This window comes from Cynocephalus volans, chromosome 11 (genome assembly GCF_027409185.1).
Source record: "Cynocephalus volans isolate mCynVol1 chromosome 11, mCynVol1.pri, whole genome shotgun sequence".
Taxonomy (NCBI): Eukaryota; Metazoa; Chordata; class Mammalia; order Dermoptera; family Cynocephalidae; genus Cynocephalus; species Cynocephalus volans.
In genome coordinates, this window is record NC_084470.1 from 28,434,258 (window position 1) to 28,495,205 (window position 60,948).

The 60,948-nt window shown below is 37.5% G+C and overlaps 1 protein-coding gene across 3 annotated transcripts; it reads left to right on the forward strand.

Moving 5' to 3' along the window:
* The first annotated feature begins 15,706 nt into the window (after nt 1–15,706).
* On the forward strand, nt 15,707–59,340 carry CAPN7 (calpain 7). 3 transcript variants are annotated; one of them, XM_063113490.1, is made up of 21 exons: nt 15,707–16,066; nt 18,192–18,300; nt 21,666–21,823; nt 22,806–22,873; nt 24,815–25,018; nt 26,823–26,909; nt 28,956–29,082; nt 29,590–29,675; nt 30,705–30,798; nt 32,291–32,437; nt 33,265–33,371; nt 34,074–34,194; nt 38,209–38,353; nt 40,169–40,268; nt 40,555–40,690; nt 41,275–41,350; nt 53,981–54,126; nt 54,897–54,959; nt 55,453–55,583; nt 57,943–58,035; nt 58,128–59,340. In XM_063113490.1, the coding sequence occupies exons 1-21, from the start codon at nt 15,965–15,967 to the stop codon at nt 58,270–58,272; spliced, it is 2,445 nt and encodes an 814-aa protein (XP_062969560.1). In that variant the 5' UTR covers nt 15,707–15,964; the 3' UTR covers nt 58,273–59,340. The 3 variants fall into 3 exon arrangements, with proteins under 3 accessions (XP_062969560.1, XP_062969561.1, XP_062969562.1); XM_063113491.1 differs by lacking the exon at nt 54,897–54,959; XM_063113492.1 differs by lacking the exons at nt 40,555–40,690; nt 53,981–54,126.
* The last annotated feature ends 1,608 nt before the right edge of the window (nt 59,341–60,948 follow it).

Here is a 60,948-nt window from a genome sequence, read left to right on the forward strand (position 1 = left end):
CATAATTGCAAGACGAGTTCTGACCATCTCTGCTGGCAAGTGTATCTGAAAAGAATGCCAGAGTTTATGGAATCCTGGACAATAGGAATGAGGGTGGGGATGAAGCTTCTGTGCTGCCTAATCCAATCAGAGGGAGCAAGCAGGGATGGCAGAGGAGTTGGCATCCAGCTTGGTCAGACCCTGCCTCCCTGGCCCCCAGCATGCATAGAACTATGGGCTGTCCTCTGGCTCCACAGAGCCAGTGCTTGGCCAATGCACTGGCTTCGGCACCTGCCGTCTTGGGCCTTTTCCTGGCACCTCCTAGGAACCAGGAAACAAAGAATGGAGATGCCAGAGCAAACCCAGGAAGCCAATTATGTCCTCCAAAACCCGCCTCCACTGCTTCCCCTGCCAGTCCAGACAGAGGTCTCATTCCTCTTTGTAGACTTAGCATCTCATACATAGTGCCTGGGACATGATAGGTGCTCAAGAAATGCTGATGTGGTTCATCAAGTCATCAAACAAGGTAATTGTTGAAAGGTCTATCTGTTACGACACATGGCATGACATACTATGGCCATGGTAAATCGGGAAGCCATTTAGTCATAAGAAATCAGTGTGTATATAGGCATCAATTGCCTGATTGTGTTGGTTTTTTCCACATCTGTGTCAGTCAGAGTTTGGTCAGAGAATCAGAACCACTAGGAGAAATATAAATAATAAAGGCTTTGTTAAAGGGATTTGAATGTCCACAATCATGAGAGTTGCTTACACAGTTTCTGTAAGGCTGTTGTTTCCTCATCTGATGCTGGGACTAAGTCAGCAGGGCTGGCCATGGAGAAGGATTGCTGTGAGGTGGGAGAGAGCAGGACAAGCTGGAATACTGGAGGCTGAGCCGGGACCCACGAGGATGTGTTGAGCCATGTCAGTCTCTCCCAGTCTTCAGTGATGCAAGTGACCTGCAGGTGAAGCTGGTGCCCTTCCTCATGGAGGCAAACATGCGCCTGGCCCAGGAGTTAGAGAGGACAAAGGAAGAGGTTCGGCAGGAATGAAGGAGCTGCAGGCCTGCCTGCTGCCCACTCCCACCATGTGAGCCAGCAGATGGGTGACCAGTGCACCAGCTGCCACTGCAACCTGTGCCCGCATTGACCTTCCTAGAGACTCCAGTCATTGAGTCACATCTGCCTTCCAGTTCTCACACATAATGTCACGTGGGGCCCACACTAGATGGACACTAGGCACGGAAGGGAATTCTGGAAAATGTAATTCCGACTTAGACGAGTTAACACAATACAGATACACCACCACATGGGGGCAGCTAAAACTTCTCTGGCTGTGTGGCCAGAGACGGATTCTCCTGAAGGAGAGCTGCCTTGCTCTGCCTCAGAGGTCTAAGTCTAAGGATCAGGTGGACGAGCTGGTGCTCAACCCTGATTAACCCAGTTACTTTTGAGAAAAGATACTGAGGAAAAGAGGAGCGGAGTTCAAAAGGTAGCCTTGTAAACTTTGGCACCTATAACTCAATTAATTCAGAGGGTTTTAATGCCAATTAGACAGGTGACATGACTTAGGATAGAATCTTGATGAGCTAGCCCTTCAGAGCAAGATGAGGATTATAAGCTCAAAAATTATTTATTTTAAGCTCAAAATTTAGATTCAGAAATAAGACTATATAAAAATCCCCTGGTGGGAGGGTGGGGGAGGAATGCATATTCCCCAGTGACCCTTGCACAGCAGGTCTGGGAAGATTCCCAGGAAACTGCACCTCAGCAAACACCCAGAGAGGTTCTCATGCAGGTGACCCTTGGTCCACACTTGAAGAAAGACTTTTCTAGAGGCTTGCACATCAGAGAAACTCCCAAATCTACCCTGTGTGCAAAAGCTGGTCACTGTAGATTAGTTATTTTAATTGAGGGAACATCAGAGAACATGTTTCAGAAATGAAAATCTGCTATTTATTTTAGCATGTTATTCTAAAGGCTATTTTAGAATTCTAAGAATTATTCAGGGTTCATAAATGTTGCTTGCTCTATTAATAAAGAACTTGATGGCTGCCAAATTGCATCCTCCATTCTGTCTTAGCCCACACACCTCTGCGCCTCAAAGCAGCTGAAGATGTGCTCGTGCCACCTAGAGGCCCCCATGAGCACATGTGGGTACAAAGCAAGGCTTCCACAGGTATGTGGGTGACAGGAGCAAAGACCGCAGCAAATAAGAAACTGAACTTTGAGAACAGACAATGGCTTGAACTTGGTTTTTTAGTCCTAACTAACTATGAGAAATTGCTGTGGACCCTTCTCTGATTGCTTGAAAGAGTAGAAAGAACATGGACTCTGGAACTTGACAGACTTGGTTTAAATCCCTTCTCCATGACCTAAATGTCACGTGTACCAGACTCATTTTGCACCTGACATCACATCTTGTTGCCCTGCTAGCTTCATGCAGGAGTACAGTGACAGCAGCATGCCTCTGCTGCACTGTGCACCTCTCAGTGTCTGCCCCAGGACTTCTCTAAGGCAGGACATGCTTTGGACAACTGCAGGAATCTGTCAGCCATGCTCGTGTATGTATACACCCCTATAGTAACATTAGCGATGGGATTCAGAACCCAGAACAATTCACCTTTGAACTTCAGGCAGACAATTCTGAGGAACATTCCGCCCAGCTCCTCCGAAGATTCCAGGAGAAAGCAGTGGGAAGCCCTCATTGCCCACCATGATGGCCAGTTCAAAAAAACCCACCCTTGTGTTAGTTTTTCCTCTGTCCATTTGTGTTCCCTGAGATCACCTGCCAAAGTAAACCACTGAACATAAGCCTTTGTGTCATGCTCTGCTTTCTCAAGAAACTCAGGCTAAGACAAGGTATAACTTAGGCAATTAATTTATCCTCCGTGAGCCTTAGCTGTCTCAGTTGCAATGTTTCTCACGGGAATATTGTGAAAATTAAGTGAAATTCTATAAGGAAAGCACTTTTCACAGTGCCTGATTCATAACAGAGACCCCTTTTTTGGGAGTCTCCCTGCTACCTAGTGGGGGCGATTTCATTTTAAAAGTGGGCCACCATCATCAGCATCACATTTACCACCATCACCTCCAACCTGCAAGCCATATCACCACCAAAACCTCCACCAAGACCACCATCAACACCACCTCTGCACCACCTCTACCATAAGCATCACCATCACTACCACCCCCAAAACTTCATAACTATTATCATCACGATCACCACCGTCACTACCACTAATACCACCATCTCCACCACCTCCACATTCACCACTAATACCACCACCACTCTTCATACCACCATCATCACCATCACTACCACGACCCCCATCAACATCATCACGTGTACACCTCCCTCCAGTAACTGGCCATTGGACAGGACTTCTGTAGCCCAGGTCTCTTTAGCTAGAGAAACTATTAGACATGTCTCACTCACTCTATTATATCTGCCTCAGCAAAATCTAAACAGTAGCTAATGTTCAATTTTTCCAGATAATCTTAACATTGATCAGAATGTTTTGGATAACTGACATTTTGCAACAGATTTCTCTGTAACATATGTACTTTTCTAGGAGTCAGAGTACAGGCAGAGAAGGATGAAAGTCTCATGGTAAAAATCACTGAAGTAAAATGAACTGGATTTTATCCCTAATTATGTTAGAAATAAGTCATAAAAGTTATAAATAAACTATAAAAAGCTTACAAATAAGTTTTAGCTTTCATTCAATAGGTAACTTTAGTACTACTATGTGACAAGCATCTACTAGGCACTGGAAAAATAATGGCAAAAAACATCGCAGGCCTTTTCCTCTGAGAACTTTCTAAATAGGGAGAGAGACTGACAGGCAGTAGGGAATTACAATGCAGCGTGACCAGTTCCATCACAGGGGAAGGTGAGGAGACCCTGATCCAGGTGGCAGTGAAGAGTATTCAAGGAAGGTTTCCTGCAGGAGGTGACTAAAGGAAGAGAAGTTAGCCAAGTATAATCAGGAAGAGGCGGTGACAAGCAATCCAGGCAGCAGGAACAGCACAGGCAAAGTCCCAGAGGTGAGAGAATGCACGGCTTCGCAGAAACACAAGAAGCTGACTATGGCTGTGATATGGCATGCAAGGAGAGACAGAACGAGAGAAACAAGCAGGGGCCAGATCATAAAGGGAATGTATGCCGCAAAAGAAAAAGAGTTTAGAAAAAGAGTTTAAATTCTGTTTTTCTACATAAATAGGCTCCTTAAAAACATTTTTTTCCTGAGAAAGCAGCCTTGGAACAAAGTTAACCCAAACCAGATCAATGCTGCACAAAGGGAGGAAATGTTTTTTTAGCACCTTGTTTTCTGGAAGATTTTACCCACTAAGAATTTAAAGAGAGCATGGGATTTGAGGGGTATTAATATTCTCCTTTCAGCTACTCCCCACATATCTTGCAGTGATACATGTTGAAGTCACCTTCATATGTGGGCAGGCATGTGACTATATCTGTCTGTCTGTTATATCTAGTGTTTCTTAACAACCCTCCTCCTCCCCACATCCACAAGCAGAGGCAGCCAGACCCTTGACTGTTGCTGCCTCCAAGATAAATATCTAGGATCATAGGTTCTGACCTTGAAATCATCTTATAAGGAAAGCAGTGCTGCTAAGACTAACTCCAACCAGCATTTCCAGGCCACTAAGTGAAGGCTCCTTACATGCAAGGCTGATGTCTCTTCTTTGAGTCTGCCATGTTTAACTCAATGCACAGCTTATAGTGAATAAATTCAATAAACATACATTAAATAGAATGAATTCGACCCAATAAATGGGTGTCAAAGTCAGCATAAGTGTATTTGATAATTAAATGCTTTAGTATTTATAAGCTAAAAGAAAGCCTCTGTGATATTAGTCTTTTCCACCCACTCAGAAATTAGTTGTTCAAGAGAATAAATTTTTTAAATACTCTCCTAAATCTTCCCCTTCACCTTTTATCTTCTTTTGATAAACAGGCCAAGGTAGAGAGGAAGTAGAAATATTCTTCTTACTAAACAGAAAAAGAGAAATTGGAAAATACGAAGAAATTGGTAGGACTGAGCCTTCCTGAAATCTCCTGATGCCAATATGTATACACTTTTCTTTTTTTTTTTTTTTTGTCATTTTTTCGTGACCGGCACTCAGCCAGTGAGTGCACTGGTCATTCCTATATAGGATCCGAACCCGCGGCGGGAGCGTCGCCGCGCTCCCAGCGCAGCACTCTACCGAGTGCGCCACGGGCTCGGCCCATACACTTTTCTTTTTATAAAAAGACTCCCTAGTACCAAACTAACACAAAATCAACACTTTGTAAAAAGACACATGGGCCAATGGAACAGAATCAAGAAGCCAGAAATCAATCCACGTACTTACAGCTAACTGATCTTTGACAAAGGCACCAAGAATATACATTGGGGACAGGATAGCCTCTTCAATAAATGGTGCTAGGAATACTGGATATCCATCTGTAGAAGAATGAAACTAGACCCATACCTCTCACCATATACCAAAATCAACTCAAAATGGATTAAAGACTTAAATATAAGACCTGAAACTATAAAACTCCTAGAAGAAAATATAGGGGAAACACTTCAGGATCTAGGACTGGGCAAAGACTTTATGAATAAGACCTCAAAGTACAGGTTACAAAAGAAAAAATAAACAAATGGGATTATATCAAACTAAAAAGCTTCTGAACAGCAAAGGAAACAATCAACAGTGAAAAGACAACCTACAGAGTGGGAGAAAATATTTGCAAAGCGATACCTGCACTCTCATGTTTATCCCAGCTCTATTTACAATAGTCGAGATATGGAACTAACCTAAAGACCATCAACAGATGACTGGATAAGGAAAATGTGGTATACATACAAAATGGAATACTACTCAGCTATAAAAAAAGAAAGAAAGAAAGAAATTCTGCCTTTTACAGCAACATGGATGAGCTTGGAGAAAATTATGTTAAGTGAAATAAGCCGGTCACAGGAAGAGAAATTCCACATGTCCTCACTGATAAGTGGGAACTAAAAAATAAAGAAAAAACAACCACAATAATATACTGAAGTTTCAGGAGATCAGAATTGGGGTTACTAGAGGTGGGAAAAGGGGAAGGAGAGGGGATTAGCAAGAAATTGGCTAATGTACACAAAGAATGATTACGTTTTATAATGATGAATCTGCTAATTATCCTGATTTGATCATCACATACTGTACACAAGTATTGATAGTCAACTCTATACGTCATAAATATGTACAGTCAACTACGTTTCAAAAATAAATAATAAATAAAATGCTTAATTGGCTAAAAAAACCTGCCATTTTTATAGTCAAAAACAGTCAGATATTTGCAAATTTATATGATTCAATGTAATTGAAATACTCTAATTATATCAAATATATAATTTTATGGACATCTTAATTATTTAAAATATAGTAATTACATATCTCAGTTTCATATAATCCTAATTATATATTTTATAGATATTGATTACATTATATACCTTAATTATATATCTTCTTATTTTAAACATATTTTCACTATATGAATGCTATCATATATCCTAACCACATATATATCTTCAAATATATATTTTGATTAAGTAAGCTAATTTTATATATATATAAATCCTAATTACATATCTTCTAATTTTAAACCTATTTTAATTATATGTTTTTGTGAGTATAGATAGGTACACATTAGAATATATATATAATTACCATTAATTTATATTAGAAATGCACACATTCACAGCACACTGAATTCAAAGTCTGGCCTCTAATAAAACCAGGACTGTCACTGTTTGTCTTTTCCTGGTGGCAATGCAGATGTATTTGAATTTCTGAGAGCACACCACCACCTTGTGTCTTCTTGTGGAATTACATGTGGGCATCACAGCATCTTGCCTTAAAAGGGACTTGTGGTCACTTTCTCATTTAATGAACATGTATTTAACACTTACTATGGGCCAGCCCGTGGCTCACTTGGGAGAGTGCAGTGCTGATAACACCAGGGCCACGGGTTCGGATCCTATATAGGGATGGCTGGTTAGCTCACTGGCTGAGTGTGGTGCTGACAACACCAAGCCAAGGGTTAAGATCCCCTTACCAGTCATCTTTTTTTAAAAAATAAATAAATAAAATAACACTTACTATGAATCCTGCACTGGGATGGATGCAGAGCATAATGATTCTCAGCCTGAAGTCTCTCTGGAACTCTTCATAGCAAATAAGCTCCCTACAAAGAAAGTAAATGTGAGAAGTAGACTGGGTGCAGGAAGTGAGGGAGAGAGTGAATGTCCCACCTAAGTGGGATAACTGCTGCTCAGTTTTAGACAGTTGCTACAAGAAGGAAGTATGAGCCCAGTATTTTTTCTAAGATAAATCGGAAATTCAAATATTGGTGTGAAAATACCTGATTTTTAAATAAGAATTTATTCTAGTTTTTTCTAAATAACATGAGCCAACATATGCATCTGCAGACTGCAATCAGCCTGCATCCTGCCAGGTTTGAATCCCTGGTTTGTACTCTCTTTATCCCTTTCCATCACTTTAGTGGTGTTTCACAAATGAGAGGAGGTAAACACTGACACTCAGAAATGCAATGTTGAGCAAAAACAGACCCAGGCTTCTCATGAGGCCAGTTTGACCTACAAAAAATGGCTGTTTCCTAATACAGGCGCATCTTATTTTATTACACGTCACTTTATTGCGCTTTGAGGATATTGCATTTTTTACAAATGGAAGGTTTATGGCAACCTTGCATCACACAAGTCTATCAGCCCCATTTTTCCAACGGCATGGGCTCATTTTGTGTCTCTGTCACATTTTGATAATTCTCACAATATTTCAAACTTTTATACTATTATTATAGCTGTTATGCTGATCTGTGATCAGCGATATTTGATGTTACTATTGTAATTGCTTGGGGGCACCACGAGCCACACCCATATAAGACAGCAAATTTAATCAATAAATGCGTATTGAAATCAGGCCAGTTAATGACCCTACAAGGGTTTCTAAGTGTTCAAGTTAAAGAAAGAGTCACGTGTCTCTCAGTTTATATCAAAAGCTAGAGATGATTAAACTTAATGAGGAAGGCATGTTGAAAGCTGAGATAGGCTGAAAGCTAGACCTCTTGCACCAGTTAGCCAAGTTGTGAATGCAAAGGAAAAGTTCTCAAAGGAAATTAAGAGTGCTATTCCAGTGAGCACATGAATGCAAAGAAATCAAAACAGGCTTATTGCTGATATGAAGAAAGTTTTGCATAGAAGACCAAATCAGCCACAACATTCCCTCAAGTCAGAGCCAAAGCCTAATCCAGAGCAAGGCCCTAACTCTCTTCAATTCTGTGAAGGCTGAGATAGGTGAGGAAGCTGCAGAAGAAAGGTTTGAGGCTAGCTGAGTTTGGCTCATGAGGTTTAAGGACAGAAGCTGTCTCCAGAACATACAAGTACAAGGTAAAGCAGCAAGTGCTGCTGTAGAAGCTGCAGCAAGTGATCCAGAAGATCCAGCTAAGGTAATTAATGACTGTGGCTACACTATGAACAGACTTTCAATGTAGATGAAACAGCCTTCTATTGGAAGAAGATACCATCTAGGACTTTCATAGCTGGAGAGGAGAAGTTAATGCCTGGCTTCAAGGCTTCAAAGCTTCAAAGAACAGGCTGACTCTCGTTAGGGGTTAATGCAGCTGGTGACTTTAAGTTGAACCCAATGCTCATTCACCATTCTGAAAATCCTAGGACCCTTAAGAATTATACTAAATCTACTTTGTCTATGCTATATAAATGGAACAACAAAGCCTGGATGGTGGCAAATCTGTTTACAGCATGGTTTACTGAATATGTTAAGACCATTGTTGAGACCTACTGCTCAGAAAAAAAAGATTCCTTTCAAAATATTACTGCTCATTGACAATGCACTTGTTCACTCAAGAGCTCTGATGGAGATGTACAAGGAGATTCATGCTGTTTTCATGCCTGTTAACACATCCACTTTGCAGTCCAGGGATCAAGGAGTAATTTTGACTTTCAAGTTTTATTATTAAAGAAATATATTTCATAAGGCTATAGCTGCTATAGACAGTGATTCCTCTGATGGAGCTGAGCAAAGTAAATTGAAAACCTTCAGGAAAGGATTCACCATGCTAGATGCCATTAAGAACTTTTGTGATTCATGGGAGGTCAAAATATCAACATTAACAGGAGTTTGGAAAAAGTTGATTCCAACCCTCATAGATGACTTTAGGAGGTCAAGACTTCAGTGGAGGAAGTAGCTCAAGGTGTGGTGGAAATAGCAAGAGAACTAGAATTAGAAGTGGAGCCTGAAGACGTGACCGAATTGCCACAATCTCATGACAAAACTTGAACGAATGCAGAGTTGGTTCTTATGGATGAGCAAAGAGTGGCTTCTTGAGATGGAATCTCCTCCAGGTAAAGATGCTGTGAACATCGTTGAACTGACAACAAATGTAGCTCTATATTTCCATCTGCTATCATTTTCCTTCTTCCTGAAGTATTTCTTTTATCACTTCTAGTGGAGGTCTGCTGGTGATGAATTCTTTAAGTTTTCATGTGTCTGTGAAAATCTTTATTTCACCTTCACTTTTGAAGGATACCTGTTGCCTCAGTTGGTTTCCCCTTATTCCTAAAGTTCTATCAACAGCAGCCAACTCTTCCGTCCACTCATAACTAGATCAGGTGCCCTGAGAAGTTTTGTATGCTACCACTGCTATTTCTCTCTGGAATTCAGCTTATCAAGTCTTGATTGCATCCATCGTTTCTCAAAAGCCCCCTAGGCAAGTAAACTTTTCACTTTATCCAGATTTTTCTTGTTGTTACCTGAGAAAGTTTTTGTGTGTGTGTGTTCCACATCTTTGCCAGAAGTCCCCTCACCCCCACCTTTGTTATTTGACATGAAAATAATAAAGAAAAGTTAAAACAATAGTTTAATGAATATCCATCTATCATGCACCCAGGTTTAACAGTTGTTATCATTTCACCTTATCTATTTTATCCATAGTGACTTGTTACTATTGCTGAATAACAAACACTTTCAAACTTAATGGGTAAAGCAACCATTTTATTACACTCATGAATTCTGTCAGTCAGGAAATTAGACAAGGCACAGCACAGGTGATTTGTGTCTGCTGCACAATACCTGGGGCATCTAGGACCTCAGCTGGGATGTTTGAAACACAAGAGCTGGGATCATCCAGAATATCTTTATTCACAAATCTTGGAAAACTTTTAATTCTCTACTTTGTTCAATGAAAACTGAAAACCTAAGACTGATGGATTGTATCTATCAATTTCATGGTCACAATATTATATGACAGTTTTGCAAATGTTACCATTGGGAAAAACTGAGTAAAGGGTGTATGAGATCTCTCTGTATTATTTCTTACAACAGCATGTTAATTTACAATTATCTCAAAATAAAAAGTTTATTTAAAAAAAACTAAAAGTGCCCTACAAAGATGGTATCTCTAGATTTCTTTTATACCTTTCTGAAAGATGATGCAATACTTTGGCAAGGCAACATGAAAACTGAAGACTGATTTAATAGTGATTATTTATTTCATTATTGCTTCATTTAGGCATTCCATCTTTCATTTTCCTGTTATTTTAGTATTTTTTAAATATAGCTTGGAATTATTGAGTACTGATGAAATAATTTACAGAATGATAAAATAGCAAAATATTTTAATATATAGGGAAAGATCCCAAGAGGTAACTTAGATCCCAAAGGAAGCACATATTATAAAAGGATCCAATTGACCCATATGGGAAGCGCTAGACAGAAAGAGTTTTATTACACACATATATTTCAGCAAATTTTTTCTTGGTTCTGTGGAAGATCTCTAATAAAGAATAAATGTTATTGAATTATCAATTCTTACAAATATTTAGAGTTTCTCTATAAAGAAACTGAGAAACTGAAGTTGGGTCTAGTGGCCCCCAGTAGTGTCCTGAGTGTTAAGACAGAGCTCCAAATCCTTAACATAGCCTTTAAGGCCCTGAATGGTCTGGTGCCTGACCCCCCACTCCCCAGCCTCTCCATGCATTTTATCCTGCTCTCTCTCTGCTCAGTCACGCCGGCCTTCTCCCATTCCATGTTCAGTCTTACCACGGGCCACTGCACAGCCATTCCCTCTATCTCAAGAGAGGTGTTTTTTGGCCCCCTAGTAAAGGTTCTTACAGAACGGGGTTGATTACCTTTGGAGTACCCATCTATACTTACAACCATTCATTCACCAATGGACTTCATTTATTGATGTTTGTGTCGCCCCCTGTATTGGTCTGTTTTCTGTCACTGATAACAGAATACCTGAAACTGGATAATTTATAAGAAAATAAAATTTGTTTCTTTCAGTTTGGGAGGCTAGGAAGTCCACAGCCCAGGGGCATATCTGGTGAGGGCCTTCTTCCAGGTGGGAACTCTTTACAGAGCCCCATGGCAATGCAGGGTATCACACGCAGAGACTGTCAAGTGTTTTCATGTGCTCTCCTTATAAAGTCATCAGTCCACACTCATAATAACCCATTACTCCATGAAGGGATTAAACCATTCATGAGAGCATAGTCTTCATGATCCAATCACCTCTTAAAGGCCCCACTTTTCATACACCATAATCGGATTTCCCATCCTCTTAACACTGTTACAGTGGGGATTGTTTCCAACACATGAACTTCTGGAAGACAAATTCAACCCACAGCATCCCCACTAGGCCAAAAGCCCCCATGAGAGGAGGGTCTGCTCATGTTTTCACTCACCATTGTATCCACAGGTGTCAGCATTCAGACCTTGTCTTCCTGAGACCTCCTAAAATTATGAAAATGAATAAAGTACAAAGCAGAAGATAAAAATGACAAGATGTGGACCCACTATAAACTAGGATGTTGGCTCATAGTATTTAGAAAAACATTTGACTTCATTTTTATTTAAAAATCAGAAATTTTTAAACCAATATTTGAATTTCTGTCTTCTCTTGATATATATATATATATATATTAGGCCCACATTGCCTTGAAGTGTCTAGAGCTAACCAGTGACCACCCCAGTGAAGTGGGACATTTACTCTCCAACACTTCCTACCCTGAGCCTGGTTCTCAAATTTTCATTCCTTGCCTCAGGGATGAAGCTGTTAACCCCAAAGAGCCCCCATGAGGCTTGGGACTAGAAATCATTATGTTCTTCAAATATCACGTAAGGTGTTTTAAATAAATGTTGGTTGAAAGAGTAAATTAGTGACCATAAGCCCTTATGAGGTAACCTGCAGCTGTGCCACATGCCATATCCATATGCAGTACCACACAGGAACACGAGGCGGCAGTGTGTTCTCAGAAATTTGCATAAATCCAGCATGGCTGGTGATGCTCTGTAGTAAATAAGATGAATTGTCCCACCCACCTTTAACTACCAAGGACCAAAAGCAACACACCGTGTGTACTGAAGGGTCTCAGAGAATGAGATTAGGAAAGGAAGGAAGCTAGCTCCAAAGCCATGGACCCCACACAGAAGACATGGGACTGTAGGGAAGGACCTAATTCACCCGTCTTTGCTGTCATTAGCATGATCCACTCCCTCCTTGAGTGCTGGAATTTCAAGGCCCTGGAACCCTGGTCAAAAGTCTTGGCTGGGCATGGGCTTTGAGCTTTCCACACCTCCTTCATAAATCTAAAGTAGTGGTTCTAAAAGTGTGGTCTCTGCACCTGCAATAGCAGTGGCATCTGACAGAACCTGCCAGAAATGCAGATTCCCAGGCCTTACCCCAGACCTACTGAATCAGAAACTCTGGGGTGGAGCCCAGCAATCTGTGTATGAACAGACACCCTCCTCCCCACCCCAGGTGGTTAAGCTAAAATGTGAAAACCACTGCTCTAAAGTCATTTCCCTTCACCTCCCACAGCCATACCCCACCTCCCACAGCCATACCCAGTGAATCCTAATCCTCCCAATACACAGGGCTCAATACTCCTGCCTCTAGTCTAGCCAGAAACATCCCTGTCTTTCTCTCTGCTTTGCTCTTATTCTGCCTTCGGGACTCAACTCAAGCATCCCTTTTTCTGGGACACTGTGTGAGACTCCCAAGGCTGATTTAGATGCAGCTCTTGTGGCCCTCCCAGCCTTTGACTTCTCTCTCTCATCAAATGGTGCTTTTAATTGTTGGCTGATGTGTGTCTTCCTCACTACAGTGTGAGCTGTTTTGTTCATTTTGTTTAACCCCCAGTGGCTGGCCCACGGGATTTTAAATAGTTGTTGAATTACGTTGGCAACTTTAAAAAACAGTTATAATACTAATATCTCTTCTATCTACAGTAGAATTTTATATACATATTCTAACTATAAATATATTAAGTAAATATAATATTGATAGATTATATATGTAATTATATAGAGATCACAAGCCCCCTGTAGGCCTGAATTTCACAACTATGCTTTGCTGCTCCTGACTATAAAGGCATTTGTAGGAAGGGCCAAGGAATTTATCAACAGCAAGGGTTCCTGGGCAGGGGTGTGTTGCTGAAGCGTGTCTTCTCAAACTCATTCCGCTTTCCAGGTCTATCTGAGCTCTGGGTTGGGGAGGGCTGTCATGCTGCAGGATGAGAGCACTGGACAGATTGTACTATGGTAAATGTCACAGAGCTAGCCCAAGGTGGAGGTATTAGTGGACATTCCAGCAGACTTTTCACAGAGACAGCCTGTCATGAGGCTCCACCAACAACCTTTCAGAGTTTTTTGGATAATTCGTGATTGCAGAATACAAAGTCAATATACAAATGTCCATGTCCATTCGATTTCTATATACTAGTAGCAAACAATTGGAAATTAAAATTAAATAAGAAAAACCATTGACAATAGCATCAAAAATATGAAATACTTAGAGATAAATCTGTCAAAAGATGTACAAGACCTATGCACTTGAAAACTACAAAACATTGCTGACAGGAATTAAAGAAGTTCTGAAGATGGGGAAATTTACTGTGTTCATGGATTGGAAGACTCAGTTCTGTTGAGATCGTAGATATTCTGGAGCTTCAATTTGTTTTTACATCTGCCTTGTATCACTCTCTACTTATCTTTGTATTTTCAATGTCTAGCTCTGTGCCTAGCAGGCATTCAGTGTTCATTGAATAAATAAATAAGGAGAAAGAATTAAATTCCTTACAGGGAAGAGGGAATATATGAATGAGTACAGGGAGGGATCATGATTACCTGGGAGTGCTATAAAAGGCTTCCTCCAAGAGGGACTAGTAATTCTATAAGCCATGATGAGAGCTAGAACATTACACACAGAAGTCCTGCTATGAGGGAGTAAAACTGCATTCATCTGCTGTACTTTGGGAGTCAGTTTGTGCAAGGCAGCTCACATGGCCTGGGCTCAGGAACTAAAGGACCTTCTACTTTGTGCTAAGGAATTTAGATTTCGTTCTTCAGAATCAAGATGGGGGAGGGTGTATTAAATATATTTAAGTAAAGGAGCTCACTCGCTCAACATTTTCAAATATTTGTCGAACACCTGCTCTGGACCAATGCTTATCAATGCTGAGATAAAACTGGTAAAGGGAGAAACCATCCCTGCTTCAGTTATAAAACTGTGGTAGCTAACCCTAAGAACCATTTTTGTGCCAAGCACAGAGTCAAATTCTTTACCTGTGCTCTTTACAACAGGCTGATGTGGACAGTTATTGTTGTTGCTGTTATTATTAACTTCATTAAACGTGAAGAAACAGTTAAAGAAATTAAGACACGTGACTCCCATTTAAATGCAGACCAAGTAACAAAATTTTTTCTGAAGTATAATTAACAAAAAATTAAAGGCACACATTTAAAATATACAGTTTGATGAGTTTTGACAAACGTATACATGTTGACGCCACCACCAAGATAGAAAACATTTCCATCATCCCAAGAGATTCTTTCCCATCTCTTCCCAACCATTGATCTGCTTTCTAACATTATAGATCAGTCTAGAATGTTTCTTATAAATGGAATCATACAGTTTGTACTCTTGAGTCTTGCTTCTTTGACTCGACGTGAATTTGGGGTTTCATCCACTTCGTGGCGCCTGTTACTAGTTCATTTTTATTACTGCTGAATTCAGACTTTTAAGGGAGAGAAGACCTTAATCAAATAATCACCTAATTAGGCATTTAACATTAAGTTAACCTAAAAAGTACAGGTAAAAATACATTACTTCGTTTGTTGACAATTCAGTCAATACCATACTTAGGAATACACTGGAGTGCTATACAGGGATGTGATAGAGTTTGTGGAAAATAAATGATATCAAAGAGTATCTTAAAAGCACCTTACAGCCTCACTTTCCATCCCTGAGTTTTCTTTTAATCCGTCTAGATGACTGTGGGACATCCTCTTCGTTGGCTCTTCACGCCTCCCATTTACACTTAGTGCAGGAAAGGTTCCATAAAACGCACGCGCCAACAGCCTACAGCGACAGCACACGCCGGCACTGCCGCCCGCATGCAGACGGCGGAGATGTCCGCAGCTCGGACGTGCCACCTGCCTCCGCCCACCCAATCCCGGGCGCCGAGGCGGTCACGTGCGCAGCGGCCGCTCACCCCTCCCCGCTCGCGGGTCCGGCCCCGCCCACCGCCCGCGCACTTCCGTGCACTCCCGCGAGCCCGGCCTCAGCCGCCGAAGCTCCGCAGAAACTCCCCAGGGCCAGGCTGCGCCTGCGCGTTGCGGCCGGAGGGGGCGGGGCAAGGGACACGGTGGCCGCCAAGTGGGGCTGCCCGTCGGGCTCCCGTCTGGGATAGAGCGCTGGGGCTGCGCCGAGGGAGTGGGACGTCGCGGTTGGCCCGGTCTGGAAAGGCCGGCTGTCCTCCCTCCGCTGCCGAAAGTAAACTTTCCTGCTTCATCCGCGGCGCTTCTGAGCGCTCGCCGCGTTCCGGGGCGCGAGGTCCGGAGCCGTCGTGCGTCAGGGCCTCACTCCCACTCCTGCGTGGGGCCTCCGCGCCATGGACGCGACGGCGCTGGAGCGAGATGCCGTGCAGTTCGCGCGGCTGGCGGTGCAGCGCGACCACGAAGGCCGCTACTCGGAGGCAGTGTTTTACTACAAGGTAGGGCCGGGACAGCCGCTTCGGTGGGAAGCACTCGAGTCGGAGTCCGGCGGGGGCCTGAAACCGATGGCGGAGTCCAGGTGCCGAGGCGACAGGGCCCATTGGCTGTGCTTTTCTCTACCTGTTTCCTGCTCCTCCTCCGCACGGGAGAGGCGACCCGGGCTGTAGAGGCCGGACACATCCACGCCCACCCGGGCTCCTGCCACTGTGGGGGTGGCTTGGTGGCGGCATTGGAGGGACCGCTTCTCTGGCCGCAGTGTTGGCTGGCAAAGGTCTGCCTTTGAGCTGCTCCGGGGCAGTAGTTAGGTGTGGGTAGTTAGTAGCTAGGTCTTGCTGTCACTTGGCTCTGATTTATGGCTAGCGGGAAATAGTCTTTGATATACTCGTATATTAAAGTAGTGCATGTTCGTTGAAGAAAATAAATAAATTAGAAAAAGAATAAAGCCATCTCTTATCCTAGCATTTGATATGTATCTTTGTTGTTTTTCTATGCATATGTGTATACAACTTCTTTTATTCCACTAAGGGGGATTGTACTGTTTATACTATTTTTAACCTGTTCTTTTCATTTGAATGTTTTTCCAAATCACTAATTTTAGTCCTATAATATTTTATTAATAATAGCTGCGTAGTATTTCATTATGTGGATGTACCATAATTCCTTTACAAACTGTAGATTCATTCTGGTTTTTCAGCATCGTAAGTAATGGTGCAGTTAGTATCCTTATAACTAATGCTTTACATGTTTGTTTGGTATTTTTTGGGGATAAATTACTGGGGGCAACATTGCTAAATCAAAGTGTATGAGCTTCAGCAGTCCACTCTGCTCTCCAATCCTGAGGATTTACAAACACACCCCTCCAGCAATAGTCACACGTGGAGGTAGCTGTATCCTCTTAATAGTGTCACCTTTTCTTTTAGAAAGAATGTCAGACTTTGATAATCCAGTAGTAGTAATTTTATTCCATAAGCTTGTGTGCTATCAGTAAAGAGTGGTTTGCCACAGATCAATATTTTATTGCCTTCATTTTATAGTCTACTTTATTTTTTTTTTTTTTATTTATTTTTGGCGGCTGGTGGGTATGGGGGTCAGAACCCTTGACCTACTGGTGTTAGAAGGCTGTGCTCTAACCAACTGGCCAGCCCTATAATCTACTTTAAACTTTTGGTGTGTTTCAGAATCATTCCTTTTGGAGTTTTTTGACAATTTCACAAGGTGATATTTCTTTAAAAGAAAAGTTCTGTGTGTTTTGGTTTTGTAAAATAACTGATGAATATTAATAGATTAAAATTGTGACATATAAAATGCTTTTTGTAAAGCAAAAGAAACTACTATGCAGTGCCTCTTGTTTTCCCGTAAGATTACATATATGACACTTCGGAAGAATTTTTCATCCTTGAGAAAGTCAAAAAAGTTGTACTTCTAGAAACTATTTCTATAAATTTTATCAATTTAGTTTTTAGTGTTTTCTGCCCTAATACCATTCTATAAGCAATTTCTCAATTGTTAGTCACTTTTGAATATAAATAAAATGAGAAAATAAAACTGATAGCAGCAATTTTTTTAATTGGCTTTGTTTTTTTAAGCAAGATAATTATTTGAAAATATTTACATGCAAGAAGAGGTAATATATATTATATAATTACATAGTAGTTATTGAACTTGTTTAGCTATGATGTGTTTAGATAACGATGGTTCATAAGATACAGTATTTAATGTTTGAATGTAAAGTTGTATTTTCTTCCCCTGAAATATGTGAGTTATAGAGTCTGAGGAAGTCATCGTATCTTTTCTTTCCCACAGCCTTTTGGCTGAATTTGTCTGATTATTGCATAAGGAAAACAGAAAATAAGTAAACCACAACTGTTCTAAATAAATGTTTATAATTTCTCATATTTGAGTTCATAAATTTTCAACAGTATGTGAAAATTGGGAGCATTGAAAACTAAAGAAAAGGTTTTGGAGGATTATGTGATTCATTTAATTTATGGGAAAAATACTAAAATCTTAAAGACATTCTTGTTTTGTTATTCATGGAAACCAATAGTAAATAAATAGAAAGTGGAAAAGAAAATTCAAATTAATACATCTGTTGGATTCCTTTGAATTATTTTTTATTTTTAGGAAGCTGCACAAGCCTTAATTTATGCTGAGATGGCAGGATCAAGCTTAGAACATATTCAAGAAAAAATAAATGAGTATCTGGAAAGAGTTCAGGCTCTACATTCAGCAGGTTGGTAAAGGACTACTAAACTTGTCACTGTGTCTTTTTTCTTCTCTCTCGTCACATCTTTTCCCTCTATATTTCTCTCTCCTCTTTGTTTTCTTCTTTGGATCTTGATCCTCACTCTGTTGCTGCTCATTCCTCTTTTGGTAATCACCTCTTTAAAAATCATAATATGGAAATAAGTGAGAGATATAGGAAGAGGAACCTTAGAAATAATATAGTCCAATATCCTAATTTCCCAGAGATGCAAGATGGTGAATTATCTACATTCTATTGGCAGTTAGGATTAGGATCCTGTTAAAGTTTGCTTTTTGAATATCTGTCACACATTCTTTCCTGATATTAAAATTAAGTAACTATTCCTCTTTAGTGTTTAAAAACTTCAGCTGTAGGTTCAGTCTCTTCTCTGTCAGTGTCCTCTACCTCCAGACCTTTGCTAACCTCTTTTTAAACCATACCTTGGAAAAGCGACATGTAAGCAGAGACCTGGAACAACTTGTATTTATTTTGATAAACAGCTTGGCAAGTGCTGTGATGGAAGTACACATAGGCTTCATGATCACAGTTTTGTTAGAGATAAGTGGTTTGCATCAAAATCTGCTGTTCATGTGGGTAGAAAAGAAAATTATCACCTATTGATATTTTGTTTCAGAAATGCATTCATCTCCCTAGGGGCTCTTTCTAACCCGTTTTTTTCTGGTGCTGTATAACAAAGCCACAAGCAGAGGAATCTTTACTCTGATGGACTTTGTGCTATTTTCTACCACTCATTCTGAGTAGATATGAACGGTTATAAGCACATAGTTAGGATAAAGTAGATTTGATCATTGGATTCCTTGTAATGACAATCCCCTTAAAACGAGGTAGTTTACTTTTAAGACAGTGCCCCAAAATTACATGTACTGAAAAATGGACTGCCTGTGTATAGGGGCCTAACTTGATACAAAACTGATTCGTGTATTCAGAATACCATGTATTTCAAAAGAAATTTTATTTTCCCAGCCAAGTAAATCAGGTTCTTAAATTTAACTGCCCAATAATTAGGAACCTTGTTTCATGATCAGTGTTTTCAAATAAAATTATCTTTGAAGTACGGAAAGTAATCTTTCGTGCTTACTTCCATGATCTCCCTGTTTTTTCCATAGATATTTCCCTTCATTTCAACAACCATTTATTGTGTCTATGTTTGGGATATATGGTAAGTACTGGGTGATAGATGAGTGTCAGTCCATATGCCCTCAGGAAGTTTTTAATCAGGTGTGGAGAGATAAAAGTATAGACATTGCACTATCATGGAAATCCCTTTCTGAAACATGCTAGACTGAATGTTAGAGCAGAATGCTCTAGAAGGGAGAGATCATTTAGTGGTGTTATTACAAGAATAGAAACCCTGGTAGCCAAAGGCCTATTGCCATCTTTCCCTTCCATGTATACACATACTCAATCACGCTTATTACATACGTATTATATTTATCACAGAGTGTTCTTTAAACCCCTAGAAGTCTTTAAGACAATTGGAGAAAAAAATATGAATTACCTATTTTTTTCCTGAAGACTTTTTAAAAAGTTCTTTCTACTTTGTAGTAAATACAGCTAAACCTAAAAAATTGCATTTGATTTGGGGGAAGTAAATTCTAAATATCGATAACTATTAATGTGATGTTCAGGCACAGAATGTGACAGCCCTCATCTCTTGAAAAATAAAGACTTGTCAGTGAAAAACAAAGTTCAAAAAGGATTTTGAAAACCTAACACACCTTAATTGTTTGACTAGTTTTTTACTTATTTTATTCAGTAAATGTAGTATAATCTGTAGAGAATTAAATGGTTTCCTTAGGTATTTAATTAAGTATTAATATTTTAAGCAGAAGAGTCCTTTTTAATAACAGGTTTATCGAGTTATAATTTACATACCATAAAATTCACGTTTTTAAAGTATACAATTCAGTGGTTTTTAGTATATTCCCAGAGTTGTAGAACCATTACCACGGTCTAATTTCAGAATTTTTATCACCCGAGAAGAAACCCCTTATCCATTAGCAGTCACTACCCATTCCTAGCCACCACTAATCTACTTTCTATCTCTATGAATTTGCCTATCCTGGATATTTCATATAGATGAAATCATCTAATACATGGCTTTTTGTCTGGCTTCTTTCACTGAGCTTAATGTTTTCAAGGTTTATCCATGTTGTAGTATATATCAGTACTTCATTTTTTTTTTATGGCTGAATAACATTTTATTGTATTGATATACCACATTTTGTTTATCCAGTCATCAGTTGATGGACATTTGGGTTTCCACCTTTTGGATATTGTGAATAATGCTGTTGTGAGTGTTCATGTCCAGGTTTTTGTGTGGACATATGTTTTCAGTTCTCTTGGACATATACCCAGGAGTAGAACTGCTGGGTCATCAGATAGCTCTGTGTTTAACTTTTTGAGGAACTGCCACACCATTTTCCAAAGTGGCTACACCATTTTATAAATCCACCAGCAGTGTATCAGGGTTCCAGTTCCCTCACCAACACTTGTTACTGTCTGTCTTTTAGCCATCTTAGGGCATATAAAGTAGCCATGTCATTGTGGTTTTGATTTGCATTTGCTTGATGGCTAATGATGTTGAGCATCTTCTCGCTTGCCAGTTGACCATTTGAATGTATTCTTTGGAGAAATGTTTATTCAGAACTTTTGCCCACTTCTTAATTGGGTTGTCTTTTTATTGTTGAGTTGTGAGAGATCTATGTTCTGGATACAAGTTCCTTTTAGATATATATCTTTATATTAAAAACAAAATGGAAATAATTATTTAAAGGGTTGTAAAAATATAGCTTTTCTGGACCCAAACGAATAGGAAAAATAGGAACTTTATGATCAGGGCCTAGCATATTATATTACACAATTATTGTCTGTACTGAAAAAAAAATTTTTTTTAATTACATTAAAATATAATGGAGTTTCTTAAGATTTAGCATTTTCCAGGCTTTCATTTTGTTTTTTGGAGTGGAGGGGTATGTGAGGAGGACTTCTGTGTTTTATTTTTTAAATGAAGGGAGTGCTGGTAAGGAGAGAGATTCAGGAAAAAAAAATTTTTAAATAAATAATACATTGTTAATATTCCTTGTCTCTGATGTCTATTGTGTGATGAATTAAGCAGTTGGGGATGTTAGTTTTTAGGCCTTAAGATTAAAAAGAGAAGGGAAAATTACTTTTTTTTTAAGGATTTTATTCTTTTACCTTGCTAAGCTTTTTAATTAGAAGAATTGTACTGTTTTGGTAAAGAATGTCTTAAATATATTAAAACAGTATGTTGTATCTGGCTTTATGTAGGTAATATTCCTTCTCTATATATGCTTTTTTTCCTCTCCTAGTTCAGTCAAAGAGTGCTGGTCCTTTGAAATCAAAACATCAGTTGGACTTAGAGCGTGCCCACTTCCTTGTTACACAAGCTTTTGATGAAGATGAAAAAGGGAATGTTGAAGATGCTATAGAATTATATACAGAAGCTGTGGATCTCTGTCTGAAAACCGTATGTATAAGCTACAAATTAAATTTTGTGGAATTATGCTAAGAAATGTCTTCTCTTACTATTGAATTTTACTTAACTGCTTGATGAAAAAAATTATTCTATCATTATAAATGTAGTTAAGTTACACCTTTTTGTTTTGTTTTGTTTTCTGGCCGGTATGAGGATCCAACCCCTTTACATTGGTGTTACCAGCACCGTACTCTAACCAAGTGAGCTAACCAGCCAGCCTGTTAGGTTACTTCTTAGTAAAAGATGAAGAGTAAAAAGTTAATAATGGATGTTTACCTCTTGTTAAAGTTTTGACAGTATTAAGATTATTAGTAAGCAATTGTTTTTTTAAATTATAAGAACTGTTTTTTAACCTTAACCTTTTTGTACCCTAATAGCTAAACTTACTACAGGAAGAATTCATCATCACAAATCTATGAATTTAGAATAAACTTCCCTTTTTTTGTTGTTTTTTCAATTTCATACACTAAAAAGTAAGGTAGTGGTTTGGGAGAGCTTTATTAATTTTCAAAGTAAAGTCTATATGCTGAGTGGCTTTTACTGCTCCCTAAGGAGCCCCTGAGACTCATAGCTTCAAGGGGCATCTAGTGCATTTGACAGGAGGTGAAATGGTATAGACCGGTGTTCTCATTTAGCCTGGTTTTTGTAGGTACGGTGCCTAAGACCACAGGTAAGTGCAGGTCTTCTGAGGTTCCTGCCACTTAGCCTTCCATGGCACCATGGTCATACAGTTGTGGTCCAGTTAGCACTTGTCCACATGAAGTTGTTTTAAAATTCACCTCAGTGGCAAGTTTTCAACACTATTTTAAATGACACCTTTAAGAATGAAAATAAAATGTCATCTTTGTTTATTCTCTCATAACTTCGAGAAGTGTAATATGTATTGTAAATTTTTTTGCTTAGAAATATTATGGATCAAGCAAATTAAAAAATAATTATGCTTTAGATTGTCTATCTCTTTCTTTCTCTTAAGTCTTATGAAACTGCTGATAAAACCCTGCAAAATAAACTGAAACAGTTGGCTCGACAGGCACTAGATAGGTGAGTTTTGGTCACTCAAGTTCTTATTCATGGATGGTACATACTGTGTTACTTATTACATAACAGGTTTATCTAAATATGTGGTAGAAGTCGTAACAAACCTCTGTATTTAAAGTTAGAGCAAGTCTACCTTCTTTCTCTGAGTGAATTTACCTCCTCTGTCTAGTTTCCTGCTTTAAACTCAAGAAATAACCAATCAGTTAAGAAATATTTTTAGTCTTTGTTGTGTATAGAACAGAAATGATTGTGATATTTGAAACGGAAGACTGACTTTCTCTTGTGAAATATCAGACTTCCGAAGAGAACTTCCAGAGAGCCTTCCAGAGCTACTACTAAAAATAGAGATATCGAGAATGAACCTGTTTACAGCCATGCACATACCCCAAATTATACAATGTGTGTAGCTCCTTTACCTCTTAGCTCAAATGTCAACTTTTTAATGAAGCCTGCCCTAACCATCCTATTTAAAATTGGATCTCCCCCAGTGCTTTCATCCTGCTTACTCTTTTCTAATATTTTTTCACAAAGCTATAGCTCTTACTACTTTCTAAATTACATGAAATTTACCAGTTTGTTATATTTGTTGTTAATGTCCATGTCCCCCAAATGTAAGCTCTGTAAGGGCCGAGAATTTTGTCTGTTAGTTCAGTGGTGTAACAAACATCTAGCAGAGTGTCTGACATATATTATTTGCTCAGTAGGTACTTTTTGAAAAAATGAAAAGATTTACACAAGAGAATTACACCTCGTGAAAGAGTGTTATAGACAAAGGAAAAGGGTGGAAATTGCATTTATACCTATAGCATGAATTAATAAAATTTTCTTTTTTTGAGGCTCTGACTAGATAGCTGTACCAGCCCCAGCCCTTCTTTTTTTTGAGGTATAACAGTCATTCCTCCTTTTCATTACCATCATGTACTAATCTTTAGTTTTCCTAAACACATAAAGAGATGAGCATTTGATGCACAGTTGTCTCCTCCATCTTGACTTCTTTCACCAGTCAGAATCATAGATGACGTTTACTACCTATGTGGATAACCCATACGGTATTTTTGAGTGCATCCTAAACAAAGGGGGAGAGGTGAGTCAGTCTTGGCTCCTTTGAGAATCTTGAAAATTATGGATACAGTCTGTAGGAAAATGTACGCAAAAATTTTTTTGCATTTAATTTCAGAGTGTTCACAATACACCTAAAGCTAATATGTGGACCTCAGGTTAAGAATTTCTCTGTTTTGTAGCTTGTTCTTTGACAGAATTCTGCAAAGTCAGAATTCCCTTGCATATCCTGTGAGGTTTTCTGCAAGCCAACCCCTGCCTTCTTCTCTCATCTCATCTTCTGCAGCCTCTCATTTGCGCTTTTCACAGGGGCTTCGTCTGTTCTTTTGAAGTTACCTTAACTCTATGCTGTTTCATATTTCTGCACATTTCCACATGCTGTTCTCTCTACTGAGAATGCTTCCTCATTCTCCAGGTGAATTCATCTGCAGCTCAAGCATCAACTCAGAGCAGCCCTCCCTGACTTGCCCCTTCTTCCCAGTTGTTAAGTCAGTGACTTCTGTTGTCCATTCATTTACATGTAATTCTTCCTTTGTAGGGTCCATCATTTTGATGCAATTATCTTTCTTCTCCTACAAAACTACGAGCACCTTAAGGTTAAAGATTGTTTTATACCTTATTATATGCCCCTCATCTTGCATAGTATCTGACAAACAATAAGTGCTCAGTTAATGTTGTTGATAGAATATTGCTTGCAAAAATACTTACCTTACCTTTGGGAATAGCTTAAGTAGTGAAATGTTGACTATTATGTAAGCATTTTATATACTAAGAATTTTACAGTAGGGATTTTTGACTAGTTCTTGAAGTAAATTTTGTTTCCTGAGACGCTTAAATGTGAGAAGAAAAAGTAGAACAGTTTTTCTGTGCTTCTCTCCATTATAGAGCAGAAGGTTTGAGTGAGCCTTTGACAAAGCCATTTTGCAAAATCAAGTCAACGAATATTAAACCAAAGTCACCTCCAGTGAGAGCACATTTTCCACTAGGAACTAATAATCCCTTCCTTGAAAGACCTCAGCCATTTATAAGTCCACAGTCGTGTGATGCACAAGGACAGAGATACACAGCAGAAGAAATAGAAGTGCTCAGGTAAATCAATTTATGATTCTTGTAATGAAGAATTTTGTTAACATAGTCATTGCAGGTAATTTTATTCTCATTAGGTTTGCTGAATTGTATTCAGATCTTTGTTATAATGTGTTACGCTGTTATTATGTTATTATAAATTATATCATCATACGGTCACAACATGAAATAAATTGTTGAAATATGTTAGTTCTAATATTCTTTAGTATTAGCATTTTTACTAGACATTATATATTCTTCTGAAAATCATAGCATTCTGCAAAATTGAGCACTAACGGTTAGGGAGCAAAATACAGCTATGGCAGACCACTCATAATCTATGTAACTTTGTAACCAGAGCCCTAATGGGGGAAAAAATATATTACTTGAAGTAGCAGTTTAGGCCAGGGATCAGCAAACAGAAGCCTTGAACTATGAATAGTTTTTACATTTCCTTGAAGGGTTTTAAAAAAAAAAAAAAAGGAGAAATATGTGACAGAGACCTCATTGCAAAGCCTAAACTAAATACCATCTGGCTCTTTACAGAAAATGTTTGCTGACCCGTGGTCTAGGCAGCCAGCTCAGTGTGTCTGAAAGCAGCCTCAGGATATTAAAAATGCAGAGCACAATAATGTAAAAATTCCTGATTGCCTTTGAACCAGTGCAGATGGGATAAATCTCAGAGCCGGCATGGTTCTTCTTAAGTTGGGCACTGGTGGAAGTTCAGCCTGCTTAGAGTTGTGCAAGTCACAGAGGTGCTCGTTTTTAATTTTCCTAAAATTGAGCTGAAAGGGTTCCTTTCTAGGTAGTAGCCATCTGAGAGCATTTTTCTTTCCTTTCCTGATGAAGATTTTAATTCTATCCTATGAATCTGGCTTCCTTTGCCTAGGAAAAATTTCGTACTAACCAACACAACACAAAGCAGGACAAAAGAGGGTAATTTTGGAGCTAAGAGACACTAAAAGTCCAACACTTTGGCTACTCAGCATCCATATGCTCCCTTTGCACATTTGGAATTCCATATTACAGCAAAAAACTCTGTATTTCCACCTAGCAAAGTGCAGCTATCCTTTATACAAGTGAAAAATTGTCATCCTTTCCCCAAAATGAAAATACACATAGTCCCAACAGTCATTGTATCTATTGCTGACTGTATTAATTAGTCCTCAAATGCACTGAATATTGTTACCTAAAGACTAAATTGTGAAGTTACCCTGCAACTATTTCTAAATAAAATAAAAGAAATAAACAGATACAAGAAAGAAATACTTAATATATACAAATAAACATATACACGAAACAAGGAGAAAATATGAAAAGCTACTACAAACCCCATTTTTAAAATTTGTCAACAGATCATAACTGGTTTCTGTGGCATTTCCTTCTACTACCTATTCCATATTGCCATAACAAGAAAATATGAAGAGCTTATTTTTCAGAATTGTAATGTCATGTTTTTTAAATTCCAAAATAATTAAGCACTTGATTTCTCCCTTTGGGCTTAGGATAGAAATGGATTTGTGTCCTGGTGTCAAGGACACTTTAATTACCTCTAGAATAGGCCTATCTTGAGACTAGAGTTTTGTTGTAAAGGATGTTGATCTTAAAAGAATATTCTTACTGAATTGAATTCAGTCAGTTATTTTCTGGTATTCAATTACCTTGTGAAAATTTTGTCCAAATAAAGATTTCAGCAACAGGAGGTCATCAGTTTAATTTTCATACAGTACAATACCTTGTCAGTTAAATTTTAAAGAGTTTAAATAAAATTGGCGATTAAGGTAGACTTGAACATTTACTTGAGAATTTGTTTTATTGTGTTTTATAGAACAACATCAAAAATAAACGGTATAGAATATGTTCCTTTCATGAATGTTGATCTGAGGGAACGTTTTGCCTATCCAATGCCTTTCTGGTAAGTAAGCACTGTTGCAATTTTTACTCTCCAAGATCATTAATTTAGGCATATCACTTGTCACAGGTGGAAATCGTTTTGTCATTGCTTTTTTTTTTTTTTTTTTTTTTTTTAAAAGATGACCGGTAAGGGGATCTTAACCCTTGACTTGGTGTTGTCAGCACCATGCTCACCCAATGAGCTAACCGGCCATCCCTATATGGGATCCAAACCCGGGGCCTTGGTGTTATCAGCACCGCACTCTCCCGAGTGAGCCACAGGCCGGCCCTTTGTCATTGCTTAATACTTGTCTTCAATTCTGGATTATAAGCTTCATAAGGACAGAGACTGTGTCTGTTTTAACTAAGTTGCACCCCAGTGTCTAGCACAGTATCTGGCATATAGTAGGTACTCACTTTATTAATTAAATATAGATTAATTATTATATATTTTACATATTACATATTAATTAAATGGTGAATTAAATTTGGGGGGAAATCAAGAATAAATACTAAAATTCCTCTTAAGTGGCAAGATTTTTTTCTTTCTTGTTTTGTAGATTATTTTACAGTGACAATATTTTCTGAGAAGAAAACATAACAGTAAACATTTTTAAATGCAGATAACAGATTGATAGGAAATGGCTCCATAATTTATGAATGGTTATCTTCGGTTTGAGAGATTAAATCATTTTTATAAATTTTTTCTATTCTGGTCATTTATTATTCTTAAAATTATAAAATAAGCATTATTGAATAGAAATTATATTTATAAAATATTTTTAATATTTTTAAAGTTCTAAGAAAAAAACATTGAATTTGGTAATTTAATGATGACTTGAGAGAACAGACATTAAAGAATCTTGGATTTACTTTCTGTTATGGTTCCTATGGCAGGTTAATAATAGTAAGTAATTAGATTGTAAATTTGAATTGGCCTTCATTTTTCCCCTCAAAATTTTGTGATAGCTATCTTTAAACACTTCTAAATTCAATCAGCTCACTGTCTATTTACATTTAGCTCCTGATATAACACAGGTACCAAAATGTTACCTGGAACAGCATCAAAAACATTTGAGAACAGTAGTATGTTATATTTTACTATAAGAGATTTACAATTAACATTAGCTTATTAAAAGTCTGGAGGTTGTCCTGTAATGAAAAAACCAATAGTTTAACCAGAAGTTTGCAAATCATACCTGACCAAAAAATCCTCTTTCTCCTGATATTTATCAGCATTCTTCGAAAAAAGAATTTTATCTTTGTTTCAGTTTGCATACCATGCAGTATTATCCAAAAATCTTTTGAAATCTAAAGGTTTGTTGCCCTTGGTCTAGAGAAAGTTTGGGAAAAAGGAGATATTTTTTATTTGGTGGTATACATCAATTTAGAGAAATATTACAACACAAAGTGAGTAGAGGGTAATGAATAAGAAGGGTAGAGTTGGCACCAGAGAGCTGGATTCAAATGCCAGTTCTACTTCTTAGGTATGTGACCTTAGTAAGTTATTTAATCACTTTAAGCCTTTTCTAAAAATAGTTGCTTTAATAGAGTTGTTTTGAGATTATATAAATAATGTATGTAAAGCACTTTAGCATGCTGCCTGGCACATGTTTAGTATTTAGTAAATTAGCTACTCTCAATATTAGCCTTGCAGAGAGGAGTTTATTAAGAGCCACGGTAAGGATCTGTAGCTTCCCAGGTCCTTTAGAATGAATCAGCTTGTAGTTAATGCCTACATTTTATTGCTGAATTTCTTGAACATAACTATGCTAAATTAGTCTTTTAAGTTGTATTCTTAAAGTAAATATAAAAGAATTTAGGTTGCTCTTATGTATATTTTTCAATTATTTATGTATTTTTCTTAATTAGGATGATTAGGTTGACTGAATTTAAGGTTAAGCGTAAAGAATCAGATTTGACCAGAGAGTTATTTTCAGATGACATAAAGTATAGCTATGATCGCTATATCAAAAAAAAATCTTTAGGAAGTTTAATTTTGGCTTTGAGTCATCTTTTCAGGTTAATTTTATTATTGTTATTATTTTAATTTTTGCTATTACTTCAGTGATAGATTGGGCAAGCTACCATTATCACCTAAACAAAAAACCACGTTTTCCAAATGGGTACGACCAGAAGACCTTACCAACAATCCTACAATGATATATACTGTATCCAGTTTTAGCATAAAGCAGGTAAACATGTATTTTGTATAATTTTATATGAAAGTTAATATTTGAATATAGATTTGAGTTTTTCCTCAGATTCTTCTTATATATTCAAATGTGTGTGATTGGAAAAATTATTCATTATGCACATTTTGACTTAAACATACTGAGATAAGTATAAATAACTTCTTTTGAGCAATTACATATTTTATGTAGACACTTTATTGATACGTGCTTGTAGATGAGAAACTTGAGAATCTGAATTTCACCTTTGATAAGGGAATAGGTATAAAAGAAAAATATTCCATTATTTAAATATTTAATTATTCTAAATTAACTTTGTTGAAATACTTTATTCTATTTCATAGGATTTGTTTGAATAAAATATGCAGTCAGCAGCATGACATTTCTATTATTTTCCTGCTCAAAAGAGAGTTCATATAAAAATTCAGGTGTTTGGTACAATGTGTAAATATTGTGGTAATGTTGAAATTACTTGAATGAATGAATATATTGAGTTATTCTTATTAACAGACAATAGTATCAGATTGTTCCTTTGTGGCATCACTGGCTATCAGTGCAGCTTATGAAAGACGATTTAATAAGAAGTTGATTACCAGGTAAAATTTTGTATTTCACCCTTTAGTCCTTTTCATTTAATTGTCTCCTAACTGGAAACTAAAAACTTAGGCCTTATCTGCATAGAAAACAGAGAGGGCATATCACTCAGAATATAATGGCCCTTTTTGTAGAGGGTAAGCAGATGATTTATGAATGTGGGGAGATATGCTGAAACAGACTAAGAATATGTGCACATGTAGTTAATATATATGGAATAAATATGTTTTTGAAATACAGGAAATTAGTCAAAGTAAAATTATGTCATTTTTATAGTACTTCAAAATTGTTCTGTACATAAAGGTAGCCACTAGCCACATGTGGCTATTGAGCACTTAAAATGGGTTAGGTCTGAACTGAGTGCAAGTATAAAATGCACATGAGATTTTGAAAACTTAGCACAAAAAAAAATGTAAAATTGGAAAATATCTCTAATTTTTACACTGATTATGTGTTGAAATCATAATATTTTGTATATAATGAATTATATAAAATATGTTAATAAAATCAGTTTTACCTTTTTCTTTAACTTTTAATGTGGCTATTGGAAAATATAAAATGACATTTCTTTTGGCATATATTTCTGCTTTAGATTGTATTAAAATGCTTCTGAAATTTTTTTTTCAATTTTTAAAAGGTACATTAAATTAAAATCATTCATTATAAAAATTATTAAGCATTATAAATTTTTATTTAACTTTTTCTGAGTTGGTTTTTGTATTAACTGGTTTAAAATAAATCTACTTAATAGATTTACTAGTTAGAGTATATAATGAAAAATTGAGCACTTTTCAGAATATTGTGAAAATGATGCCCTACTTTGTGATCTTATATTTTTTTCATTCATTTATAGTAAATAAGCACTTTGGTTAAGGTGTAATTCTTTCTTAGGACTGTTATAGGAAAATATTCTTATGCTTATTTTTGTAAAATTGCCAAGACAATGGTATGTCTAAATGAAATATATCCTGTATAGTAGTTTATATTGAATATTAATGTTGGTATTCCAATATTTATTTTCCTTACAAAAGCATAATTTACCCTCAAAATAAGGATGGTGAACCGGAATACAATCCATGTGGAAAGTATATGGTAAAACTTCACCTCAATGGTGTCCCAAGAAAGGTGAATAACGTCGCTTCCCACCCATACCCCACCCCTTTTCTCTCTCCCTTTCTCATCTTTGAGTCTTAAGTTGAATCATTAAGAAATGTTATTTGTGTAAACATTTTTAAAGTCAGTTTAGTTGATTTTGAGTCTGTGATATTACACATTTTACTACCAGTATCATCATGTTAATAATTAAAAATAAAATCCCTGACAAGTATAACATCATTTTTTTTAATGGTTTTAGTTTTGAGAAAATTTATGCAAAGTTTTAATAAGTAACATTGAACTAAGGATCGTTAATGGTTAAAATAAATTTTAATCTGATAGTTCCTAATTACTTGTTCTGATTAAAAGGAGATCAGACAAACTAAGTATGTTACATCAGAATAGTTTATATGTAGTCATAACTTGAGATGTAAACTTTCAAAATTATTTCCTTTGTGAAATATATGCATTGTCTCAAGTTACACCACTTTGATTTCTTTAAGGACTCTAAACTCTTATACAGGCCTTGCATTGTTAGGGTTTTCTAGCACTGTCTACTCCCAGGTCCATGCATCAATCTCAGCATCACCTGGGAGCTTGTTAGAATTGAAAAATTTCAGGCCTCACCCCAGACCTGCTGAATCAGAATCTGCATTTTAACAAGATCCCCTGGAGATTCCAGTCTGAAAATCATTTCTCAGGAGCTCAGTAATACTCAAATTGTAGTGTGCACAGAATCACCTGGAGGACTTGTTAAGACACAGATTGCTGGGCACCACTCCCAGAGGTTCTGATTCAGTAGGTCTGGGATGGGACCAGAATTTGCATTTCTAACAAGTTCCCAGGTAATACTAATGCTGTTTCCTGGAATGCCCTTTGAGTGCCACACTAGCTGATTACTTAAAAACTAAAATTATTGAGAATGGTTTTCCCAACTATAATTTTTAACGTCTTGTTTAAACAATCTTTCAAAATTCAGTTACATAATCTTTCTATTAGTGTTAGACCAAAATTCTTCTTATCCCAATGTCTCCCAAATCATTTTTAAATATGAATTAGAAACGATATCTTTGTGGCAATTACTTTCTGTTATTTAAATGTGTTTTTTAGCCATCACACATATGACTTTTACAGCTCAGTATAACTTGAGTCTTTTTATAGGTTTTGGTTAAAATGACAGGTAATAATATTGTTTATTTACCTTAATAGTGAGATCCTTTATTGATTATTTTAAGTATAATGTACATTTCTAGACTCTATAGTAATTTTGATGGTAGTTACATGACATTTAACCAGTTGGTTCAAGGTTATCACCTGACAGTGAGATTAGCTTATAAGGTTGATTATGATCAATATTTTATGGTTGGTTAGATTCTACAAACATGAAACTATCATACCTTAATAATAGGTATATTGTGCCTTTTATTAGAATGAAAGGTGTTTTGTTTTTTGCGGTTTTTTGATAAAAAGGATTTTAAGATATTTTGTGCCGCCTAAGGATGTTAATGTTCTCTTTCTCCAGGTGATAATTGATGACCAATTACCTGTTGATCATAAGGGAGAATTGCTCTGTTCTTATTCCAACAACAAAAGTGAATTATGGGTTTCTCTCATAGAAAAAGCATACATGAAAGTCATGGGAGGATATGATTTCCCAGGATCCAACTCAGTAAGTAATAGATAGGATGATGCAGACACAGACATGCTATCTAATATGACTCTATTTAAATTTGAAAAATTATAGATGTTGTTTTTCTTTTAGTAAAAAAAGATAGATTATCAATCCCTGAAAAATGTTGATCAGTGCCCTTATTATTTTCTTGTGAAAGGATAGCACATTGTGTAGATTCTGTATCCAGGAAAGCCTAAAATGTGTCTCCTCTTATATTGGAACACAGGGCCAATGAAATGAAGTAATGTATGCAAATCACGCATCATTCATACCCAGTGAGTTTCCCCAGCCTAATTACCAGGCCTTCATCACTCTTCAGGTTCTTATAATACTAGGCAAAAAAATGTGTAGATCATAGTTCGGTACAATAGGATATTACAGTTTCTTTCTTCCCAGCCTGCACATTCAATTTTCTATCCTTCAAATACTTTTAGTGTAGCTTTCTAATTCATTAGCTGTTAATTTACCCAGTGCAGCTTAGAGAAAGGAAGAATGGGAATGTATGTAAAACATTAGTATTGACTATCATATTTAAGAACTCACTGACGGTGAGTGACTATCATCATCAAAGCAGTTTTTTCTGTTTTGAGTTTTCTTTATATTTACCAATGAGACAATTCTCTTGTATTCAGGAAGAACAGCAAAGGTTGTAAGGAAAAAACAAGTGTGTGTTTACATCTAGGTAGGAATTTGAGTTAAATAAAAAATTTATTACTGATTGAAACAACTTAACTACCTTCTGATTTATTCCTATCAGAATCCAGGAGATTTATTTAAGAGCTTGAAAACAACATTGATAGTCTTTAAATATATTTATGTTGCAGAATATTGATCTTCATGCACTGACTGGGTGGATACCAGAGAGGATTGCTATGCATTCAGATAGCCAAACTTTCAGTAAGGATAATTCTTTCAGAATGCTCTATCAAAGGTAAACATATTTTCTTTTTTGTGTGTGCCCATGTAAAAGCATCATGCCTTATTTAGAATAGAGACTGCAGAAACTGTCATTTTTAGTTGTTAGGGAAATTTTTGTTTTTAAGATAGACTTCACTTACAGTCAGCCCTCAGTCATCCTCACTTATGGTTACAGCTAATCCAAATTGTAGATAATCCAAAGTATTTGGATCTGGAATATGTAATATGGAAAAATTATTTTGTACTTAGCAATTTGAGGGAAACTTAAATGGATAATCTGTAAGAATTGGAAAATTGTCTAAACAATAAAACACATTCAGTAACAAAACTAGAAAGCTCAGTGATTTGATAAATAAAATGATGTCCCTTTTGGGAAGTGCATTTGTCATTTTACATCTTCATCCTTATTCGTAAGCCATTTGAAAACTTAGCATTCTCTTTCCTTCATTGATAGGTTTCCACCACAGAATTAAGTTTTCTAAAAGAAAAAAAAAAAAAAAACCCCACCAAATGTGATCATTTATCTCATATGCTGTGAATTACAAATGTACTTCCCATTGAAAGTTCTTCAGGGTGTTAGGTATAGCCCATTTTAGAAAAAGATTTCAAATTTGTGCATATTTTCATGTAAGCCATTAGAGGAAAAGGAAAGATGGTGTGATCTGAGATTAGAAATGTGTTTTCCTTTAATTAGTTGTTGTTGGGTTCTTTCCAGGTTTCACAAAGGGGATGTCCTCATCACTGCATCAACAGGAATGATGACCGAAGCTGAAGGAGAAAAGTGGGGCCTGGTTCCCACACATGCATATGCTGTTTTGGATATTAGAGAGTTCAAGGTTTGCCTTAAATTTGTTTCTCTTATTTTTCTTGTTTGATAAGACGTTGCAAGGATCCCAAGTGATTTATCGGACAAATCAAGGTTTAGGTAGAGTTTTTAAACCATTTCACCTATTACATTAAACAATATGACCTCTACCATTGGAAATTACAAAATCATGAGGTAGGAAATAAAATCATAGCGACAACACAGGTATTGATGACAAAACAAAAACAGTTAACATCTCTTTCTTTTCCATAAAAGTAGCAGTTTTGAGGTGAAAAGCAGCCCCCCAGGTTTCAGGCTGCATGTTGGTGTTTGGGTCAGTCACAGGGTTAAGCTCTAGAGCATAATAGACACTGAGTAAATATTTGCGGAAGGAGGAAAAATAGGAAGATAACTAGGAATGAGACTCATGCCAGTGGGTTTATGTGAGCAAGTGTTTCTCTTCCTATAATCTGTTGCAGCACAGACCTTTTCTCTATAATGCCTGGGCTCAGGCATTGGAATGTTTGGTTTTGTTTTTTTTTTTTTCCAGTTTAGTTCATTTTAACTGAGAAATGGATGGGTTGGTTCTATGGATTAGAAATACAAAGTTTATCAAGGAAGGACTCTTCTTTAATAATAGAAAGAATAGATCTCAGCAGTAACAGAATAGCACTATGTGTTAATTAGACTGGTTTTCTTATGTGACACATGGAATTATATGAATTATGAAGGCTGTCGGGACCTGCTGCAAAATTTTAGAATTTTATAATCTCAAGGCCTTCTAAATTAGCTAGTTAGTATTGCACCCCAAGCCATTCTGTACAGAATTGTGTGTTTCTTTAAAGGTGGCATAAAAATTGATCACAATGCAAAAAATATAAAAATTTATGTGAGATTAGAGATTTGTGTTTGTTTTAGAATTGTAACTTGCCACAAACACCACCCAAAATATCGTAAGTAATAGTCATTATTGTTCAGTACTATGTATATATCCTTCCTTTTATTAGAACATCATGTAAGGTAGGTATTAATGAATAAGTGACCAATAGTGAGATAATGGCAGGATAGAATTTTAAACAACAGTCTTTCTAGTTAAAAATTAGTGGCATTATTCACGTAGTGTCAATTCCTCATAGGAATGATTCTGTAAAGACAGACATTTTAGAGGATATGTACATGGGGTCACCTGTGGCCCAGTGACAGATTTCTTCACTGTGCTAGTGCTCATATTCACACTGTAATTCTATGAAAGTTACTGATGAAAAACAATATTACCCAGCTTGAGCAGACATCTCACAGTATGGAGTTAGCCCCAATCTCATTTTGTTTACATGAACTCTTTGTACAGTTAAGGTTGATTTTTACCTAAAGCAAAAAATTTATGAGGGTTTTCTCCAGTATTTTTTATTGAGTATATATTTGAGGAATTTCCTGGGTACATCATTTTTATGTTATTTTTGCTGTGCATAGTTTGAGATAATTTATTTAATTCTGACTTCTGTTTTTAACTATATCCATTTCTATCTCCTTCAAGCAATTATCTCTAGTACTTTTTTTTTTTTGCGGATAGACCTAATCTTAGATAAAGCTACTCCCAGTTTTATATAATTTGTGACTTTTTTCACTTTAATAAGATTTTATTAGTATTTTTTAATAATTGTGTAAAAATATTATTTTTTTGTTTGACTGCCCGTAAGCTGCTTGCATATTCTAAGTTCTTATCTTCATTTAGTCTCAGTGATCCTTTCTTTGGATCATTTTGTGTCTCTTCCTTGAGGTAGTGTTCTGTAGTCTACAGTGGAAGTGCATCTCTAGTTCAAGCTGCTGTCTTTCAGTCCAGACAAGTCTTATCATGGAATTTCTGAACCTTTCTAAAGCTTTTCCTTTGCTACTACTTGGAAATAACTTTGGAAATGTGATATTTTAGCATAAACCAAATTTTTTTTTTTTAGTTCTCTAGCATTTCTTCTTCTATTCAGGGCCTTCTGAATTGCCTATTCTCTGCTTATCCAAATAAAAGCTACAGCCTTGTATGAGTTTCCTTGAATGTCACTGATGCCTGGGACCTATCTCTAAAAAGCTTAACAGCAATTTCCTCTCCTTCATGTTCCTTTCTTAGGAAGTGGTAGAGTCCTAGAATAAGGCACATTTCCTGCTCATGGAAAACTAGGTTTTATGAAAAGAATTTGAGTTAAATATCCATTGACTGATGTGTGCTGAGGCACAGGTGGTGTATAAGAAAACTGAGAAAAGGGAATATAGGCTGAGAGAAATGAGTCTTATGTCCAGAAATCACATCTACCCCAGGTCATAATTTGCCACCATCTGAAATAGCAAAGGAATATATTGTTCTTTTTAAACATCCCCCAAACAGTTTGATTGATGACATCATTAGAAAAAATATACCTGTGGCCATTTGTTAAAAAAAGAATAATAAAAGGATTATTTTAAAAAAGGAAAAAATGGAAAAATGGGGAAAAAAAGGAAAAAGTATACAATTTCCTAAGTTAACTGCTTGAAGTAAGACAGATTATTTTGGATTTACCAGCTCTTTTACTTTTCTGAATCAGTATAATCATTTCTGTAGACATAGCCATTATTTGTTGAACATTTACCATAACCTGAACACTCTGTTCCATAAACTCAGTGGAGACTTCTGAAAAAGGTTAATAGTGTCACCATTTCATGGAGTTTACAATCTCATTGGAGAGACAAGCCTTCTACATTTGTACAAATAGAAAACAATAGAAGATAGGATATTATTTGTTTTAAACTAATGTAATACAGGTTGTTAGTGCCAGAAAGTTTAGAGGAGAGAGAGTAATTAAAAGGAAAAGGAGGGCTGGCCCATGGCTCACTCGGGAGAGTGCGGTGCTGATAACACTAAAGCCACGGGTTCAGATCCTATATAGGGATGGCCAGTTGGCTCACTAGCTGAGCGTGGTGTTGACAACACCAAGCCAAGGGTTGAAATCCCCTTACTGGTCATCTTTTTTTAAAAATAAATAAATAAATAAAATAAAATAAAATAAAAGGAAAAGGAAAAGGAAATGGCTAAATGCTAGTTACTTTGAGTATGTTAATTCACTTAATCTTCACAACAGTCTTCTAAGGAGACATCATAATCATTTTACATATGAGTAAAAAAATGCTCAGAGAGAGTAAATGAGTCACTTAGAGAGCTGGAGTTTGGTCTCTCTTTATTTTGACTACTAAGTCCATGTTCTTTTCTTCACTGCTGCTGTCTTCACTGAAAGAAAAAAGGGTAGCTAAAAGGGATCCAAGAGGACTTTCCAGGAAAGGGGAACAGCATGAGAAAATGCCTTTAGAGGCAAAATTGAGTTAGGATTATTTATGGGATCATGAGAGGAAAGACTAGATTAGAGCCAAAGATACATGGAGGATGAGTACTGGAAAATACAGTGGGACAAAGTAGAGTGTACTTTGAAAAAGCAGGAAATATTTGCTGCTGTGAGGCAAAACTATCCATTAGAAATTCCTGCAATGGGCCGACCCCGTGGCGTACTCGGGAGAGTGTGGCGCTGGGAGCTCAGCAATGCTCCCGCCGCGGGTTCGGATCCTATATAGGAATGGCTGGTGCACTCACTGGCTGAGTGCCGGTCACGAAAAAGACAAAAAAAAAGAAAGAAAGAAATTCCTGCAATGATGAAAATATCCTGCATCTGTGTTGTTCAATGCATTAGCTAGTAGCTACTCATGGTCATTGAACACTTGAAATGTGGCTCATGTGAATAAGGGACTGATTTTTAAATTTTATTTAATTTTGATTTAAATAACCTCATGTAGTTAGTGACTGCTGTACTGGACAGCATAGCTGTAGGGAGTAGGTAGCCAGCTATTTACAGGTTTTGATCAGATATATGACCTGGTGAAAGTGTTAATTAAAGAGTATTAATTTCAGGTTGATTTGAAGGGAAGATAATTGATAAGTACTCAAAATTTATCCTCTCTAATAAGAGAATGATAAACAATATGGTAAAACTGCTTTGCAACTTAATGTTATCTCCTGGTTTTTTTTATATAGGGGCTTCGATTTATCCAATTGAAAAATCCTTGGAGTCATTTACGTTGGAAAGGAAGATACAGTGAAAATGATGTAAAAAACTGGACTCCAGAGTTGCAAAAGTATTTAAACTTTGATCCCCGAACAGCTCAGAAAATAGACAATGGTGAATATTTTTTAAATTTTAATGCCATTTAAATAATATGTTTTAACAAAGTGAAATGGGTTTTTTTATTATTTTTATTTTTATTTATTTTTTTATTTTTTTGGCATTACGTACATTTTATTTTTAATTTTTTATTTTTTTTTATTTTGTCGATTTACAATGTGGTTGATTATTGTGGCCCATTACCGAAACCTCCCTCCCTCCTCCCTCTCCTCCCTCCCTCCTCCCTCTCCTCCCTCCCACCCAACAATGTCCTTTCTGTTTGCTTGTCGTATCAACTTCAAGGAACTGTAGTAGTTATGTCTTCTTCTCCCACCCAGTTATTGTGTGTGTGTGTGAATTTATTTATTTTTAGCTCCCACCAATAAGTGAGAACATGTGGTATTTCTCTTTCTGTGCCTGACTTGTTTCACTTAATATAATTCTCTCAAGGTCCATCCATGTTGTTGCAAATGGCAGTATTTCATTCGTTTTTATAGCTGAGTAGTATTCCATTGTGTAGGTATACCACATTTTCCGTATCCACTCATCTGATGATGGACATTTGGGCTGGTTCCAACTCTTGGCTATTGTAAAGAGTGCTGCGATGAACATTGGGAAACAGGTATACCTTCGACTTGATGATTTCCATTCCTCTGGGTATATTCCCAGCAGTGGGATAGCTGGGTCATATGGTAGATCTATCTGCAATTGTTTGAGGAACCTCCATACCATTTTCCATAGAGGCTGCACCATTTTGCAGTCCCACCAACAACGTATGAGAGTTCCTTTTTCTCTGCAACCTCACCAGCATTTATCGTTCATAGTCTTTTGGATTTTAGCCATCCTAACTGGGGTGAGATGGTATCTCAGTGTGGTATTGATATGCATTTCCCAGATGCTGAGTGATGTTGAGCATTTTTTCATGTGTGTTGGCCATTTGTATAACTTCCTTAGAGAAATGCCTACTTAGCTCATTTGCCCATTTTTTAGTTGGGTTGCTTGTTTTTTTCTTGTAAAGTTGTTTGAGTTCCTTGTATATTCTGGATATTAATCCTTTGTCAGATGTATATTTTGCAAATATTTACTCCCACTCTGTTGGTTGTCTTTTAACTCTGTTAATTGTTTCTTTTGCTGTGCAGAAGCTCTTTAGTTTGATATAATCCCATTTGTTTATTTTTCCTTTGGTTGCCCGTGCTTTTGGGGTCGTATTCATAAAGTCTGTGTCCAGTCCTATTTCCTGAAGTGTTTCTGCTATGTTTTCTTTAAGAAGTTTTATTGTTTCAGGGTGTATATTTAATTCTTTAATCCATTTTGAGTTGACTTTAGTGCATGGTGAAAGGTATGGGTCTAGTTTCATTCTCCTGCATATTGATATCCAGTTCTCCCAGCACCATTTGCTAAAGAGGTAATCTCTTCCCCAGTGTATAGGCTTGGTGCCTTTGTCAAAGATCAGATGGCTGTAGGTGTGTGAGTTGATTTCTGGATTCTCTATTCTATTCCATTGATCAGTGTGTCTGTTTTCATGCCAGTACCATACTGTTTGGGTTATTATAGCTTTGTAGTATAGTTTAAAGTCAGGTAGTGTTATGCCTCCAGCTTTATTTTTTTTGCTCAGCATTGCTTTGGCTATGCGTGGTCTTTTGTTATTCCATATAAATGTCTGGATAGTTCTTTCCATTTCTGAGAAAAATGTCATTGGAATTTTGATGGGTATTGCATTGAATTTGTGTATCACTTTGGGTAGTATGGACATTTCAAAGTGAAATGTATTTAACTGACTTAAGTCATTTATCATTAAGATTTTTGTGAATTAACAAAGACATTAATTTTCAGGGATATTTTGGATTTCCTGGGATGATCTCTGCCAGTATTATGATGTGATTTATTTGAGTTGGAATCCAGGTCTTTTTAAAGAATCAACATGTATTCACAGGTAACTTTTTGCACATTTCAGGGTATGCTTTATAGTATTCTGCACTTTTTTTATTTAAAAATGTAATGGTTAATTTAGGAAAAGTAGTATTCTTTTTGTCATGCCCACAGTTTTTTTCTTTGTATATTTCTTGGTTGTACCAAAAATTTTGAAAACAGTGAAACAAAACCAGAAAACCTGATAACTTAATTGTATTTGAAAAATAATACTTTTAAAAATAGTATTATATTTTATCTCTATGAGAAATTTAATTACTACTTTCTTCTTTGTTGATTTTATGTTTCAGTACTTGGGATGCTAAGCAAGGACCTGTGAAAGATGCCTATAGCCTGGCCAACAACCCCCAGTACAAACTTGAGGTGCAGTGTCCACAAGGGGGCGCTGCAGTGTGGATTTTGCTCAGTAGACACATAACAGACAAGGTACTGATACCCACCCTTCTAATGATATTCTGCACAGAAGTTCTTTTAAATATAACTAGACCTTTTGTAAAAGAGATACGTAATTTGATCACGAGCCTGTTTCATTTAGATAGGTACTCTGAAAATAATATTTTCTCAGATAAATATTTTCCTCTAAGGAAATTTATATTTTATAGTCAGATCCTTAAAATCTTGTTCAAAAGTCATCTCTGAAGAAGAATGTGAGAGAGTTTATGCTTTTTAGTGAGGGTTTAGAGGTTGATTATATATATTTTAGATCTTAAGAATATTAACATTAAAATACTCCAAAGGGAGTTTGGAAACATTGCAGCATTAGTCCTGATTCTATATAGGCTAATCATAATCCTAACAGCTTCAGAATCTTATTTAATATATTACTTCTTACAGTGTGGTCATCTATTGAAATGACAGTTTAATTCAGGGAAAAAACTGTGTTTTTTTATAACACTAGCTGAAAGTAATTCTCTTAAAATTTTTAAATTAAAGTTATCCTTTTTTTCTTTAACATTAAAGAACATTTTGAGCCTATTTTCCTAACCACATTGGATTTTTTGTTATTTTAGGATGATTTTGCCAATAATAGAGAATTTATCACAATGGTTGTATACAAGACTGATGGGAAAAAAGTTTATTATCCAGGTATGTTTAGTAGCCAAGCAGACAAACATACATTAAAATTTTATTTATATGATTAAATTGGAAAATGACAAATTTTATGTAGATAATGCAGAAATTAATAACTATGCCAATAGACTAATAAATACCACCCAGACAGATGGATGGGTATTTATGCTGCTCTGTTTTGTTTTCATTTGTTTTCAATTTAGAGACTCCAGGAATTTGGAATTTCCACATTCTTGCACATTGCTGTCAGAATTTTATTTCTAAAACAAATCAGGTCGTCTTCTCCAATCAAAAGTATTCTATGGTTTTTCTATAGACTCTTGGATAAAATCTAAGCTCTTTAGCATGGTGCATAAAGCTTTTTATATTCTGGCCTTAATCTCTGTCCCCCATTATTTCGTGTCCCAGCTTTTCACAGTACCCTCCCTGAGATCCTTGCTACTGCTGAACACACTCTGCCCTTGTTGCCCCTCTTTTCACATAGTTTCTTCTGTTAAGAATCTCTCTCTTCCCTGCCCTTACCCACATATTCCTTTCATCCTATTCTGCTATAGAACATGGTTAAGATCCAACCTAAATGTCATTCTCTCAGTGATAACCTTTCCAGATTCTGCCAGGCAAAGTGAATCTTTCCCTCCACAGGACTCCTGAGGTATTTAACATATTGTATTGAAACCACTTTGCTTCCACACTCAAAAAAATTGTTTTATCACTTAGTGATAAGAACTGTTTTAAGGTCCTGGGGAGCAGTGGTGAACAAAACAGGACCCTGCTTTCATGGAGTTTATGTTCTAGTTGGGGAGACAGGTAATAAGCAAGAAAAATATCAAGTAGTGTGATACATGTGCGTAAAAAAATAAAATATGATCACGTGTTAGTGACTGGTTAGTTGCTTTGGTTGGGTGGTCATCACAGGCCTCTGAGAAAGGATAAGAGAAACTCTGAATGAGAGAAAGGAATCAGTCATGCAAAGAAATAGAGGGAACAGCAAGTTCAAAGACCCTAAAGTGAGAAAAGATTGGTGTTTTAGGAACAGAGGAAAAAGCCAATATGTTTTGCAAACAGAGAAAAGGTGTGGTATCAGAAGAGGTGAGAAAGGTATGCAGAGATTAGATCACATGAAGTTCTATAAGCCACAGGAAAGAGTTTAGAGGGTCTTTATCAGGAAAATGACATGATCTGATTTTTTTAAAAGAACATTCTTAGTCTTTTAAATTTATATTAGAGAAGGCCAAAAATGGAAGCACAGAAACCAATTAGGCAATTTTATTTGTGTGAGCAATGATGGAGGTTTAAACATGAAATTGTAGGAGTGGAAATAAGGAGGAGTGGACAGATTTGAGATTCAGTAGGATTGTCAGGACTTTTTGAGTTGATGTCAGCAGAAAAGAGGAATCAAGGATGATTTCTACTTTTTTTGGCTTGAGCAATAGAAAGGCATAACATTTATCAAGATGGGCAAAAATTGGTGGGGGTGTGGGGAGGGAGCAGATTTATTGTGGATTAAAATCAGAAGTTAGGCATTTTTTCAAGATGGCGGCGGCTGCGGCAGCTGGCGCGGAATAGCTGAGGTGGAAAAGGCGGCCACTGGGCCTCAGGCAGCCGGGAAACTTGTGGACCTTCCTCTCGCCATCTCTTAAGGGAGGACTGCTGCTGCTGACCGGTCGTGGGGGGTGACCGCCACTTTGCCCCCGGCAGGAGAGGCTGCCTCATTTACAGGCAACAGCTTTGAAGTGTGGAGCAGGAAAAGAACTGTTTCTTAGCTGCAAAAGCGAGTCTTGAAACGGAACACGGCGCCAGGGCTGCTGTGGATGCAGCCAGGATCCCGGAGGCCGGGGCCGCGCTGAAGGCGGCCAGCTGCCCTATTCAGGATTCGAGGTTTCAGACCGGCATTAAAGAAGATTCCTGGGAGCGCCCGAGCCGCGCCGCGACTGAACAGCCTGAGGCGGCAGCGGCCGAGAACTGGGAAAGGCGGCAAACCAGAGACAGAGAGCGAGCACCCGACCTGGCACAGCACTGTGAGTGTCCCCTGGCACACCTCTGTTCGGGGAGTGGATGCCCACGCGGCTCCCGCCTGCACCACCAGGCCACTCACCGCCAGGTGCTGCCTCCATTTTCCCAGGTGCGGGCAGCTCCGCCCTGCTCAGCCATCACTGAGCCCTCCCACTTGCTGGCCTGGCGCCAGGCTTTCCGGAGCCTGCGGACCGGCCTTTGCTCCCACTCCCTCGGTGGTTCTCTGGCGGGGCTGGTGGCGGAGGGCGTCCTGGGCCAGTGTCGGGAGGGCAAGGAAGTACGGGCGGGCCGACTGTCACTCCACCGTACCCTGGACTTCGGCCCCAGGTAAACTCCCTGTTACTGGGAGGCAGATACCATCTCTGCAGCCACCAGTTTGGAAAAAAGCCTAACGAATTTCTGGTTGGGAATAGTGTGGTAGGAGAGTTCCCAGGTCCGCTTGAACCTGCTGGAGACCAGGCTGCAGGTGGGCGCTAGACTCGGTTTATATTGGGGGAATACAAAGGTGAACAAGACCCGAGAAAGATCTACATAGTGCTACAAAGGCACCCAGAGAGACCGGTCGTCTGTGCCCAGCAGAAACCTGGTAGACTTCCTGGGCGAGGCGGTACAGAGCAGGGTCTTGAAGGCCCAGCTGATAGACGAGGGGTGCAGAAGACACGCCCCAGCCCAGCACAGTGCGCACAGAGTGGGAGACGTGCGGCCAGGGAGGCGGAGACTCGACAAAAACCACACACCCGGTGGGGTCGCTATTGCAAGATCTAACAGCCTGGGCCAGAGCACATGGAACAGGGAGAAGTCCTGCACAGGAAGTGAAAGCTCAACAGAGATCACACACCCTGTGGTACGTGATCCACCAGCCCAGCAGAGTCCAAGCTGACCAGAAAGGTGGCTCCCCGGAGAAGCCCAAGACCCGAGGCAACCACACACACAAGGCACTAGAGGCCAATTGAGCAGTCACGGAGGGAGCCATACGAAATTGGCAACCACAGCAACACCATAGTTAGTCATTAGTCTCAAAACGGTGGACTGTGAAACCCCCGGCCACAATGAATAAACACCAAAAAAAAGATACCAGAAATACAAAAAATCAAGAAAGTACACCACCAAAAGTTAATAAATCTCAAACTCTAGATCCTATAGAACAAGAAGCCCTTGAAATGACTGACAAGGAATTTCGAGTGATAATTCTAAGGAAACTGAATGAGATACAAGAAAACTCAGCTAGACATCATGATGAAATGAGGAAAAGTATACAGGATCTGAAAGAGGAAATGTACAAGGAAATCAATGACCTGAAAAAAAACGTAGCAGAACTTGCTGAACTGAAGAAGTTATTCAACGAAATAAAAAACACAACGGAGAGTTTAACCAGCAGGCTTGTCGAAGTTGAAGAGAGAACCTCTGAACTTGAAGATGGGCTGTTTGAAATAACACAAGCAGACAAAAAGAAAGAAATAAGAATAAAGGACATTGAAGAAAATCTGAGAGAGATATCAGACAACCATAAGCGATCAAATATCCGAGTCATGGGTATTCCAGAAGGGGAGGAAAATGGAGATTCCATTGAAAACATATTCAACAAAATAGTGGCAGAAAACTTCCCAGATATAGGAAAAATCACAGATCTTCAGATCCAGGAAGCTCAACGATCTCCAAATGTATTCAACCCAAAAAGACCTTCTCCAAGACATGTCATAGTCAAATTGGCAAAACTCAGAGATAAAGAGAGAATCTTAAAAGCAGCAAGAGAGAAGCGTCAAATCACCTATAAGGGAGCCCCAATCAGGTTAACATCAGACTTTTCATCACAAACCCTAAAAGCTAGAAAGGAATGGGATGATATTTTCAAAATTCTAAAAGACAAAGATTGCCAGCCAAGAATACTCTACCCTGCAAGGCTATCCTTCCGAAATGAGGGGCAAATAGTATATTTCTCAGACAAACAAAAACTGCGGGAGTTCACTACCACAAGACCACCCTTACAAGAAATCCTCAAGGGAGTACTGGGTTTGGTTCCTGAAAAATAACTACCACTGCCATAAAAACCCAAGAAAAATCTAAACCCGCTAGTATAATAAAAATGGCATTCATGAAGAGAAAACAAGCTAACAAAAACACTATCTACAACCTAAGGAACCAACAAACACAGAAAACAAACAGTAAATCAGAAAGCAAGGAACAAAAGACACTTAAGACAACCAAACAACCAATAAAATGCTAGGAATAAATCAACACCTTTCAATAACAACTCTTAATGTAAAAGGCTTAAATTCCCCAATTAAAAGACATAGACTGGCTGACTGGATCAAAAAGCAGGACCCAACTATATGCTGCCTACAAGAGACCCACCTCACCCATAAAGATTCACACAGACTAAGAGTGAAAGGATAGAAAAAGATTTACCATGCAAACAGAAAAGAAAAACGAGCTGGAGTAGCTATTCTTATATCTGACAAAATAGACTTTAAACTAAAAACCATAAAAAGAGACAATGAGGGACACTACTTAATGATAAAAGGACTGATCCATCAAGAAGACATAACAATCATAAATATGTACGCACCCAATGTTGGAGCAGCCAGATTTATAAAACAAACTCTATTAGACCTAAAGAAGGAAATAGACACTAATACCATAATAACAGGGGATCTGAACACCCCACTGTCAATATTAGACAGATCATCTAGGCAAAGAATCAGTAGAGAAACACAAGATCTAAACAAGACTCTAGACCAATTGGAATTGGCAGATATCTACAGAACATTCCACCCAACAACCTCAGAATATTCATTTTTCTCATCAGCACATGGATCATTCTCCAGGATAGATCACATATTAGGTCACAAATCAAGTCTCAATAAATTCAAAAAAATTGCAATTATCCCATGTATCTTCTCAGACCACAATGGATTAAAACTAGAAATTAACAACAAACGAACCTCTGTAAACTATACAAACACATGGAAATTAAACAGCATTCTACTTAATGACATATGGGTCCAAGAAGAAATCAAGCAGGAAATCAAAAAATTTATTGAAACTAATGAAAACAATGATACATCATACCAAAACCTGTGGGATACTGCAAAAGCAGTATTGAGGGGAAAATTTATTGCATTAAACGCTCACTTCAGAAGAATAGAAAGATGGCAAGTGAACAAACTAACACTTCACCTTAAAGAACTAGAAAAACAAGAACAATCCAAACCTAAAGTTAGCAGACGGAAAGAAATCATTAAGATCAGAGCAGAACTGAATGAAATTGAAACCCAAAAAACAATTCAAAAGATCAACGAATCAAAAAGTTGGTTTTTTGAAAAGATAAATAAAATTGACAAACCGTTAGCATGGCTAACAAAATAAAGAAGAGAGAAGACTCAAATAACCAAAATTAGAAATGAAAAAGGCGATATTACAACGGATTCATCTGAAATACAAGGAATCATTCGAGACTACTATAAACAACTATACGCCAACAAATTTGAAAATCTGGAGGAAATGGATAAATTTCTGGACACACACAAGCTCCCAAAACTGAACCATGAAGACGTAGAAAATTTGAACAGACCAATAACAATAAAGGAGATTGAAGCTGTTATCAGAAGGCTCCCAACAAAGAAAAGCCCAGGACCAGATGGATTCACAGCAGAATTTTACCAAACATTCAAAGAGGAATTGACACCGATTCTTTACAAACTATTCCAAAAGATTGAAACGGACGCAAATCTCCCAAACTCATTCTATGAAGCAAACATCATCCTGATACCAAAACCAGGTAAAGATATAACCAAAAAAGAAAACTACAGGCCAATATCCTTGATGAATATAGATGCAAAAATCCTCACTAAATTACTAGCAAACAGAATACAGCAACACATACGTAAAATTATTCATCACGATCAAGTGGGATTCATCCCAGGGATGCAAGGTTGGTTCAACATACGCAAATCAATAAATGTGATACACCATATTAATAAACTCAAACACAAGGACCATATGATCATCTCTATAGATGCTGAGAAAGCATTTGATAAAGTTCAGCACTCATTCATGACAAAGACCCTCTATAAGTTAGGTATAGAGGGAAAGTATCTCAACATAATTAAAGCCATATATGCCAAACCCACAGCCAATATCATCCTGAATGGGGAAAAGCTGAAAGCTTTTCCTTTAAGAACAGGAACTAGACAAGGATGCCCACTCTCACCACTCCTATTCAACATAGTGTTGGAAGTACTAGCCAGAGCAATCAGAGAAGAGAAGGAAATAAAGGGCATTCAGATTGGAAAAGATGACGTCAAACTGTCCCTGTTTGCAGATGACATGATCCTATATATCGAACAGCCTAAAACCTCTACAAAAAAACTGCTGGAATTGATAAATGATTTCAGCACAGTAGCAGGATACAAAATCAACACACAAAAATCAGTAGCATTTATTTTCTCCAATAGTGAACATGCAGAAGGAGAAATCAAGAAAGCCTGCCCATTTACAATAGCCACCAAAAAAATAAAATACTTAGGAATTGAGTTAACCAAGGAGGTGAAAAATCTCTATAATGAGAACTACAAACCACTGCTGAGAGAAATTAGAGAGGATACAAGAAGATGGAAAGATATCCCATGCTCTTGGATTGGAAGAATCAACATAGTGAAAATGTCCATACTACCCAAAGTGATCTACAAATTCAATGCAATCCCCATCAAAATTCCAAAGACATTTTTCTCAGAAATGGAAAAAACTATCCAGACATTTATATGGAACAATAAAAGACCACGCATAGCCAAAGCAATGCTGAGCAAAAAAAATAAAGCTGGAGGCATAACACTACCTGACTTTAAGCTATACTACAAAGCTATAATAACCAAAACAGTATGGTACTGGCATAAAAACAGACACACTGACCAATGGAATAGAATAGAGAATCCAGAAATCAACCCACACACTTACTGTCAGCTGATCTTTGACAAAGGCACCAAGCCTATTCAGTGGCGAAGGGACTGCCTCTTCAGCAAATGGTGCTGGGACAACTGGATATCCATATGCAGGAGAATGAAACTAGATCTATACCTCTCGCCATATACTAAAATCAACTCAAAATGGATTAAGGATTTAAATATACACCCTGAAACAATAAAACTTCTTAAAGAAAACATAGGAGAAACATTTCAGGAAATAGGACTGGGCACAGACTTCATGAATACGACCCCAAAAGCACGGGCAACCAAAGGAAAAATAAACAAATGGGATTATATCAAACTAAAAAGCTTCTGCACAGCAAAAGAAACAATTAAAAGAGTTAAAAGACAACCAACAGAGTGGGAGAAAATATTTGCAAAATATATATCTGACAAAGGATTAATATCCAGAATATATAAGGAACTCAAACAACTGTACAAGAAGAAAACAAGCAACCCAATTAAAAAATGGGCAAAAGAGCTAAGTAGGCATTTCTCTAAGGAAGATATACAAATGGCCAACAGACATATGTAAAAATGCTCAACATCACTCAGCATCCGGGAAATGCAAATCAAAACCACATTGAGATACCATCTCACCCCAGTTAGGATGGCTAAAATCCAAAAGACTATGAACGATAAATGCTGGCGAGGCTGCGGAGAAAAAGGAACTCTCATACATTGTTGGTGGGACTGCAAAATGGTGCAGCCTCTATGGAAAATGGTATGGCGGTTCCTCAAACAATTGCAGATAGATCTACCATACAACCCAGCTATCCCACTGTTGGGAATATACCCAGAGGAATGGAAATCATCAAGTCGAAGGTATACCTGTTTCCCAATGTTCATCGCAGCACTCTTTACAATAGCCAAGAGTTGGAACCAGCCCAAATGTCCATCATCGGATGAGTGGATACGGAAAATGTGGTATACCTACACAATGGAATACTACTCAGCTATAAAAACGAATGAAATACTGCCATTTGCAACAACATGGATGGACCTTGAGAGAATTATATTAAGTGAAACAAGTCAGGCACAGAAAGAGAAATACCACATGTTCTCACTTATTGGTGGGAGCTAAAAATTAATATATAAATTCACACACACACACACACAAACCGGGGGGGGGGAAGAAGATATAACAACCACAATTATTTGAAGTTGATACGACAAGCAAACAGAAAGGACATTGTTGGGGGGGAGGGGGGAGGGAGAAGGGAGGGAGGTTTTGGTGATGGGGAGCAATAATCAGCCACAATGTATATCGACAAAATAAAATTTAAAAAAAAAAAAAAAAAATCAGAAGTTAGTTTTTTGGTTTGTTAAATTTGAGACACCTATTAAATATTCAAGAGAAGATGCCAAGTAGGCAGTTGAATTTCTAAGTAGAGTTCTGGAGTGAGTTTAGGACTGGAGGTACACATTGAGGAATCAGGGGCCTATAGATGGCCTTTGAGGACAGGACTGTATAAGTCACCTGTGGAGAAGAGTTGTAGACACAGAGATGGACACCCAGGACCTGACCCTTGGACTCCTGGACATCTTGAGACTGAGCAGAGGAAAAGATACTACAAAAGAATTGGGACAGAATGCCAATGAGAAAGAGTGAGGTTTTACATAACCCACGCAAAGAAAATATTTCAAGAGGAAAAAAGATTGGACAGCTGTGTCTATTGCTATTTGAGAGGTCAAATAAGAATAGGTTAGAGAAACAATTATTGGACTTAGCATCCTGGCAGTTGTTGACCTTGACAAGAACAGGCTTGGTGTAGAGGTGGGGCTAGAAGCCAAATTTGATTGGTTTAAGAAGAGACTATAATGTAAGGAAGCAGTTATTGACAGTTCTTTCAAGAAGTTTGTGCAGAAGAAGTAGACAGTGGTAGAGAAGATGGGATCAAAAGTGGCTGAAGTCTTTTATCATAGGAAAATATAGCATTTTTCCCCATTACACTGTGTGTTGAGGGCAGGCACTGAGTCTTACCAAGTTTTGGAATGGGCTTATTAGCACACTGCAGGTCCAAGGATAAATGTCAAGTTAAACTAGCCTGATTTTCCACTTTTCATGTGTTGGTCATTATAAAACCAATATTGTGAGTATATTCCTAGCATTAAAATTTTATATGGCTTTTCATTTTCATACATATTTACTACTAATTTTATTTGGATTATTTTTTTAAACAATGCTCCCTCTTTTATGTATAATAATTTTGTCTTTTCAGAGTACTTTCAGGTTTATGATTTTATTTTCATTACAGCACCCTAAAGTAAATAGGATAGGATTTGTTATTCCCCGTTTGACAGAAGAGTAAACTGAGATATAGAAAGGCTAAAACTTTGTCCAGGATCACAGATATGCCATTCTTTCTCTCTTCTCACTAGATCACACTGTCTCTAAGCATTAGAGACTTATTACTTGTTTGAGATACTAATAAAATGTTTAGTTTTTCTAATAGGTCACATTATAAATATTCAGTATTCCTAAATAAGATATATAGCATTGATCTTAAATGACATATAGTAATTGACATGTACAAAATGATTTTATTATATCAGGCTTGATTGATGAGACTGTGGAAAAATATTTCAGGCAGCAAAATATTGGAAGCAATGTGAATATCCACATTTTCTGAAAAACCAGTTGGAGGCTGTTTTAGTCTGTTTAGACTGGGTGACTTATAAAGGAAAGAGGTTTATTTGGCTTACGATTCTGGGACAGCCAGCAACTGGCACGGGCCTCGGGCTGCTTCTACTCATGGCGGAAAGTGGCAGGCTGCCGGTGGGTACGAGCAGATCACATGGCGAGAGAAAGCGAGAGAGAGAGAGAAGGTGCCAGGGTCTTTTTAAGCAATGAGCTCTCGCGGGAACTAATCGAGCGAGAACTCACTCATTAATACCACCTCCCCCAGGGAGAGCATTAATCCATTCATGAGAGATCCGCCACCACAACTCAATCAGTTTCCAACACTGCCACATTGGGGATCAAATTTCCACATGAGTTTTGGAGGGGACAACACATCCAAACTCCATCATTCTGCCCCTGGCCCCCCAAAACTCATTTCACTCTCACATGCAAAATACAGTCATTCTATCCCAACAGTCCCAAAAGTCCTAGCTTGCTCCAGCACCAACTTAAAAGTTCAGTCTAAAGTCTCATCTGAGACCAAAAGCAAAAGTTCTTCCAGCTGTGAACCTAAAAAACAAAACCAAATTTATGTACTGCCAAGATACAATGGTGGAACAGGCATTGGGTACACATTCCCATTCCAAAAGGGAAGAATAGGCCAGAAGAAAGGAAAAACAGGCCCCAAACAAGTCCAAAACCCAGGAGGGCAGACATTATGTCTTAAAGCTCTAAAATAATGTTCTTTGACTCCAAGTCCTGCATCCTGGGCACAATTGGGCATCTGGGCCCCCAAAGCATCAGGCAGCTTCATTCCCACAGCTCTGCCAGGCACAGCACCACAGTGTGGTGCCTGTGGCTTTTACAGGCTTGCATTGCATGTTACCAGTGGCCCCGGAGTTCTGGGGTCCTGGCAGCAGCCCTGCAGCCTTGGCTCTACTAGACATTTCCCTGGTGGGGGCTCTCTGTGGGGGCTCCAACCCCACTTTTCTGCTCAGCATTGCTCACCCCTGCGGTAGGTTTCTGCCTGAGCTTGCAGGCTTTTCCATACATCCTCTGGAATGTGAGTGGAGGCTGCCATGACTCCACTGCTCTCGTGTCCTGCTGGCCTACATACTTGGACGCCACCAAGGTTTTGGGCCTCTACTCTCCAGGGCTGCTGCATGAACCACACTTGGGGCTGCTCCAGCTGGAGCAGCTGGGATGCAGGGAGCAGGTTCCTGAGGGCAGCTGCACCCCAGGTCTGTCTTGCAGGATAACTCAGTCTTTCTAGGCCTCAGGGCCTGTGATGGGTGGGGCACCCTTCCAGACTTCTCAAATGCCTTTAGGACATTTTTTCCATTGTCCTGGTTCTTAGCATCTGGCTGCCTCACAGCCAAGATAATGTCTTTAGTAACCAGTTTATCTGCTTCTACGGCTCTCTGCTTCTTTACCACATGGCCAGGCTACAAATTTTCCAAATCTTTACGCTCTGATTCCCTTTTAAATTCAGCCTTTACATCAGGATTCTGCCGCCGTAACTCAGAGTAGGCTCTTAAAAGCAACCATGCAGCTTGCTTAATGCTTTGCTGCTTAGAAATTTCTTTGGCCAAATGCTCTGGTTCACAACTCTTAAGTTCCAACTTACACAAAGTCCAAAGGCACAGACACAATGCAGCCAGGTTCCTTGCTATGGTGTAGCAAGGGTTATCTTTTGTCCAATTCCCAATAAGTTCCTCATTTCTATCTGAGACCTCATCATCCGCATGGCCTTTACTGTCCACATTTCTATCAGCATTCTGCTCGCCACCACATAAGTTTCTAAGGCATTCCAAACTTTCCCTCATCTTTTTCTCTTTTTCTAAGTCTTCCAAACTCCTCCAACCATTGCCCACTACCCAGTTCCAAAGCTGCATCCACATTTTCAAGTAGCTATATAGCAACACCCCACTCCTCCGTACCAATTTTCTGTTTTAGTCTGTTTTGTGTTGCTATAACAGAATACCTGAGACTGGGTAATTTATAAAGGAAAGAGGTTTATTTGGCTTACGATTCTGGGACAGTCAGCATCTGGCACGGGCCTCAGGCTGCTTCTCCTCATGGCGGAAAGTGGCAGGCTGCCAGTGGGTACAAGCAGATCACATGGCGAGAGGAAGTGAGAGAGAGAGAGAGAGAAGGTGCCAGGGTCTTTAAGCAATGAGCTCTCGTGGGAACTAATCGAGTGAGAACTCACTCATTAATCCCCCCTCCCTCAGGGAGAGCATTAATCCATTCATGAGGGATCCACCACCACAACTCAATCAGTTTCCAACACTGCCACATTGGGGATCAAATTTCCACATGAGTTTTGGAGGGGGCAACACATCCAAACTCCATCAGCGGCATGGATAAAATGTGTCATATTCATATGATGGAATATTATACAGGCAGTTAAATGGAATAAACTGTATAGACCTAAATCTTAAAAACATGTTGACTAAATACAAGACATATACTATCCTTTTTTTTAGATATATACTCACAAAGAAAACAACTATCTGCTCATTCATTCATTTTGGGTGTGGGGGTGGGTGTGTGTATTAAAGTCTGAAAAAGTGCCCACCAAATCCATTAGTGGAAGAAAATAAAATAAGGGTGGTAGTTAAAAGGGCCTTTGTTTTATAAAGAAGCTAGTATGACCAAAAAATGTTAATTTAATTTTTAGTTGTGGGGAATATAGATATATTTTTATAGACTTATTCGTTTCTTTTTAAACTGTTCACTTCAAAAGAAAATAATCCTGACTTTAAAATCTTCTACTGGAGAAAAATGCAACACAGAGCAAATAGCAAGGATTCGTATACGTACCTTATTGAATGTATCCAAAAGATTGCTTTTGCTCATTAGAAACTGTTTAAAGTTTTAAATTGAAATTGTAATTCACTATAATATCATTATATTTTAAAGACAGAATAAATTAATAGGATGTCCAGCCATTTAATTAATTTTCCTACCATCAACCGTAAAACTTGAAAAACTAAAGAAAGGAAAAAAATCTCCTTTTCTGTAAACCTACTTGTCTGTTTGCAGCTGACCCACCTCCATACATTGATGGGATTCGAATCAATAGCCCTCATTATTTGACTAAGATAAAGCTGACCACACCTGGGACCCACACCTTTACATTAGTGGTTTCTCAGTATGAAAAACAGAACACAATCCATTACACAGTTCGGGTAAGTAAAACCCAAATACAGTGACAAAATACAGAAATATAAAGTACATAATGTGCTCTGCTTTGTAAGTGGGATTATCTGGAGAAAAAGTTTATTTCTGAAAATTTATTCTCTGTATATTTTTATATGTGTTTATCTATATATCAGTTTAGTAGTATTATGTTTCCTGTAGAAAAAAATGCTTTTGAAAAGTAATGTTTTTATTTTGAATAACACTTTGAATGAATATTTTCATTTTCTCAGTAATTGTTTAGTCCTGAGGTAATGTGGTATTTTGGACTAATAAATTCAGTTTTAAAGCAAGCAATAAAAACTTCTTTGGCCTACGTTATACTCTATATTGACTTAAAAAAGAAGACTGAACTTAGTGAAAGAATCAATCACCTATAAACATACTGCTGTCATGTAGCTGGGAAGGTCATTGTAATTCTCATCTGCATAGATTCTGTTTGTTGTAGATAAGCAGCTCAGATTTTTAATGATGAAAGCAACATTGGGAACTGCTGCCACCTCTTCATTCTTCATATGCAGAAGCTAAGGCCTGGAAAGATTGTGACTTGTTCTGAGTCACACACAGTGGCAGAGAAAACCCCAAGACAAGATCCCAAGTTTCCCAATTACCAATTCATTAAACTTGACTTGATACCAGCTGCCTATAGAATAATGATTTGTCTATGCCAACTAATTTTTTAGTCTTTCAATATATTTTATCACTTTGATGTTTTTTATAAAGTTTATCAGTACAAGCAATTTTTTTTTTTTTCATCTAGGTATATTCAGCATGCAGCTTTAGTTTTTCAAAGATTCCTTCACCATACACCTTATCAAAACGGGTAAAGAAATTCTTTCTCTGGGATGTAATCTCAGCATTCTTTTAGAATTTTAGAATTCCCTTTCCCATTTCTCTCTCTCATGTTATTCTTCACATTTAACAATTTATTACAAAATAATAACATTCTAAGGCTTGACAGGAATATGAGATATGTAAGTAGCCTCCAGTCTGGGCTGGAATATAAGATCTTTAGTGAGCCAACATTGATTCTGTGGAAAGAAACAAGAAATTCAGAGAAAGAAGACTAATGCAAAGCATGATTGCTGGAGAAGGCCATATGCATGAACCTTTTAAAGTACAATTTGAGACTGACTATGCAGGGTGGGCTAGAAGTATAGAGGAAGATTCCAGGGAGAATTCCTGGAAGGAGAGATGGGGTAGAGCCAGAAAGTGGAGAATTGCCTTTTTTTTTTTTTAAAGGTGGAAAGGAGTTTTATCTTTAAAGTGGAATTGGAGAATGAATTTTTGTTAATACAAAAACTTTGTTTTATTAGATTAATGGAAAGTGGAGTGGTCAGAGTGCTGGAGGATGTGGAAATTTCCAAGAGACGCACAAAAATAACCCCATCTACCAATTCCATCTAGAAAAGGTTGGGCCATTACTGATTGAGCTAAGAGGACCAAGGTTTGTGACTTTCTTAAATTAATGTTATATTAGATATGAGCTTAGTGGAACAGAATAAAGTTTAGAAATAAACTTATGCATATATGGACATTTGATTTATAATGATGGCCTTGTAAGAAGAAAGGAGTCTTTTCAGTAAATGGTATGGAATAATTGAATATCCACGTACAAAAAACGGTAATTAGACTCTAACTAAAGTCTAAAATACAATTTCAGGTGGTCTACAAACCTAAATGCGAAAGGCAAAACAATACATCTTCTAGAAAATAATAAAGGAGATGTCGTAACCTCAAGGGAAGGAAAGATTTCTTAACACAAAGAGCATAAGAAGATTTGTAAATAATGCTATATTAATAAGAAAAAAGATTGCAGTTTTAAAAAAATAAAAACAACAATCACAACAGTTCCTTGAACTTGTTAAGACAAGTGAACAGATATGATGGGGGCGCGGAGAGAGGGAGGGAGAAAGAGGAACGAGTAAAGGGTTAGGAAAATCAACTACAGTGTATATTGAGAAGTTAAAAATAAACAAAACCATGTCATAAAAGGGGCAGTCCAAATGGCCAGTAAACTTTTTTTTTTTTTGACTGGTAAGGGGATCTTAACCCTTGAGTTGGTGTTGTCAGCACCACGTTCTCTGAAGTGAGCTAACTGGCCCTCCCTATACAGGATCCAAACCCATGACCTTGGTGTTACCAGCACCACACTCTCCCAAGTGAGCCACAGGCCACCAATAAACCATTCTAATAGCCAGAAACCCAAATGTTCATTATAGTCATATAATAGATTTCCATATAACAGGAAAATAAATTATAGCTGCATAGAACATGATGGAGAGTTTTCAAAATAATGCTGAGCAAAAGCCACACACAACAGACTTATACTCTGATTCCATTTATATGAAGTCAAGAACAGGCAAAACTAAATGGCTGTTGTTTAAGGATGCATACTTAGGTGATAAAACTATAAAGCAAGTATAAAACTATAAGAAAGTGATCACATCAAGTTAGCTCTATAGGGGACAGGAGTTGCAATCAGAAAGGAGTATACAAGGGACTTCTTAGGTGTATGGAGGATTTTCTGGGGTTTCTTGTTGTTGTTTTTAAAAGATGACCGGTAAGGGGATCCAGGCCCTTGGCCTTGGTGTTAACAGCACTGCACTCTCCCAAGTGAGCCACGGGCCAGCCCCTGTATGGAGGGTTTTGTTGATCTGGGTGGTGGTATATGTTCACTTAACAAATTATTGTTAAGCTATATATATTTGTGTTTTATTTACTTTGTGTTACATTTCACAATTTTTCACAGAGAATACAAATAAAAATAGTATAATACTACCTTCTAAATAAGATTAGGCTTAATTTTGCTTGCCTAACAAGCTAATTCAAAAAGCAATTAATAATCCTTTAGATATAAAGATATGATTAGGCTATTTAAGGTCATTTTAAAAACTTCTACCAGTTTGATAGGTGAAATAAGGTATCTAAGTGCACTTTTAAATTTAATTTCTAGATAAATTGAAGATGTAAAAATGGTCATTGGCAATGTGTATTTTTTTCCTTTATTTATTGCCTGTTCATTTCTTTTGCCCATTTTTCTGTTGGAGTTGTCATGTTTTTCTTAATTGTAAGCTTGAATGTGGTAAGGATATTAACTCCACATATTTGCAAATATCTCTACCAGATTGTCATTTTTTTTCACATTGAAAAAAATTTCATTTTAAAGTAATCTAATCTGTCATTTCTGGTTTCATTTTTCTGCAGACAGGAAATCACCCCAATATCAAATAAATTTTCACCGTATTTCCTTCTAGTTCTTTTATGGTTTAAATGTTTTACATCCTATTTTTTTTTTAATTCATATGGAAAGTATTTTTATATTTGGTGTGAAATACAGTTTTTTAAAATTTTTGTCACCTCATGATCATCTAAATGAATCCTTCCTATCCCTGCTGATTTGGAATGCCATCTTTATAATATGCCAGTTACCACTGTAAATTTAGATTTATATCAAGGCTTTCTTTCCTGTGCCATAGGCCTTTCTGCCTATTACAATGACAATATTTTTTTAATTTAAATTTTGAATTTAAATGACAATATTTTTTTAGATTATTCTCTGGGGAGCCCATGGTAAATGTACAGTCTGTTTTAAAGTAAATTTAATACAATATTAATTTTTATGGCTTCAAAATATATTGAGTAATAATAATACGCATGTGTTTTCAGAGTGCTGTTTCCTCCTACTGAAGCTTTAGAAATCATATATTTGACTTAATAGTATGTCTTCACTTTAGATATAGTTCTTTTAAACCATGTTTATTTGAGACTAGTAATACACCAATTCTGTTCATTTTTAATGCTAGGCAGTACAGTGTCGGATTTGAGGTTGTAACAGTTTCTATGGTGGGAGATCCTGGTCCCCATGGCTTTCAGCGGAAATCTAGTGGAGATTATAGGTAATGTTGGCATTTTGATTGTATCCAATTTATACTTTACCTTTTGTGGCAGCATCTTCTAAAAACCATATTCTCATTTTCCCTGAATACAGGTGTGGGTTTTGCTATCTAGAATTAGAAAATATACCTGCTGGGATCTTCAATATCATTCCCAGTACTTTTTTGCCTAAACAAGAAGGACCATTTTTCTTGGACTTTAATAGTATAACCCCCATCAAGACAACACAACTTCAGTGACGGAGAATTCTCAGCAATTACTGGATTTTATAACTTACCAAACATCAACTCTTCGAATGAGGACACAGATTTTCAGGACAATAGACACAACAATCAGAACAGAATTAAATCTCTAAAAACTGATTACAGTGGAATCTGGTGCTTGTCAGGGTGTTTGGTAAGAATTGTATATAGTCAGAATTACCTAAGTCGCCTAGAAGTACTGTTTATATGGTTTTGTGTATATATAGAATTGGCTTGTATTTAGGGGCCACTTTCTATTAAAAAGTGCATATGATTAAAGATTAGACTCAGTCATCACTGTGAGATTCCTTTGCTGAGAGGACAATGGAACTGAGACCAGATGAGGGAAGTGAGGGACATAGACTCATTGAGTGGAATGGTGGGCTAGTTTAATATCTTGAAATATTTACACAGTTTCTCTTTTTTGCAAAGCATGTTTTAAGTTAAGCCTGCTCGTGTTGACGCTAGTGTACATCTTGGGCAGCTAATTACCAAATGAATCATGACACTGTAACTAGTTTTAATTTTGCATTATTTATGGCTTTAAATGTTTGTTGCCCAGATGTTATGAAAGAATAAAGTTTTAAGTACTAATTAACTTAGCATGAAGATGCTATACTTAAGAATGAAAGTTGTTGAGGTTAGATGATCCCATTGAATCATGTAGAAGCACTGAGGTATATTCAACTGTTGCAGTTTGTATTTATCAGGTTGATGAAAGTAGTAATTTGAGACACTGAAGACATTACAATTTAGTTTGAATAGTCTTTTTTAAATTGCTCTGTAGTTCAGTGCTCTTGTGGTAACAGCACCTTGAAGAAAATAGTTGAGAATTTAATATATGGTGATTGGGTTATACAGCATTCAGAAAAAGTGAATTGCCAAGATAATAGTGTCATGTAAATTCCCAGTTTATATAAAAACCCCTCAGTACAGAAAAATGCTCAAGATTTTAAAGGTCTGAAAATAGGGTGGGATTTTTCATTGTCTCTACTTTATAATTATCAGAACTTCTTATTTTGTATTTCTACTGCCTTTAATTGAAATAAAATGTTTATACTTATGGAAACCACATAGTTTAACCTAGAGAAATTGATTTATTAAAAGATTTCATCTAGTGTGTTCCATCAAAAAGAGAAAAGAAAGAGTACAGATTATTTTCATAAAAAGACAGTCTCTCAGTATTTGTCTCAGAATTTATGGGGGGCTGGTTCCAGGACTTTTCCCATACCAAAATCCACAGATGTTCAAGTCTTTGATATATATTATTTGTATATAACTTATGCACATCCTCCCACATTCAGTCATGCATATGCATTGCTTAATGATAGGGCTGCTTTCTAAGAAATACATTGTTAGGCAGTTTCATTGTGTGAACATCATAGTGCACTCACACAAATCCTAGATGCTGTTGCCTACTACACACCTAGGCTGTTATCATATAGCCATTATAATCTTATGGGACCAGTGTTGTATATGTGGCACATCGTTGACCGAAATGTTAATGCAATGCAAAACTGTACCTTAAATCATCTCTAGATTACTTATAATACCTAATATAATGTAAATGCTATGTAAATAGTTTCTTTAGGGAATAATGACAAGAAAAAAGTCTGTACATGTTCTGTACAGATGAAATTTTTTTTTCCCAAATAGTTTCAGTCCACAGTTTGTTGAATCCATGATGCAGAACCCACGGATAAGGAGAAACTACATGCTTCAACAAAAATATCTGTCCTTTTACATTCAGGATGGGGGCAGATTACTACACTAAGGAGATTTCACTTTGGTAAACATCTAGTACTTTCACTTTTAAACTATTAATTTTTCATGGCCTTTTAAAGAAAAAGATACAAAGAATAAGAGCCTGTATTTATTATAAACACGTAGGATTTGAACCTTTTGTGTTAAAGATCTTGTGCAGGATGCAAACTGAAATAAGACCTAATCCTGGCCCTCAAAAATCTGTTGGAGACCTATATATGAACGATATAGTGTTGAATTCTGTAATAGAGCTCCACACAGTGCTACAGGTGTATAAGTAAGGGAAGGATTAATTTTGGCTGGGCCAATACAGAAAAACTTATTTGAGGAATTGATACTTTAACTTGGACCTTGAAGGTGAAACTTCAGAAGGCAGGCTGTAAAAAGTAGCTAGCAGTTACTGGGTGTTCACTATGTATTCAACATGTGTATTTTTCTTTTTAGTCTTCCCAACAGCTGAGTGGAGTATAGATACTATTTTTTCCTTTCTACAACCGAAGTTAAACAAGTTTAAGAGATTAAAGATCTCGCCCCAGATTCACAGCTGTCTGTCCAGACCCTGATTCAGCTGCTGTGCTCTGCTCCATCTTGGGGGCAGCAGGCTGTAATTACAGCATACAGACACAGTGCTCTCGTCAGGGGAGGGACACGATCAGAGCTGTGCTTTAGGAAGATAACTGCATTGAATGAGTTGGAGATAGGGTGGTATTGGAGGGAAAACAACCCAAGCCCGTCAGGTTCCAAATCACAACAGTGGGACAGATTTGAAAGGGAAAACTAGTCAGGAGTTGCTAAAGGGTGATGATAGAGGACAACTCAGCTTTCTAATTTCAGCACGTGGAGAATGCTCAGAGATTCAGAGGAGCTAAGGTGTTTTACATTAAAGTAAAATGGTCCAGAAAATCCAGA

What these genes read in the sequence shown, in the direction of transcription:
- CAPN7 (XM_063113490.1), top strand. Translation starts at nt 15,965, where the DNA reads ATGGACGCGACGGCGCTGGAGCGAGATGCCGTGCAGTTCGCGCGGCTG. An exon ending in AGGCAGTGTTTTACTACAAG is followed by an intron (nt 16,067 to 18,191) that starts GTAGGGCCGGGA and finishes TTTTATTTTTAG; the next exon opens with GAAGCTGCACAAGCCTTAAT. An exon ending in TGGATCTCTGTCTGAAAACC is followed by an intron (nt 21,824 to 22,805) that starts GTATGTATAAGC and finishes CTTTCTCTTAAG; the next exon opens with TCTTATGAAACTGCTGATAA.